Here is a 56,018-nt window from a genome sequence, read left to right on the forward strand (position 1 = left end):
GACAATCACTTTATTGCCTACTTTATTTGCTCTATTTTGTGGAATGTAAGGAAGTGAACGGAATAAGCGTTTCATCGTGCAGTGATACAATGCATATGACAATAAAACTCTTGTATCTTGGTGCTGAGAGCATAGCAACAAGCAGCAAAGCTCAGAGATGGGTGAATGGAGGAAAACACCACTTTGGGATGTCGCATTTTAACATAACTACACAATCCAAGAACTTGTGTTTGAAAGACATAAAAAGCACTGGTTTCGTTTGTGCATTTCCATAGCTTAAGGTGTTTGATTTTTTTTTATCGAGAAAGCCATGAAAAATGGCTAAATAACATATCGTGAATTCAATTTTTATTGCCTATTTTTTGCTGTCAACCATGTTGACTATCGCCTGCAGGTTTTAATGAAATGGTCTATTTTTTATTTTATTTTTTTAACTTGACTAAGTACAGTATTTTAGAGTACGTCTGTTATTCTTTCACCAGGCAGAGCAGTTATGAAGACTGAGGTCAGTTTGTTGGGTGAAAGAACCTATCAAATAACTTCTGCTCCAGTTTATCATAATGATATCTGATGGGCCCATCATTGAGCCATCAGCTTACTGTGGTTGAACGCCCGGCATGTCCCGATGATCTGAGAATTTAATTTGCCTTGCAGGCCGAGAGCAAGGTGGGGAGGGCCTGCCACATTGTGTACATCCAGCTCAAAGAGGTAAGCCTACTAAGCTACCTTGGCTCTTATAGTCTGTACTCTGCTCGTGCTGTGTGCTTTATTTCGCGTTAAGGTTCTAAATCGCTTCAGAAAAAAGTGCCTGCAAAATGTAAATAGACAAAAAATAAATGAAATGAATTTAAATAAATAGGGACCAGAGTTTATTGGGGGAGCTTCGCACGAGAAAAGTACCATCATTTCCCAAATTTTAGCCACATTTGTGTATAGGACACACTGTGGCGGACACTAGGACCATGTCTCTCACCCAGTAGGCATGTCTCTATGATCCTTTGATGCTTAAGACAAAGCCAACAGGTTCAAAGCATCAAAGGATCATAGAGACATGCCTACTGGGTGAGAGACATGGTCCTAGTGTCCGCCACAACACCCTTAATTTTGGGCTCAAATCCTAGTATTTACTGTGTAAAGCTCATCTATTGTAAACTCATCATATTTTCATCATAAGCGTGTTTAATATTGCAAGTGGTCATTGAACGTATCACCATTGTAATGTTGAATGCGCTCCAAGCTGTTGTTTTTCCTTTTCCTCATGTAACGGTTTGAGTTTATTTTACTATAAAAACCCAAAATTGAACAACATCCACGTGTCACCAAGTTTATGATTGTGTCTATATGCCAAAAGACCACAATTAATTAACGAGTCAAATGCAATACATTTCTGTCTTTTTGAACACTGCGCTGTTAATTGAATCAGCTGGAGACATCATGACTTTTTCTTCTTGGTTTTAGTAACATTCTCGTGTGTGAAGGATGAACTCTGATGTTGTTTCAGCCTGCCCGCTTTTTTATTGCGAATAATGCCTAAAACCTCAGCTAACATGAACTGCTGTTAGCTGCAATAGGCATTTGATACTAACAGACAACTGATGTCCGCCCTCTAGCTCGTCCCATAATGGTAATTATTGTAAGAGTATGGCCGATGTAAAAATCTGTGCAGAACTTGGCTTATTTGGCCGATGGATCAATATCCTCAAATGGTGTCAAATTAAAACAAATGTTTAATAAGTTGCCCTTTATAGGAAACACTAGAAGGTTGGCCTTTGTTTTTTGGGGGGGTAAAAAAGTACATCTTATATTTGGGGAATTACGGTAATTTGGATACAGAAAGAGAAAGATTGCCTGTGAAAATGTTGAGCAAGACTTTGTAGGCTCTCTCATTTCTTGCATTTTAACATGCTGACTTTTATCTGTGTGACTAGGCAACCATGTTTGCATTGACCATCACTCCATCCCACAATGCGACATGCTTCTGATGCAGTCATTGCCAGCTTTCGCTACCTCAGCAGAGCAACAGCCATCAAGGACAACTCCCACCCCGGCAATGTCTTGTTTGAACTGCTGCCCTCTGGCTGACACGACAGCGCACACAAAAGCCGCATAAACAAGACTCAGGGACAGTTTCTTCCCCGGAGCCACTGGCATACTCAACAGCCATAAACAAACACCCACATTATTCACAACAATACATACCTCTGGACTCTTTCCTACATTACTCAACATACGCTACCACCCCAAGTGCATTACTCATATTCCCATATTATAGCCACAGTATTTACAATATGCCATATTTCTTATAAATATTTCATTAGTGCAAGCCCTAAGTGCAATTTTACCTACAAGTGCAATACTCCTATCATGTTTTACTGAAGTGCCATATTTCCCACCGTTGCTGACAAGTGCATTGATGACCTGGCCCTGGTGCATACCATTTCTCCAGTGATGAGAAAAATATACATATTTAAGCACCTGAGAGTCCACATCTCCCACAACCTCTCCTGGAACATCTAAAGTCATGGTGCTGAGGAGGAAGGCCCAGCAGTAGAGCTGGGTGATAATATTGATACATCTATACATTGCAGTGGCGCGCCGTGACTTTCACACGTACGCCTTCTGTGATGTCAGACTCTCAAATAAATAGCCCTCATGAGCTCACGTACGCATTACTGGGCTACACAAGTTATTTTCTGGAGCTTTTAAACGTCAATAAACCCACATCCGCCGTTAAAATTTGTCATTATACTTTATGCTGTCAAAACCTAAAAAAAAAAAAAAATAATAATTTCAAATAAATATCCACGAAATTTTATGGAGTCCAAATTACAAATTGCAGTTTAATATAAGAAGGACATCATTTTATTTCTTTACCATTAATTGAATATGAACGAAATAAAAGAACACAAACATATTAAAAATAAAACAAATAAAAAAAAGACCTGCACTCACCAAAACAAACGGCGGTCACTATCGATCAGTATTTTCAATACCTCCCAATTTTTTTTCACCTTTTCACAATGGAGGTCTCTTTCTCTTGGCTCTGAGATGTACTGTGTATCCACTCGGGTGTTTCTAAAAGTTTATTTAAAAGCACCGTAGCACATTGAGGAGCTCTCTTTACCTTCGACCTGAGATGTACAAAACTGTATATACACTCAGGTGTCCCCAGAAGTTTTTAATAACACCGTAGCGCGTGTGTCCAGCCGTGCTTTGGTGTCTCGTTGCTGTCTTGGTTAAACAATTGAAGTTTGCAAATTCACTGAAGTTCCAAACACCAAACTGATCCTTTGCAAACAAAAGGCTCTCCCAGCAGAACTATTTGCCAGGGTTAGCTCACGCCCCTGCTAGCCCAGTCAGAAATATGGCCAAGATGGGACAGGTTAGCTAATAGCTACGCTACGCCTCTAGCCAAAGCCAACACCGTGTAGCTTACTTGTTGAGCATTGCACCGCCTTCCTGCAGTGAGCATCCACTCACATCACGTTCAACGTGAGGCCTCTAGATGGCGATCTTATGACTTGATTTGCTATTACAGCTGTCCATTAAGTTATATGGACTGCTCACATATCCATCTGCACTTGCGCAGAAGCCCACGCCGTGTTGATGCCCTGGCTTCTGGCTAAGGCAGATTACATACATCCTTGCGACAAGTTAGTTGAATTGTGATTGGCTAAGAACTCCAACGTAACAATACAACACTTGAAGAAGTGTAACTGGATATAATATGGCATGAAAAGGACAGAATATGGACAGTAATTTTGTAAAGAAAAAAATATATACAGTGGACCCCCATGTTATGAACTTAATCCGTTCAGCGGCTAGGCTCGTAACTCGAAATCGCCGTATGACGGTCAATCCAAACCTATGTTAATTAGTGAATGCGTGCAACGCGTGCAAAAACCTTAGGTAAAAACATCACGACTTTATACACATATTAAAAATTAGTAACATAATCTACTGTACAGTTGAATTAAATAACATAAATATACAAAGGAAAAATGACATTTATCTTTGAGGCGACGTGACTTGAGCTGGTGGTGGGTGGAGGCGGAGGGGAGCAGAGACGAACCCGCAGAATTTATTTTATTTTTTTCTTTTCTTAAACGAGAACGTATCACCGGCGATTTCCTTCTCTTTAATCCATAATAGAAGAAGCCTCTCCATTTTGTTGTTGACCGAAGTTCGTCCCCTGACAAGGAAAGTCTTGCCCTTAGAAGACTTGCTTGCTTTAAAGGCTTCCTTGTTCTTGAGAATTGTACCGATTGTCAAGCGGTTACGGCCATACTCACTAACAAGGTTAACTATGCGTGCGCCTCCTTCCTATTTTTTTTTGTTTTTATTATCTCCTGCTTGGTTTCTATTTTCATCATCCTCTTACTTTTTCCTTTACCGCCACTTGCAATTTTAGAAGCCATGTCTAACAGATAAAGTTTCCAAAGTCTTCACAACACACCGACCAGCTTGTGCCATCAAGCAAGATGAGGGTGTTCGGCCAATAGCATATCGGCATTTCTGTGATTGACGTGACGCCGGCCAATAGCATATCGCATCTCCGTGGCTGAGACCGTGACTGTGACCTTAATCGACCAACAGCATATCGGCATCTCCGTGACTGAGACCGTGACTGTCACCTTAATCGACCAATAGCAAATCGGTATTTCCGTGACATGTGAGAAAAGTTGTTTTTGTTGATGCAGCAAAGCGACAAAAAATAGTGCGGACACACTGACCGGCATGTTGGATGGTTCGTAAGACGAAAGGTTTGTGCATAAGAGGGGGACAAAAAAACGCCGCGGTCCGCGTCGTAAGATGAAAAATTCGTAAAACAGGGGGTTCGTAAACCGGGGGCCCACTGTATAATATTTAAAATGAAATTGACTTTCATTATAGTTATTATAATTATTATAGTTTATTACAGCAATATGTGTCTTGAAATACAATGTTCAGTTTCCAATATAGCACGTATCGGTTTTGACACACCTTGTTTTCGTAATTTTCTTTTTTAATGAATCCGCTCCAGGGTGTCTTTAGAATCATGCTTTTTGTCATATTATGAACTGTCGTTTACATGTAAATAATTTCAAGTGTATCAAAAACACCTCAGACATTATCCATTGAGTGAGGCGATATTCCAGAGCAAAACTGGTGGCAAGGGAAGAAGGCACACAGCAGAAAAAGAAACCTTTATGACATGAAGATATATTTTTCTTGATATTTGTTGTTGTAGTCATATCTTGCTCGGGCTTCCGCACAGTGTCGAGTTATCCATAATAAGCTCCTGTACGTGTTCCAGAGAAGCGTAATAACATCCAAGCAGCCATATTACCGAGCAGTCGAATCTCAAGTTGTGTTAAATTCAAATGGAAATTTTGAGATTTCAAGTGTTGTTTAGTTTTGTTTTATTTCGTTTTGTTTCCTTTAAGTGGAAAATAAGTTTCATAATATGAAGGAAAAACAACAATACAGAAGTGACGTATTTCAATCTTCCTTTCTTTTTGATGGATTACAACAATAGATTTCTCCTTGGTTTTTGTCTTTTTTTTCTTTCACTAATGCTAGTGACGTAACAGATCTGTTTCGTTTACGATTGAAGAGAACTGTCAACAGTATTACATGCTGGCACGTGTGGCTAAGTGCCACCTGTTTATTCCTACCACATCAAATGTTATCTGAAAGAGTACTGTATTCTCAACTACTGGGGACATATTAACACGTTCAAGGGCACCCTGAAAGAAATGCATGATTTTATTTTGTTTGGGGGTTGAAAATGAGAAAAAAAAACAAAAAACCTCAACTTGTATACGGTATGCCCGGTCTACGTCGAGGCATCAATGTTGACAATTTTATCATTGTTGCTCGTTGTTACTCTTGTAGCTGGTTGCGCTCCTCATTGAAATGAACAAAACTTTATGTCGTGTTAACCGACACTGGCAGCCTGAGTTTTTCTTATCACTTTGGGGGGGGTTGCATTACATGTTTATGGGCTGAACTAGCCAAGTTCTTGTCATAACATAGCTTGAGATAGAGCCAATAAAGAGCTGGGATGTTGGAGATTAGGTTCCTTCTCGGTCTCTTTCTTAAACATCGTCGTGCTTGTAAAACTGAAAAAACGAATTACCTTGTTTTAAAAATATACCAAGTAAAAAGTGCAGATATTGTAAAAAGTATTCTAAACACCAAATACACTGTAAAGTACAGGGACTACTACTGCATAGTAACACAGCATTTGTACTTCATTACTTGCTATCTCTGCTTTTCACCTCATTGGATTTAATTTTGTTCATCATTATTTTTCTTCTGTGGGATACTTTACACAATATTTTATCGACTTGGTACTGTCTAGCTTCTTTTTATACATTCCAATCTGCACTACTCCAATAAAAATGTATTCCTTTTCAGAGTAATTTATTTGTCGCACAGTGATTTTCTGTTGAGTGTACCATGTTATTTCTTCGTAATAACATGTTTTGATTTCGATGTTTATTGTACTGCATTTGTTTTTATTTACAGACAGATGAAACGAATGTACTTTGTTTTGGAGCCAGAATGTATTCATTGCATTTTCAATCATTTAATTGGGAAACATGTTGGGATTAATCTACAAGCTACAAACAATTCGTAGCTTTAGTTTACCTTGCAATGAATAATGATTTGCAAATTCATTTAACAGGCAAGGTACAGTATGCGACTGGTTATTGTGTATTAATTTTGAGCAATCTTTACCAGTGACTTTTACACATCCTATGTTAGTTGATGTAAAAAAATATCTTCAGAATATCATCTTAACCTTCACAAACACAAATATATTATCAATTCAAATGCAAACTCAATGTTTATAAAATATGCGCATGGGCGCCCTGGGAAAAAGTATTAAATCTGCATTCAGTTTCCTGCCTTGATGTGATTCACCTGACCCTATCCTGTACCCATACTCTCATGATGCTGCACAATAATTTGCGGTTGCCATTACAGCAAATAACCTGATAAGAGGCTTGTTTTGAATTGTACGGATTATTTTTCGTATCTAAGGGAGCCGTTGTCATTAATAACAGGCAGGAGGAAGAATCGCATTGATTACCAATACATCAACTAGGCTTGTACGTGAATAAGTCCTCTACGGGTGGCACTGCCTCCCAGCAGGTAACTAGGTGCTTGGAATCCCGTTGGCTACCCCTGCTGTACAGCGTATGGGCCATTGTTAATTTATGGCAATTAGTGGGAACAGAGACCCGTTGAGCTCCCAGAAGCATGAAAAAAGTCAAATTCCTTACCGGTTAATAATTCACTCCCACTGGTCAGACAAAATAATAAAAATATAAAATCATACATTTGGTCGTCATGGCTACCTGGGATAATGCACAACTGTGTTAGCTAAAGGAAACACTTCTGTTTACTCATTATCCACACATCGAAGTGTTATTTGACATCAAGATTTGCAATTCAGAAAAAAAAAATCGTTCTCACGAATGGGTTACACTCTTGACCACACATTTGACCCCTGCCTTCAACATGTCCCAGTAATGAACACAGTAAGCACATACAGCTGTGGTTTTGCTACCATGGGGACCTCATACAAAACCAGGGAGGCAAGGCAGGATTGCCAGGGGTAAAACACAAATTTTGTAGGTGTAGGAATGAAAACTGCTCTTGCTTTTGCTGTACACCAGTGTTGGGCATGTTACTTCAAAACCTTAATGGATTAGTTATTACTTATCACTGTCTTTTCAATGTAATTTGTTACATTACAATATCATTGTATTTGAGATGTAATGCATTACACTATTGCGGCATTACTCTTATATTACTCTCAGTTAGTGTTAGCTTGTCATTATTTCTAGTTTTTACAAGCTTACATGACTGGAAATACATATTTAACAATTAGTTTAAATTTAATAAATAGTTTAATAAATAGTTTAATAATTTCAGTGGGACTAAAGTAAGCTGTTAGCCCACATCAACGTTATTGTGTTTAACTTACTGTTTGATAAGAGTTTTTGTATGCTTCATCTTGATACACATTGAACTGAAGTATTTTTAGACTATTTTTAATAGCAGTTTTACAGTGGCAGTTAGTGTTAGCTTGTCCTTATTGCTAGTTCTTACAAGCTTACACAAACATAACTGGAAATATGGAGATGCCATTCTAAATGTAGCTCATTTCACTCATTACACATCTAGTGGAGGGTTGGCTTAAGCCTGAAAACTGTACAAATCATTCCATCTGTATTGTATTGTAAACTTATTGTAAACCTTTTTTGTATTGTATTTTAATCGCTTTATAACTTAGCTTCACAGCACAGTGATGGATTTTTTATGCTTTAGGCAGAAACAGTGTGTTCCACAATTCCAATGTTAATATTCAAATTCAAGTTCAGTCGGCTAAGTTAGGGATAGACGTTTCAAAAATATTTGAATAATTTCAGTGGGACTAAAGTAAGCAGTTGGCCTACATCATTGTTATTGTGTTTAACTTGCTGTTTGATAAGAGTTTTTGTATGCTTCATCTTGATACACATTGACCTGAAGTATTTTTAGACTATTATTATTAGCAGTTGTACAGTGGCAGTTAGTCTTAGCTTGTCATTATTGCTAGTTCTTACAAGGTTTCAAAATGCTGGCAAATACACCGTGGAAAGTGGCAGCATATCTTCTACGAAAGACATACTCTTCTATGAGTCTTCTCACCTCTTGAGGTGGAAGTGGCATCCCTGAGTGAGAGAACAGTCATTATGCCTGCTTTGTTTTATCGTCACTTTCAATCCTCCACATGTTTTCTTTTCGCTAACTTCACATTACTATGGCTCCACTCTAAATTGTTTGTCAATTTACTGGTGCTATTTGGTGATGTGGACAGCTTTTTAGTTGTCGCGGACAAATGCACCTAATTATATTCTTCTTGTCTTTTTTCTTGACTAACTGAAAGTACACCTGAAGCACTCTTGATGGCAATTTCTTTAACCGAAAGTTGTCATTTTTGCTCTTTCAAAATTGTGATTTTCTGCAGAAGTAGATGCTATTTTTGCTTCAACTACACGTCATTTTTCAATCCATCCATCCATTTTCTATAGATGCTTATCATCACATGGGTCGCAGGCTTGCTGGTGCCTATACCATTTGGCTTCGAGTAGTAGGCAGGGGGCACCCTGATCTGGTTGCCGGCCAATTGCAGGGCACACAGAGATGAACAATCATGTGCGTACCCAATCACACCTAAGAACAATTTAGTATGTCCCATATCATTTTTGGTACAAGTTACTATTTCTACAGAAAAATGTATAGTTTTTAAGACAAGTACAATATTTTTGGAAAACATTTGCTTACTTTTGGGACTTGAAACATGCATATCCTTAAAGCAACAACAAAAAACTTAGAGAATGTGTTAAGTGTGTACCATGCGAACAAAAGTGGTAGTGTTTTGGGTAATAAAAGACTACATTTCCCTGCGAACTACTAAGCTGGTTGCTCTTCATTTTCAGTTCAGTTTTCTGTGGCGGGGTTCTTGTCTGAGTGCCAGCAATAGAGATTCAGACCCTCTCACACCATAACAAATATAGCATTCAACAAGTTGTAATTCTGATTCTTCAGAAGAGTTTTACAAGTATTTTTTTTAAAGCATAATAGTTCATTAGTGTTAATTTACCCTATACATATGTAATGTTTTGATGGCAAAATATCCATTCACCTCAAGTCCAGGGTCACTAGTGATAGGTTAATCTGTATTATTTTTATAGGACTAAAAAAGATTAAATTCAAATTTACCACAAACATTTTAAAACCTTGAATGAATCCAAGGGAACTGACACGGTAGTCCCAGTTTCACTCAATGCCTACAGTAACCCTATGTGTGCCTAATAAAAATGTTTTGACAGAAGGTTTAATATGGGCCATTGCAAAGTTCCTCTGAGCAAAAAATATATATATATATATTTATTCACCGGACAGAAATTTCTTTTTGGTAGTATTACATTTGGCGTTATTTTTCAGTTGTGGCGAACCTGTCTGTTGCTATTCATAAACCGACAAAGACAGGCATATGTGCAGAAAGCCGTTTAATTTATTGGCTCTTTAACACAGTGCTTCTCAAATAGTGAGACGGGCCCCCCTGGGACGGCGCGAGGTGATGCGAATGACGCCAGAGAAAGGCTTTGTTTTTGTCATGTGAAGTGTCATTGCAATAAAATGAGAATGTTCTTTTTTTTTTTCCAGGGACTTTAACGCACTTGGTTATTATTTTCGGTTTAAGGCTAAACTGTAACCTGTACAAACGCTTTAAAAACAATTAACAGTTGATTTATATTGCTTTTTTCTTTTGTCAGTATTAAAAATGATACAAGTTTATGTTACTTTTACACTTGTCATAGATAATAATTTTATTTTAAGTCAGCGCGGTCGAAGGGGCTGTGAAAAATTTTCTCGCTCCTACGGGGGGCTTGGCAAAATATTGCTTTAATGGCAGCTTTTTTCATTGAGCTTGTTCTTTATTATTCATGTAAGTTAAGGCCAAAGGCATGCATTCAGCTCATTGTTTAGATCTATGACAGGGACGTGGCTAGGGAACATATTACCTCGACAGTGTGTTAAGCGTGACCAATCAAATTGTTGGCATAATATACTATGGGTTTACACATGCTCAATTCTTGAACATGCATGAAGTATTTTGAAAACCCAATCAAGCTGATCCTTTTTTCCACTGTTGTTTGATAACACAAAGATGAAGTGAAGGACTGTACTGTTTGCAAATGCCTTTGGAGAAAGAGGAGGAGGAGAGTGATGGAGTCATGACTTCCTCTTCGTCTCAGCATCCCATTGAAAAGATCACCGAGTGCAGAGAGCATCCAGTCACTCATTCATTCGTATCCATTGATGCTCGCGGACATAGAAAACGACAGCAGTTGGCAAGGCCGTTTTGACGAAAAGAAAGATATCGCCATGATGTTTTAAATCGAAGGAAACTCGTTAAAAGCCAAATTACTGCACGAAAAAAAAAAAACCTGGTGGATGCGTCGCCACCCACCCAGGGGTGTAACCGCGCTGCCTGTGCCTGTGGTGCGTCTCGGTCCGTGCGACTAGAGTGGAGGATCGGGCAGGGTGGCCGAGCAGTCAGGAGGATGCTGGAGGGCAATGCCTGGAGAAAGAGAGTATGAGATTTGTCGAAAGGCGCTTGAACTGCTCTCCGACTTGTGCTCCAAAGGAGAGGTGCAGGACGACAACTGCTTGGATTTCACCTACTACTTCAGGGACCTCGCTAGACCTCGTTACACGGACTCTGGTAAGGCTCAATTTATGCGAGTTGACACGTAACGCTGCGTGGCTCCCGAAACCATATTACGGATGATATATTTACGTTTGCGTTAACTGATCTCTGTGTTTTTATTGTGTTTTGTTTTAACCATCCAATCACCACCACATGTTAATACGCGCGTAACTTTGCATCACACAATTCTTATAACTTTACTAGTTTATACATTTAGCGATGGCGCCTCATTTGAGTCCAAATGTGAGAACGTGGCAGTTGAGAACTTGTTGCGTGTATCTTTGAAAGTATCAATTGTCTCTGGGCGCAGCAATCTAAAATGTATTTCCCCCCTTCTTTCTTCTTCTAATGGACTAGATGGATTGCGATGGAGAAAAGCCCCACCCAACATTCCCCTTTGCTCCGAAGAGCACTTTACAGACTTGGCTTCCGCAAAAACAAGCAAGAGATAAAAATGCATTTATGTTGTTTAACTTGCACATTGGTGGATTTGGCATCCTTTACAAATTTGCTTTAACAAAATGCAGTAAAAAAAGACCGTTCGAAAAACTTTCAAACATCACAAATTAAACAATATAGCAGGACATTCATTTATAAATAAATAGATAAATAAATAAATATCGTATCTGTGCATTGACTACAGTATGTCAATCTATAATTGTGCATTTGGAGCTAGTTGACTCTGTTAATTGCCTCTGAGGCGTGGCCTTTGCCTTTTAAAAATGATACAATCCATCATTAAACATGTATGATGAAGAGGAGTTTCAAGCTACCAGATTGCTTCCCCCAAGGAGCTGTGACCCACTTCCTCTTGTATTAGACTGCTCTAAATGCAAGAGCACAGTTTGATCTACATCAAACAACAGTCCTGTAAACTGAGAGACTGCCGTCAGTCAAGTAGCTTCAGTACAATGAGTTATGTAATTTGCAAAACAAACAAAAAAAAAAACAAAACTACAAAATCATCCTGTTAAAACATTCAGACAAGTGATTTGAGACTATTCTTTGAGCCATTATAAACAGAATGGTTATCCGTTTATTTGTCATATTGTAGCATCCGGATGCAGATGGCAACCTTCACAGAGTGAACGATGCCGTTTTTCTTTTTTCTTTTTTTTCATCCCTCTGTGTTAATTCCTTTCACACACATGAACAGGTATGCATGTACCAAGAATAAAACAAATGCTCAATTTAGAAAGGATAATTTCTACAAACGTGGGTGATGTAAATGTTAGCTGTTTTTGAGTTGCTCATCACAGTGTTGTATTATTTCATACATTTTCTGGAAATGAATTCAAAAGACATCTAAGCTCATTAAATGTCATGCCACATAATACTTTGTGTATCAAAGCCCAGTGAATTCTTGAGCGCAAACCAAAATAAAAATGTCATTTAAACAACAATTTCTGGTTGGCACACATTGCCAGTAATGCAAATTCCTATTAGACCTACTATATATGCCAAGTGCATTTCAAAGCATGGGACAGGAGGAACATAGGTGCAAATAAAAATAAATTCTTGATAATGTAAGCCTATCTGTATACTTCTGCTGAGAAAGACTGTGTGTCTATCTGAATTCAATGTTATTTTTGTAATGTGTTGTAATCTTGATTAGTTCTACGTAAACCAGGCAGGATGATTTATTGTTAGCTGCTGCTGTTGGAATGCAGCCCTTCTAAGGAGTTGCTTGGATCAAAGGGCTATGGCATGAACAAATGGTTGTTGCTGCTCTAGTTAGTAGCTGAGGGAATGTGTTGATGCAATAAACAGCGCAAGCAAAACCTTGGAGTCTGTAATTGTAATTAGGTCAACGCCAGTCTAGGCTTTCTTACGCATTTTTGACCTGGAGCCGATCCGCATGGTTTGTGTCACTGTCCTTCAACCTATAGCATAGTAAGGTGCAGTCAAGAAAGTCACACACTCAATACCTCATGGAAAAATAATTTGCTTGGCATTACTGACATCTAACATTGCTTATCGGGAAGACAAAATCATCTTTCTGAGCCTACACACAGTGTTGACGTTCTTCAATTGCCCCAGTTGGGATGATAAAGTTTTAATTGAATCGAGACCAAGGATCATTAAGCAGCTTCTTAAAATAAATAAATATAAAACAAGTGGACAATACCCACATGGGACTTTTGTGTTTACATGCTCCCGTACCCTTAATTTTAGTTAATGTTTTTATTTCACGACTCCAAAATTATTGCCAGACTCAAATGTGTTTACAATAACAATACGGTGCATCTTAAATTCCAATTTTTAGATTATTCCGGTATGTACCAGGTATGTATTGATGAGACTTTCCACCAATCTGATCTATCTAATCAGCAAAAGTCTTGCATATTTTGTGTCATCCGTAATGTCAATCCATTCAGATTTTATGGATGAAAACTGCAGATTTAACACTGTACAGCTCAAATACATTTTTCACTGGTAGGCTGAACCTGATGGAATTTGTTGGCCAATTGTTTGTCATTGTGCTTTTTTCCTTTGTGGTGCGATAATTCGAATGAACTGCCTCAAAAGTCTGAAGTAACACATGTTTAAGTTTGAGAATTGATCTTACAGGTATCAGGGACATCAATAGTTTAAAATTGAGCCCCAAGCCACTGCTGCAGGTTCGATGGTCACCTCATTACAGTACACACTTCTATTTTTGTTTATGTATGTTTTTTCTTGGAAACATGACTCCATGTTGGACAAAGCCTAATGTATGTATTATAGTCCTCATGATATTATGAAATTAGCTTTACGATGAAAAACGTTATTGGACAAATATAAACTGTAATCCTGAAGACCATGGTAATTGATTACCAACTGTTGCCTTGGCATCAGCTATATAGGGCTAAACAAAAGCTGGTCATACTAACTCAAGCCCTGTTTTTTTTTTTTTTTTGGTGGGAAAACACACACACACACACATGTATACACACACATATGTATATATATATATATATATATATATATATATATATATATATATATATATATATATATATATATATATATATATATATATATAGAGAGAGAGAGAGAGAGAGAGAGAGAGAGAGAGAGAGAGACATCACCTTTATTACCATTATACCTGCACTTAATGAGCTTGAACCACTCAAGAACATACAACATGATTGATTGACGGGGAAACAGATGGAAAGAACTGTTGTTATCCACCATCCTGGGACACATTATTTAAAATTACGTTCATGAAATATTTTGAATTTCATTTAAAATTGGAGCATAATGGTCGACTGGTTGGCATGGCCACCACAGAGTTCAGAGGTTGTGGAGTTTGAAAGTTCTCTTTGTGCTTGCATGAATTTTCTCCAGGTTTCGCTTTCCTCCCACGTTCTGAAAACATTTATGTTTTTTATTTGAAGACTTAAATTTCTTCCCAGGCTTCAGCGTGACTCCAGTCACGTAACAAGGAGGAGTTCTCTGCTCTGCTTATAGCGCCAATTAGTGATTTTTGTGTTTCCTGTTCAAATACATTGGCAGCCGTCACATCAGATTCCCAATCCCAAACTGAAAGTGTATTTTTCTATCGCTTGTCCTGTCTCCAATATAATGTTGTCAAACACCTTTAATACGCACTTCTAATTTTTTCAGTCAGGCTTGTGCATTTAATGTTAGTGCGTTACAGACTGACGCTCATTGCATAAATCTGCAAAGAAAATGCTTGATGTGTGGCATACCGTTCTTTGCGAGTAAATCACCACAATAAATATATGCCATTGCATTTTTCATCTTTTATTGAACACTTAAATTGATTACCAAAAGCAAAAGCCCTCTGTATCAATGCCAGTACAAGCAAATGTGTCAGAATATTTACTTAACAGCATACCCTTATGTAATACGCTGATGAAGCTTTCAAAAACAAAACAAAACAACACCAAAAGATTTATTACAATGTCTTCGAGTGCTTTTTGTTCTCTTCTGAGTATTTGATGGTTTTGCAATGCACAAGAATATCCAGGGGAAATAAAAAATGTTTCTTTCAATCTCTCCATTGCATAAAAGTTTGTTTTTATGAATTTCAGAAGCACTAGATGATTCAAGCATTCATTAAATATTTGTAGAATTTCCTCATTACACTTTTAATTGCATTTTGAGGTTCTGTTGCTAGGCAACATTGCAGTATTCTGGACTCATTTTAGGACCTGTTGAAATGCATTTCCTGGATCAGCTCAACCCTGTTATGGCTGTCTGTCTCTTCTTACATTTCATTAGTCACAAATCAGTTTTTTTTTTTCCCCACACTTTTATGTACCTCGCTTCCTTTAAATGCTGCGCATTCTTCCAGGTATTGTTAATGCCGAACAATTTCCCCACACTGCAAAAGAATATCATGCAGATGTTTCCCTTTGGACCCGCTTTTCTATGCCCTTTTACTTCACTTATTGTCTCTTATTGACCTACTGCTGACTTAGCTGCTGCATCTTATTGAGCTGTTCTCAGAGGTTGACTCCTGGGAGGAGGCACCACAGTGCTATCTAATGAGAAGGCATGAAAAGGAGCCTCTCGCTCCCCCGGCAGCAGAATTCTACTCAAAATAATAACCGAGCCTTGATCATAGGCTTTTATTATGAAAATTTAATCCAAAAGTAATATGAGTACAGATAAGTAACGCTTTGCATCCACTCCCTAGTTTAAGGGCAGTACTTTTATTTGATTTTATTAATGGGGGTAGATAAAAACTCTCTGACACTGTATGAAAAGATAACTGTCCCACTTTTTCCTTTGCTAAATCAGAAAGCAACTGTTACTAATCACAGGGTTAAGGTTAGACTAAGTTCAATTTCACAGGCCAGACCCTAACCTGATTGGCATCACCTTTTGTTGAATCAAGAAATCACCTAAACATAATCTGTTGGAAGAAGTGAATAGGCTCCAAAATCCCAAGAAAAAAAAATCCGTCTTTCCACGATCCAAAGAAATCTTTGAAGAAATGAGTAAAAAAGGGAGTGAAATCTATTTGAAAAGGGTTACGCTGTCATTTCTAAGGCAGTGGGGCTCCAGCGAACCACTGTCCAAGCCATTATCCGCAAACGGAGAACTGGTAACAATGGCAAACATTCCTGGGAGGGGTTGACCAGCAAATATTACTCCAAAAGTGCGACCATGATCCATGCAGGAAGTCAAAAAATCGATGCAGAGAGAAAAAGAGGGATTCTCTGATGTTTGCCTTCTTTTGGGATGGAACAGGTACACCTCCCATCATTCCCATTAAAATCAGCACAGTCAACGGCACATAGTCCTTGACTTGCAACCCCAATTGTGCGTGTGTACTGTATGTGGCTTATGCATTTGTAAAAACGACTTTAATGTCACTACCTGAGTTGCATGAGAAAGTGGCATCGTTCCTGAGCTTAAGCAACTATGAGACATGTTTCAGTACCATACCAGCTGGCAAAGATATGAACTTGAGTCTGGAGTAGAATGTTTGTAGTCATGGGGATGAGTGAGTTCAGGTAACCTTCTCAGTGACTCACAATCAGGATGCAGTGATGGTGGTGTGATGTTAGAGCTCAACAGGGATTTATTGGAAAATCTTAACGGAATTTGTCCGAGAACTATTGACCAGAATTAAATGGTCTTCTACTAGATGACAGGAGGTAAAATCAAATGGTTTATCCACTTGTTGCCATTCTTAGAAGAGAATAAATCGTGGCTGAATGGAAGTAGATCACCCTTGTGTTCATTTAGAAGGGCGGGATTTTGGACTAAATAAGAATATTTGTAAGTGAAGTGAGAAAAAAACAGCACTGTTATAAATTAGTCCTGCTTTTACATAATTTTTGGGTGGTGTAAAATAAATAAATAAATAAAAATAAAAAAAGGCATTGGTTCAATATGGGTTTAAAAAGAACCCGATAATGGGTAACAAAGGACCGACCCAAAGTTTTTAGTTAATTTGACCCAACGTTCAGGATTATTCTGCTTGAATGGGTTGTTTTCTACAAGACAACCTCAAAAAAGGGTTTATTTGGCGTAAAACAACTCAGGAGATTAAGTCAAATTAATTGATCCAAATATTAGGTCAGTCTGCTTTTGACCCATGATTGTGTTGTTTTTCATCCAACTGTTTTTAAAGAGTGCCGGCAGTTGTGCAAATGAAATAGGTGGTCAGAAATAAGCAGCAACAATTGTAATTGACTGTGGAAGTGGAACGTAAAGAAACGTGCAACTTGACAGCCAGAATTCAGCCAGTCTTCTCCATATACGTAGAACAGTAATTCACAATTAAAAATTAAAAAAAAAAACAATGTTATTTTATGTAGTCTTAAAAAGTCTTGGAATGATAGTAATTAGAGTTGTTCCCATGTGAGGTTTTTATTTAAAAAAAAAAAAAAACATACATAAGAATGACTAATTTCCCCATTGTGATAGAGGGACATCCATCAAACATGATCAAACATCCTCTTTTCAATCTTCTTTAATCAGTACATTGGCCAAAACCGGGCCTGTATAACAATACTGTAATGGTAACATTTTATAGAGTTAACAACAATCTTACCATTTACATCTTATCAGTACCTACAGTTTTATTGCAGTTCTTCCTAATTTCTCAAATACAGTATTGAATTCAAAGGTGAGATGTTTTTTAATACCTTGTAAACCCATGAAATAACAATAAACCAAATTAGGCTACCTTTACGTCTCCATGAAGAATATTTTTGTGATTAACACGTACCAACCATTTATGTCATTTAAAATACCTGAATCATCAAACAGATAATTCTGTATATTTAATCATTATCCTTTAAAATAATCAAAATTTACCATCCAAATATGGCATGGCATGGCAATTTACCAAGTCGATGCTTTAGCATGTACTCGAATGGACCATCACAGGCACTCATTTCACAGTGGGTGTGTCACACTGAATAAACATTTCTCAATTTGCATTTGAATATTGTGGCACCTTAATGTTGATTTCCAAAAGAGATTGACTCATCAAAAAAGTATATTAGCATTGGCAAACATGGCTTTTCTCTTTGGTATCCAAGCGGAAAAGAAGCGACCAGTTGATCACAAAGGTAGTAATGGTGGATTGCTTGACATTGCAGGATGCGCAAAACATTAATATTTAAAAAAAAAAAAAACAACAACACATGTCCAAACAATAATACTAAAAGTTAACTGCAATAAACATGCTCTATTAAAGAACTTCTGTCATTACTGGGATTAAGAGTTCCATTTTGCTTTATTATTCATACCTGTGCAATTGGGGCAAGAGCTGGTGTGCGTGTGTGCATTGGACGATTGTGTGGTGCGTTGCTGTTAGGTTCAAGGAACCTAAAACATTTAATGAGCAAAAAAGCAAAAAGACGTTCTGTCTGGGTTTTTTCGGGTTTTTGGATTTAGTTTAAGTAGTTTTTGGATATTTCCTCTGATTCATTCGTGTTGGTTTCCCTGCGTCTGCCTTTTTCTCAGTCTCGTTAGTTTTATCTCGTCCACCTGTTGTCCGTGTGCCCCCGCTCCTCCCGTGTTAGCCAATCCGGTTCCCCTGCCTCTTGTCCCCATCCAGTGTGGTGTGTTTTCTGTAATGAGTTTTCATGTATTTAAACCACCAGCCCTCTGTTGCCTTCATCGGATTATTGTACCTCTCGCCCCACCGATATCGTCAATTCGTGTTCCCTGTGCCGCTGTACTCGCCCTCCATTCTTCCCCGTCGTCGGAATTTAGTCTCGTGAGTTATTCCGTTCCTCAGTTATTTTGCTACTTATCTAGTTTTTGTCTTCTGCTTTCCCTGCCTTGTTTTATTATTAAAAGAGCATTTTTGTTTGAGCACACCCTCTCCGTCCTCCTGCGTTTTTGAGTCCCTTTCCCTCCACCACCTCACGCCGCCATGCCACGACGTGACAAAGAAGACAAGGACCTTTTCTTGCGAGGAAAGCCGACAGGAACCTTCACCTTCTGAAAACTTCTTCCAGTCTGGTTACAGATCCTTTCCGCTACCCATTTATTCATTTGGGTTGGCCCTAGGTACAAAGGTCATTGCTGCCCTGAAGGATTGGGGTAGACATTTGGCAACAGTGTAAACAATTGGCTTACAATAGTGAGAATGCAATTTAGAGTTCATGCTGTTATCTCCTTCTTCAGGAATGGGATGCTCAACTAGTCGGGTCATGAAACCCCCGTTGGTTGGGTCATGGGCCTGTCTCTTTCTTGCAACTGCTTGAGCGCATCAATTCCTCTTCTTCACAACCAACAGTAACACAAAATATTTATCCTAATCTACCAATATACTGATTGCATAACAAACATACTAACTGATTACATAACAAATATGCAAAGTGATTGCATTACAAATATGGGATAATCTATATGCAATTATTCTAACAATTGTTCACCCTACTTTATCTTCTCAGTTATCAAAAACAATAAAACTCAGAGTAGTAGTGCCGTGTTATGGTGAATAATCCATTGCAAAAATATCTTGCCTGGTTTTGGGTTTGTGTTGTAGTTGCTCAATCAAGTTTTGGAGCAGCTGTCTGTCAAAGGACAGCGGTGTCCAAACCCAGTCCTCGAGAGACGGTATGTTGTCCAGGTTTCTTCCCCTGACACACCTGATTCAAATGATCAGCTCATCAGCATGCTCAGCAGATAACTGATAACGGTTCTGATCATTTGAATCAGGTGTCTTGGGAAAGAAACCTGTAAAACATGCAAGACACCAGCCTTCAAGGACCGGGTTTGAACAGCTTTCGATTAAACTGATATTGCAAATGCCAATTAGTATACAATGTACTTATTTTTGTAAGCTGTAATTGCAGTTCGTGACTTTAGCTCATTGTTAGCGCTCTGATTTCCCCACCTGGAGACATGTCCCCGGGCACCCCAAAATAGGTACAGGTAGATCGCAAGTGGTTGGCTGCTTGAAAAGAAGATCAAAGAGGTTTGGCCATCCCTGCCAAGTAATGGACAGAACATTTTTTACATTTCTTAACACAGTAAATCAAGTAAGACATAAAATGCAGCAATAATCTCACAAAGTGAGGTTGTGATTTTTGATTGACTGCCTTAAAAAGGTGAAAATGTGTAGGTTGGCTAGAAGTCATCTTTCGAGACATTTTATGACTTTATTTAATTATTTATTTATTTAATTATGAGTTTAAAAATGCTTCTGATTTCTTTACCTCAGATGCCATGTATTAACTGCTGCTTATTTTATTTTATTTATTTTTTTATCAAAACAATGCTTACTTGAATCACACCTTTATAAGCCGTGTGTGAGATCTAGATATCCAACCAAGCAGTGAAAGTGGCAGTCAGTAGTAGTGACATCAAACAATGTCTAGTGATTTTGAAGCATATGCACTATGGTGTCTCAGAGACCATACTTAGTTTGCTAGACAAATTTCTTTAAAGAAAGAAAAAAAAAAACAGAGAGAGAGGTGCATTATGGCACTCCGGTCTCCTCACACATTCCGAAAACATGCATGGCAGGTGTATTGGACACTCCAAATTGTCCTTAGGCATAATCCTGAGTGTGAATGGTCGTTCGCCTCTGTGAATGGCTGGCAGCCAGTCCAGGGTATCCCCCGCCTACTGCCCGATGACGTCAGCACGCAGCGACGGGATAGCAACCCTAGTGACGATAAGGAGCTCATGAAAATGAATGGATGGATAACCATGAGCAAAGATACCAAACTGTCGCGGTATTAAAATGATCGTTTTTTTTCCCATTGAAACCAATTATTTTAATAAAAAAAAAAAAAATGCAATTGTGGTCTCAATATTTTCAAAGAGGTGACATTGATTCAATTTTTCAAGCTCTCGTGATACCATATCTCTCGTCCTATTATGGTTATATCATATTAAAATGTTAACTGTGAGGCACACTAGACTGGAATAAAACTTTTGAAAAATATGACCATGAATTTTCTTAATAAACATTTCATGTTATCACTTGGAACCCTTAAAATTATACATAAAGTAAGTTTATTTGACCAGCACAAGAATAAACATGTGTTTTGAATAAATGAGCACTCACGTTTGCCTTTTTGAAGTTGCATTTTGACAGCCATCTTGTAATGACATCCAAAAGGGATGTGCTAAGTGAAGAAGTGGCCGGAAGTGGCGACATCATCAAAATTCACCATATTTATTGGTGTAGACAAGCAAACATGGGGTTAGGACAAAAACTTCCTTATCCTCCATACATGCCAAGAAGTTAAAAAAACAAAAACAGATTGGCATTTACATATATTCAAAGAGCCAGCTTTTGTTGGGGCACCTCTGCCAATCATATTTTATTTATGTTGCGTTTACTTGCTTCTCTAGTTAGACTGAAACTGGGAAAAAAAATTAGAACCAATCACTGGTCATACACAGCTTTTAATATTTTTATGGCAGTTGGATATTAGAGCCTGGATTATTACCCCCCCCCCCAAAAAAAAACAAACAAAAACAAAACAAACAAACAAAAAAAACAGGTTTCCTACCAGCGTGCTCACTAACTTGAACAAAACATGCCAAAAACCATGCAATCACTTTAGTCGCTACGGCTCAATGATGCAACACAGTGCCATGCCGGCAAATGCAACGAAATTGAAAAATGTTCAATTCTGGCGCAGTGCCACTCTGACTCCCAGTGACACACCCAATACAAGATGTGGTTGCAGAGTGATTTCAAAGTGGTGGTGTTTTACCATAAATGGCATCAAGAAAATGGAGACTAAAACAATGAATGTAGCATCCCATTGGTAGGAGCTCAGGTTCATCTCAGAGACAAATGATGCACCATGACGTGGTTGGGAAAGCGCAACAACGAATAGTGATCTCTTCCATGTTTTTGTATGATTACTTATGATTATACCAAGTGGAATAAGCATGTGATGTTTTTTGTTTTTTTTACCTTCAACTTTAGATATAGAATAGCTTCACATGATCCACATGTAGTCATGTGTCCTCCAACTAATCATAAATGAAGACAGGGTTTTCTGTTGCAACAACCTGCGTGAAAATAACATGAGGAAGGACTAAGGTACTGATACTTCTTGCTGGAGAGATTAACAACCATTGCCAAATATGGATCAATCAGAACCATCCTGAATACTACCAAGGATGGGTTCTGTTACAGCGCAGTGTGTAAGTTAGTTGAAAGAGTAGATGATCCCCATAAAGAGTAATATTTTGCTTTTTGTAGCGCTGATGGTTTTGACCACGGAAATCTGGGGAAGGCACTGCAATATAAAGTTGTAAATAATGGATGGATGTGGAAGCACAAGACAAACAACTGTAACAGGGAAAAGCCAGCAACCACATAAAGACAATGTTTTGTTTGATTTAATGTGACGTGAGTGCGTGTGAATAAAGTGTACCTGCTCATTCTGCACAACACTGTGTTTAACACCTGGGGCAGGACACCTAGCAAAGTCCTAATTGTCACATGTGCTGAATGTACCCATACACAAAGAAATTTAGAGTTGAAAGCAATATTGCCATCTGTTTGTTTGTTTTTTTTCTTTTTTCTAAAAATGGTTACACAAGCAGAACATTTTTCCTACTGACAAAATTCTCTGTGCATGCATTTTCACCTACCTTTCAGATATGGGCCATCATAATTCATCTCTAATATAATTGTATGTGATATATTCTTCTAAGGACATACTACCCAGAGAATATGCATAATGAACGGTGCAGCAACATTGTCTTTGGTAGAGACAATTCCTGGGCAAGCCCAAATCGAAGGTGCACGCTCTGTGTGTAACAAACCTTTTTGCATAAACAATAGTTTTTGCACACGGACAACTTTAGTAAAATGGGTTTTGTATTCATGCCAAACCGTCACCAATTGGACGTCATGATTCTGCACCTACGGCTAGATGATGAATACACAATTTAATTGCAGTGTCTGCACCCCCAACTAGGTGATGGTGATACACCTAAATCTGTTTACCCCTTGGCAGTGAACAAAAAAAAAAAAACAAACAAAAAGAAAAAACATGAAGAAAACAAAATGGCATCATGGCAACTTGAGAAGATAGAAAGGAGATTGGAAAGCCCACCACTAGTGGTATCTCCATGGATTGTTGATGGGTCCTTCAGGCACCGTAGGCTAGGGGACGAATCAAAAACAAAAGCGGATTTGCTGAGATGTGCTATTGCTAGGCTTAGCTAATGCTAACCTATCCAAATTCGCTGCCGAGTCCTCTCTTGCCAGATAACCATAACACACAAAATGGATAATCTGGAAATACAGTGATCCCTCGCTATATCACGGTTCATCTTTCACAGCTTTGCTGCTTCACTGATTTTTTACAGTGTGGATATTTTTTTTACAGTGCATTGTGCTCTAAATCCTGATTGGTTCAGGGGCTTTACTGTCATCTAGAAATAAAATATTGACGCTGTACTGTATTGGTTTTTCACTTGTCAATTTATTACAAAAGGCAAGAGGATCCGAAAGCTTGCTTTCGTCTCTCCTGTGTCTCTCCTGTAACCGCCCGTGTAGGCTCAGCTCAGCACACACGCACACGTTACTAACGTGCTAGTAAGCACATTTAATTGACAGCTTGGTCTCTGGGAGACGATCACGTGACTCGTAGGCATGCCGAGAGCAAACGCACACGTCTGTGTGCCTACATAGAGAGCAATGGAGAAATGCACAGCTTTGGAAATCTGACTTTTACTTTTTTTTTGTTTTTTGTAATTTTTTTTTTGTAATAAATTGAAATTTCAAGTGTATTGTTATGATTTAAGAGGCTTCACTTTAATTCGATGTCCGGATGTTTGGGCTTTAAAACTGGTTTTGATTTTTGGTTTTATTCTATAGTTCAGTATAGCATTGTAAAATAATGAACAAAATAAAGCTGACTACTTCAAGGAATTCACTTTGCTCGTGTTATTTTTGGAACGTAACCCCCACGATAAACGAGGGATCACTATATAACATGTGAAAATTCGCTAAATTCGGGATTGTTGCCTTTAGTAAATACCCCAATCTTGGCTTTAAATTAAGATTCCCTTCATTTCAACGCAACCATACTTGAGACTAACAATGGCACAATGTGGTTAGGCTTCATCACCAGATTGTCATTTCCAAGAATGCCCACATGAAAACAATATAGTTACAACTTTATTTCATGCTTGTGACCTTAGTGCATAAACAATAGTCCAATTTCATTTTAGCAAACTTGTAACAACAATATACCAAATTAGGTATCCAACAGGTAGATAACTGTCAAAGACAAAGCGGACTACAATGAAATGCTTCAAATACAATTGATAAGCTGTATTACCCACAAACATAATAGAAACATACAGTACAACCGGTAAATATGAACATGGAAAACACAAAGTGTGGCAAAAACTAGAAGATTCTTTAGAGTGGAGATCAGTAATAACCAGTGTTGGGCAATTTACTTCAAAACTGTAATGCATTTTTTATTACTTATTACTGTCATTTCAAAGAAATTTTAGGTCAAAATATTACTGTATTTGAAATGTAAGGCATTACACCACCATTGTATTACTTTTATATTACGCTCACCAACATAATTGGAAATATGGATTTGCCATTCCAAATCTAACTCATTACGCTCATTATACATACAGTGGGAGGTTGCTTTAAGCCTATAACCAGTACAAATCATTTGATCCACCATTATCATAATTATAATAAAGTATAATAATTATAATAACTATAATACAAGTCAATTTCGTTTTAAATTTATTTTTGCTACATATATATATTTTATAAATAAAATCGTTCTCCATATTCTGTTCTTTTCGTGTCATATTACATCCATATGGGTACACTCCTTCTAAGTGCTGTTTCAGTGTAGAGTTTTTAGCCAATTAGAATTCAGCAAACGTGTTCAACTGTAAAAAAAAAATGAAGGTTTTTAGGTGCGCCTTATAGTGTGGAAAATACGGTAAGCTTTACCTGTTTCTTTTGAATGTTTACAGTTGAACAATGTTGGTCATATTGATATTGAGTTATTATGCTATTGAGAGTTTAGCGTTATTATTTGAGTTATTATTGTTATTGCTTTGAGTATTACTATATTGTAATTGTAAATTGTAATTGAAAAAGTAAAATATGTCTTTAATTAAGGGTGCGTCTTATAATCCGGTGCGCCTTATATATGGAAAAAAAGTTTTAAAATATGTCATTAATTGAGGGTGCACTTTATAATCCGGTGCGCCTTGTAGTGCTGAAAATATGGTAATAATTTTTGCATCATGCTTTTCATAGAGGGCCGAAAGTGCCAAAATTAAATCAATAAATGCACAATTAAATAAATAAGACTGTCATTATATAGTTATTTAATTGATTAAATATGGAATTAAATAAATCAATGTTTCAATAAATGTGTTGGTCATTAATCAAATTACACACACACACACACACACACTGTTTAATAAAATAAGAGTGTTCACTATAGATGGTTGGTCAGCTAAAGTAAGCAAGAACATGTTTTCATCAATTGCTTATCAAAGAGAGATTTGGAACAAATCTATAAATGCAACCTTCTGTGCTACTGTTCTCTTTGGGGGGTTTAAGCTTGAGTCACCCCAGAGCCACTAAAACATCAATGTCACAGCTCGTATCTGTAAAATTCAATCAGATTGCTCGACAAGAGTAAAGTGGCTCTCATGTTCTCCATTTATGTGATTGTGGCTTCACCTACGTTTGCTTGTCCCAAATGACAACTCAATAGGTGCTCCTTGATTAAAATCCACAGATATGCAGCCATTTTCCTGCAATGTTTTAGGACAAAACCTTTCATGTTTGTCTTGTGTTTTGTTTTTTTTCCCATCAACAGTAAAAATAATTTTTGTGTATACTTCAAACCACACTGTTAGATAAGTGATTATCAACTGTTATAATGTCAGTGCCTATATTTTTCCATTGTCGCAGGGAAAATACTTTTTATTAAATAAATTTAGAGTATTAAAAATGATTACCATGTAAAATACACATTACATATTTCACTTTGCACTGTAAATATTGGAGTACAATCTTACAAATTAGAGCGAGAAAGAGCTTTTAAAACTTGAACTAACCTGATTCAAAATGCAGCGTGTGTAATGAAGATCTATATACATACAGTAATACACCAGTCATTGTATTCTGTGATGACCTAAATAAGAAGCAAGAAACAAAGAATTCTGTTCGCTCTGAGCATCAGCATGAGCCTGGCCTGACAGTTCAAGTGCAACCTGATCCTGGACCTCGATATTGCTCTGATTCATGCTTGCAACACATAACAGAAGCACAGCTCACTCCATGGGCCCCAAGCCCAATCACATTACAATAATCAAATTCTCTTGAGATACATAATGATGATTGGGGCATTTTCCAGTATACTGTGGGTACCTTACTGATTAGTGGAGCTACTGAATGCAATTAGCTGCTCTGAGCTGTAAAGAACTGAAGGCTTTGATTACAGACTGCAAGCAGGCATTAAAAATGGAACACCCAGTAACTAGAGGAAAGTGACAATTGTCTTTATTGCCATTTAAAAATAAGTGAAATAAGGTTGGATTGATTTAAATATCAACAAAGGTAATTATGACGAAATATTTTATCGGCACCGTGGAATAATACTGCATCCTCTATGTCAGTACCACAGGAGTACATTTGGCAAACACTGTGTCAAGACCACACATTAGACCATCTCTTTCAGTTCATCCCAGCTGGAGCCCTGGCCAGAGCAGCACGCAGTGTACTGTCATGTATTGGCCTCATTTCACATAAAGTTGGCTGTGCTTTATTCCTCATCGAATATATTGTATACTTCTTCTTTTCACTGTTGACTGTGCAAATGTGAGCGGTTGTAATGTAGTGGTTCAGCATTTTATACTATCTCAGCCACAATTCCTTGACAATGTCCTTTTCTTCAATTGTAATGACAGTCACAATTGCTCATTCTACTGTCAGTTTTCCAAATATCTATATCTATCTACCAGAGGTGTACATTTTACTTCTTTTTTTTTTCGTCATTTACATTTTGTCAGCACTCTGGACCCCTTTACATCTATCATTTTCAAAGGTCCATTGCTCTATCATTGAACTAAAAGAAAAAACAAAAACACAAAAAAAATCACTTACACTTTTGTTACGTCATCACACTTTATGAAACCATATTTGTGGACCCCACAACAGAGAATGAGGTCCTATATATATATATATATATATATATATATATATATATATATATATATATATATATATATAATTTGTGTAAAAAAGTTAATTCCACGTGGCTTTGTTTGTTAAACAAAAACAATAATGCATAGTGCAGTGCAATAGTGTCACCAAATTCTGTCCAATCAGAGTGAAATTCTGCCTCTTGACAAGACTGGCATCAATGTCTTTGTCAGGAAATAGGGTGGAATGATGAGGTAAATCTCTGGTTTCTGATTGATTCAGAGATGTTGGCAAATCTCATTTTTGCTGGAGTTTTTGAGAAAAAAGAAAAATCCTATAGCAGATAGGGCAGACCAGAGACATTTACGACTTGTTTGCAAGACCTCCATCTACGTGTAGACTACATTGTTATAAACTACCACTTAGCCCTGGAGGCAATCTAAACTTGCTGCTTAGTCTGATGATATATGAGATATTCGGATGGATTTCACCCATTAGTCAGCAAAATGGAGGATGCATTGGTTACTGACTGCTCACCTCTGATGATTACGACGTCAATTTCAATTACAATTTGTCATTTCTTTAAGGTCTCTCATAATTAGGCGGTCTGGCATCAGCGTCAGTGATAGACCAATGGACAGTTTACCTCTACTATCAACACTGCTCAAATGGAACATATCGTGTAACTAATTCACAACATTTTCACAATGTTAACAGGAATGAAAAAATTGGCAAACACAAGACAAAGGTTTTTGGAAGTTTGATCTTTTTCCATTTGACTTTATCAGGTTGATTCAGAGTATGATTATGAATCATTAAGTTGATTTTGTTTTAATGACCTTGAATTTATGCTATATTGTATTCTCAAGGAATAATAATCTATTCAATCTTTTAAATGAATAATTTTGTTTTTGTTAGCATGCCTGATATATGTTACACTGAAGATTCTGGAAAGAAGTTTTGGTTTTTTTGTTTTGTTTTTTTACATCCATTCCTCCGTCCATCCGTCCTCCAGTTATCTTGAATATGGGGCATCAAACACACAATAAAATATGCCCTATTAAAGAAATTTTCAAGAACACTACAGATATACAGGCATTTCCTGGCTGTACAGTACTTTTCCAGTCCGTAACATTGCATCAAGATTGCATTGCTTCACTACATTCAGCTTCAGCTACTGTATTGCAAAGCACTCTTTCTTTCTGAGTCAGACTCAGAATGACAAGCAAGTCTATGAAAGATCTACAGTATATGATAGAATATGACACTATGTACATATCATCCCTCAAGGTCTTCCTCTCTGAAAGTAACTATTCTGTGGTTCATGTGCTTGTGGAAGGTCTCTTCACACTTGAGCATTATCCGCTTGCACGTTCTGCTCACAAAAGAACATTCTTTCAGCCTGCAGTTCAGGTGAAGACTCATGCTGTAATGCAGGATACACTATTCTTTATCTTTCTTTAAAATGGTTTGGCCTTCGTCACAGAAAGTATAAATGAGCTGAGGAAATGACAAAAAAATAGTGTCAGATTAAAAGTTACGTCAATGACCACAGGTCAAACAATTGATCTCAAATATCTGAGTAATTCACTCGGTTGAATACCAATGAACATTTATTAACTGTAACTTCATTGCAAGGTTGTAAAATGCGGCTGGTAAAGAGCAAAAACATAAAATTGATATATTTTACATCCCACTGGTGTTTTACCTGATCTTTTAACTATATAGAATATCATTGCATTTGAAGCATTGATGTACTGTTTTATCTAAAGTAGTACTCAATTTTCTCAACTACATAAGTCACAAGATAGTTTAGGCAAGCTCAAACATGTGTTGTGTTGAAGCAGCCACCAATTGATTCTCATGTTTCATTATATTAGAGCAGTACTTTTTTGGCAAACTCCCTCTCGAGGAAAGGGAAAACATTTCTGCCCCCTCCTTTGAATGGAAATTAAGTTATCTGAAATGTTTGGTATCTTTAGTGCCGCAACACATTGACCATGGTGTACAGATGCAGATTTCCTCCTATAGTAGCATGAACGAATACATTTGCTCAGTTTGCTACAGAGACCATAAACGAGATCATTATCTATGAAAATTGTATGAGCTTACCTAAAAATTGTATCTTTTTTTTCAAAGAGAAGAAAAATAGAACCTTAAATCAACTTTCAGACTGTTACCTTTACTTACATGGTTTATACGAGTTACAGCTTATTCTGAATGTGAAAATAAAATGACTCAAAGTGCATCAACGTGCCTGAAAAAAAACGTAAATCCTTATTCAAATTAGAAACACCTTTAATCCACTGAACCATTTGATGCTGAAAGAAAATAAATATGAATGTAGTTTGATCGGGAACATTTACACCAATATCTTGAATATTTTAACCTGAAGGAAATTGTATAGTTTTCCTAAACCCCTCCCCCCTCATTGATCACTTAACATTTGCATGACTGTATGGATTGTTAAGGTTCATAGTCCTTTGCAAACCTAACTTTTGCTTGTTAATCACTTGTTACTTTTATTGACCACAAATATTTGTTGCACCATTATTCTTTTGCAACATGTGATGAGGTGTGACAACAAATTTGTACTGGTCCGTCATCGTTATTCATCAGCCACCTGGGCCTCCTTCTGTCATCATCAGTCCGTCATTTTTTTTAAGCTAAAGCAAACAGCAATCACCAGGACGTTGTATGGTACTTTGGCATTACCAGTGTTTGAGCATTTTATACATTTTTACTGGTCCATCATTTGTTGGCAAAAAGGGAATCCGGCAGTGCTGTTGTCAAGTTCTGCATTTGAGTTGGTTTTGGTTTTTGTTTTCATGCTAGGTGATGTTTTTTTTAACTACTATCACATTGTCATTTGTTGTGAAACACTGCACGAAAATGCAGGAAAATCAGCTTTTTCTTTGATTCACTCAGCTAAAGCAAATCGGTGTTGGATGTTCTCATTCTCAGAATTTGCTAACTCTGTACCTCACCATCCATCCACCTTTTAATGTGTTTTTACTCTTAACATAATTTCAAAACGATTAGACTGAACACCCTCCCAAGTTCAACCAAACAATGCACATTTGTCAAAACAACACGCTCTCCTCAATGGTTTCCTGTAGCTTACACAAATATAAACAAATACACGAATATCCGAATGTCTTGGTGGTTCTTCAGAAGGCCTTTGTTGAAACCTCTGACCAATAAATTATTTTACGTGTGAATGAGAGGAGTGCAAAAAGTCCTAGTACAGGAAGTTTTTCAATCTGTACCTGAGGTCTGAAATCGTCTTCCATAAAAGAAAAATCACACATAACCACTGTACATCTGCAACACATGCAGGAAAAACGTAAAGTAAAATCCAAGGTATTGTTGAGCTTAATTTGCCAGAAAATACATTTATCTTCATCTACATTGCACTAATTTGCATTTGGCTAACAGGGCGACATGGTGGGTGACTGGTGTCGGGTAATGGGGCTTTAGCAGGCTGATGGTTATGGTGACGCATGGTGGTCAACACAGGAAGTACACCGAGGTGATGGAATATTGCGCCATGTCAATGTAAAATTACCGTGTAATTATTGTCTTAAGATACCAGTCAGAATTGGCTTCGACTTTGATTAAGCAGCAATTTGTTCAGTATTTGTTCAATTAGAAAAATCAGCAGACACCAAATCATCTCTGAAGACAACCAATGTTAAAGAAGTCCATGAAACCAAATCATAATGAAGACACGTTATGAGGCCACAAGATCAACGCAAGCATTTTGCAATATTCATGCTCACTATTACTTTAGAATTGTCATTGAAAAGTGTTGATTGATCACAAGTGTTAAGAACTATGTTCATGTTTATTCTTTATTGCCTTTTAGACTGATTTGAACTATGTATCTGTATTCTGTTAGAATCATTTAATAGAATGTTCCAGTGGCAACTAGAAGCTTCTGGAACTTGCTGTGGAAAGTCACTAAACTGCCAAGTCTGCATACCAAAAGGGAAAAGGGAACAACTTCTGGAACTTGCTAGAAATCGAGTCATGGGGCTGAGTCCTATAAAAAGGCCACCACCCCAAGGCTCACAGCTCCCTGTTTGCCTTTGCCTGCCACGAGTGTGAGGACCTTCTCCAGGCTTCAGATGTAAGACTCCAAGTTGGACAAGGACTCTGTCACTTTCAGAATTGGACACTTTTATATTCTTGTGACGTTGTTAGTCTTGGGAGGATTTCTCGCATTTTAGTAAGGAAGCCATTCTAAATTATTAATCGGTCCGATAGACAAACCAATAATGTCATTAATTCGGAATCTATGAGAATTGAAAGTGATCACTTTGATTCTCATCCAATATTGGTATTAGACCGTTTAGAGACATTCTACCCTTTCTTCTACATACTCTTCTTGTTTTATTTTAACCTTATTCTACTATTTGTGCATGGTGTCCTCTAACCTTGGACACAAGAAAAGATAAATCGTATTGAGTGTATTCTTGTATTGTATGTGTTTAATGGGGCATGGTAGGCCCAGCAATGTTACTTTTGAAACTATAAATAATTTTGTTAGCTTTGCTTTCGTTCAATAAATACTTAAAAAATGCATTTTTTATTCTGTCTTCGGCATTCTTACAAACCCTAATTAAACATCTTCCTAGTCTTCTATAAGTGAATTTAGAACATTGCTCATTACACCGGCAGTGTCGTTCTTGAAGAAAAACTATTTAATCAAAGTTGGTTGAAGTTAGCAAAATGTATCTGAGTGGTCGTATAAGACTGCTGAACCCTATACTGGTCTTAACAAGTGCAAATGATCTTTAAAATCGCGTGGCCTTACTACTGTCTCGTCTCTAAGGTTACTCGACGAGGCGGCAGGATGGCATAAGACGGATAGACGCTTTAAAACTTAGGCAGTGAGAACCAGAATGTATCTTTTCCGAGACCGGCAGATGTTCGTCGCCCGGCGATGCGGCGTTAGAGCTGTGCTGGGCTAACGGGACATCTTAACCCTTTAAACAGAGAGTCGTCAGGACTGTTAATTGTCCTTGGATGATTGACAGGAATGCGGTAAGAGCAGATCAGTCACTGGTTAGCACGTCTGCCTCACATGCTGAGGTCGTGGGTTCGATTCCAGCTCCAGCCTTCAAAGTGAATTTGCATGTTCTCCTCGTACCTGGATGGGTTTTCTCTGGGTACTCTAGTTTCCTCCCACGTTCTACAACACATGCATTGTAGGTCTATTGGACACTCCAAATTGTCCTTAGGTGTGTTTGTAAGTGTGATTGGTTGTATGTGTGGTCTGTGATTGACAGGGGAAGAGGTCAGAGTGTTGCCCAAAGACAGCTGGGTGGACAAGTAGTTTGGCCAAGCGGTGAAGAGAATTGTTGGATGGATGGATGGATGGATGGATGTCTAATACCACTTTGTATAGACCTCATAGGTCGCTCAATCATTTCCACTAATAACTAAAATGGCACAAAAATCTTTTAATGCTTAACAATTCCAAAGATTATTGTCAATATATATATATATATATATATATATATATATATATATATATATATATATATATATATATATATATATATATATTATTATATATATATATATATTATTATATATATATATTATTATATATTATTTTGCAAATGTTAGATTGCGTGCAAAACCAAATAAATAAAATATGTAATGTTGTGTAAATGTGCAGTTGGTTCATTTCATCTTCAAGTTGGCCTGGTAAGTCATATTAAAAACTCCTTATAAAGTGCAACCAGCTGTGGCATTTCTTCACTGTCTCTCTCCATTTGCTTCTTCAACAGCTAGACAAGACTTTGCACTTGAGTATTTAACACTTTGCCTGCAGCTTTTATTGTCCACCTTCGATATATCTTTGATGGAAAACTAAACTTACTCTTTCATGGCAAAATAAAGTACCTAGTTAAAACAATTAAATAAATTATGAAATATATGTGAAAAAAAAAAAAAAAAATATATATATATATATATATATATATATATATATATATATATATATACACACACACGCTTATTTTAAATTTTATTTTATTTTATTTTATGCTTTAGCTTGAGGAGGATCGGAAATAGGCTGGTACTGGATGAGCTTCTTCAAACTGTGTCTTTTCTTGTAAATAAATAAACAAAGAGGCATTAGTCTCTATACAACAATAGTATCTAAATGTAATGTACTGTAAATAGAGAAGCTGAAAATGGTATACAAGGTGATTTGAACTTCAACAACTGTCACATTTTATAACTGCCAGAATCCGTGGACAATAATAAACATGAACCAACAAATACTTTACTAAATGACCGAACAACATGAACAAGAAAATAAAACGTACCATTTTTTTTCTAACAAAACTGCAAGTTAATTTTGTGTAGTGTGTTTCTTGTGTTTGGTATAACAAATATTTAACACATGTTGATGCCTTCATTGGCTTGGCAATTTGCCTCCTTTTAGGGGAGGGTCCAGGCTGTGGCCTCTTCTCTTCCAAGCTCTCCAGGAAAAGCCATCTTTGATAAAGCTTTCACTTGTTCCATGGCTTCACATCAGTGAGGAGAACAAATACATCCACCATATGAAAAAATAGGCACAATGACCATTTCTGTGACCACTGGCTCATGGAGTAAATGGGACATGCATGCATGCAAAAAAAAAAAAAAATCTGATGAGAAGACAGCTTTGAATATATAGTTATGACAAAATCAAAGCATGTACTCACCTGATCCTTGTGGTCCACCGGTTCCATACATTTGTTGTAATCAAGGATCCTTGGTTGGTTTTTGCCTGCATCCTCCACTTCTGGGTCCCTGTTTTTGGTGCTTGATGTTATTTCCTTTTTCATAGGGACATAGGAGATGAGTCTCTGATGAATGCAAAGATGCTGGAGATTGGCTTCTATCTCCAAACTGAAGTTGTGGAGGAAGGTCAGGCTCATGTTGTGATTGCCGTTCTCACTCCAAATTGGAAGAGGTGCGGAGGAAGGCAAGGCAGACTGATTGTTGCCTCATGCTGGGATCTGAATACCAACAGCTCCAAATATGCTCACAGCTCTTCTGGTGTCAGGGTCGTCCAGACCATAATCATCCTGCGGCCCTGCAAATTCGCCATCTAAATGATAGATAATAGCTGTGAAAAACGAATTGAATGCAGTCTCGGTCTGATCCTGGCTACCGCATAGGCATTGCGCCGCCACTTCGTGGGTCAGAGACTACACATCATTGCTGTTATTTTAACACCACTCAACTGTGATAATGTTATCCTCCACATTCTCCTCTTCGTCCTCCTGTTCTTGTCTGGATTGTTCGTCTTCTTACTGATCTTCCTCATTCGAAGATTAATCTGGGCAAAAATCCTCATCAGAACCATCATCGGAAAATTCCAAAGAAGACACACAAAAACCCATAATAGCTCCTTTCACACTAAACAGTCCAGGAACTTAGAGTTCCTGGACACAGGGGTTCCGAGTCGTAAGTTCCTGGCCCATGATTTTGTGTTCATCCTGAGGGACAGCGGAAGGGGTAGCTTATTTAAATTTTACTGATGACGTGAGGCAGAAACTGCTCTGCCCCTCATTTCTAACGAGTGCCGCTAACTAAAAAAATGGCAGGAGGCTGCACCATACAGGGGCGATGGTGAACGCGTCTGTCAATGACTCCGCTCTGCATCTACTTGTGAGGGACAAGGACATCCACCTCCAGTTTGCTTCCACAACGAGAAGTAGACAGAGGGTAAAGCCGTAGCATGTGTCTGCCGGCCCTGTCAAAAAATCAAACGGGCCACTGTGAAAACAGCGTAATGGCGGCTGCTGATACCTACACTGCACAACCCCAAGTTCAACCGACCATGTCATGTTCCTCGCTGAGCTTGTGTTTGTTTTAGGCGGGGTTCTCCTTACGCAAGAAGGGGGTGGGGTCGCCGTCTGCACACCTGTGGATCATTGCCATCACGGGCTTTTTAAGGCCAGCCAGTGCAGGAGAGCGTCGCCAGATCATTCCTTCACCACTCTCCTAGTAACACAGAAAAGATCCCGGCATTCCCGTTCCGTGTTCAACTCCTTCGAGTCTCTTTGGATTGGTGCTTTTGTCTTTTTTGCATTTTGCACTTTGCCTATTTTATTTTGTCACTTTGTTGCAGTCGCTCTCCTGCAAGACTCCGTTCCCTCGTTGCCGTGACCACTTACTGTGGATTCATTTGACTAGACACTTTTGTTTCTACTTATTTTGGTACTTTGAGCCTTCTTTTGTACTTTGCCTTTTTGCCTGGATTTTTGTTTCCACGCTTGCCATGTGCCTATTGTTTAGTAAAGTATTTGAACCATACTCACCTCGTGTGTCTGGTAGGGGTCCTTTACCTTTCGTGTCCCGAGGTTATTCCTGACAGACCATTGACATTCGTTGGCACAACACGCCCCCCTCGAAGTACCTAGCTGAAGACCCAAGCCACAACTTGGCGCTAAAAAGGTTACCCGTAGATGCTTAGGGGAACCATCCATAACGAAATGCTTTACGTTGTTTTTTGGTGTGAACGGAAAGGGGAACTCAATGTTGTTTTCCAAAATTTAATGACAAGCTTCCTCTGTTGTGTAGTGCTTCCCAATGGCTGTACTAGTCAGTTACATATGATAAGCAATGAAAGCGAGTGTGCCGAGATTATATATTTTACACTAAAAACACCCTCTTCCAATAGGATTCAAATTCAAATAGCGGAACAATAATAGTTGATACACAAGTAACAATCGCAAAATATTTTTTCTCAGCCCTGACCCCACAACGACAGTGCGGGACTGAATAGCTTTGATGTCTTGAATCACACATACAAACAGGTGCGTAAGGACATGCCCAACAACTTTCTAGACACCCAAGAACACTTTACAGAAAGACAAAACATAAAATAAATACATATACAAAATCGGCAGTGATGGGATGTGGATTGCAAAATCGGGAGGTGGATGAATATCAGGTGGTAGTGTGTTCCAGAGTTTTGGGGCAGAACAGCTGAAAAGCGCTGTCTCCCATCTTGACGATGAATATGGATGGCTTTGAAAATATGGAGTTTGAGTGGAAGCCAGTGGAGCCTTTGAAGGTGAGGGGTGATTTGTTGAAATGACGGGGTTCAGGTGATAATACGGGCTGATGAGTTCCGTACCAATTGGAGTTTTCATGCATGTGTATGTGTGTACTTGAATTTTTTTAAATAAGAAAAGTGTTTATACTTTACATATTTAACCCGTGGTGTTTTTTAAAACTTATACAGCAACGCGATTTTTTGTCCAAATATTGGCAGACCCTTGGAATGTGATAAGTCATTTAAGAATACTTTTTTAATTTTGACCACTCAAAATGTTCAGTGGCATCAGACCTAACCATACATATATAGGTTTATTTTATTTTTTTGATACCCTCTATGTACAATAAAAGCAATAATATGCCTTCAGTGAAAAACCTATTTTGTCTATATCTATATAAAAAAAGAAATTCAAATTGGAATGTTTAATATGAATAATTAGGGCCTTGAATATGTTAAAATATCACAACAGATTTTTTGTGGCATCTATATTATTTTGGCAAAAGCAATTTTTTGTTATTACCCCAGCAACACATTTTTTTGTTCAAATATTGGCAGACCCTTGGAAGTGTGATAACAAAGTCATTTATGAATACTTTTTTAATTTCGACCACTCAAAATGTTCAGTGGCATCAGACCTATCCATACATATATAGTTCTTATTTATTTGTTTATTTTTGATACCCTCTATGTACAATAAAAGCAATAATATGTTTTCAGTGAAAAAAAAACAATCATGTCTATATATACATAAAAAAGACATTCAAATTAGAATGCTCAACATGAATAATTAGGTTCTTGAATATGTTAAAATATCACAACAACAGATTTTTTGTGGCATGCATATTTTTTTTTATTTTTTTATTAAGGCAATTTTTTGTTGTTACGCCTGCAACGCGATTTTTTTGTTCAAATATTGGCAGACCCTTGGAAGTGTGTAATTTTATTTTTTTTTATATAGTATACTAATTAGTAACAACAAAGAATTTATAGACAGAATTTATAAACACCAGTCAGCGAAACACCAATGAAAGAGGGCACCCACTTGACAACCCGAAGAATGCCATTGCTGACTTGAATCCCACAGTCTCATCAATGCCTTCTTAGATAGAGGGATATCAACAACTAGTCCGACATAATAGAATAGACAACCAACAAATAATGATCATAATGAAAGTAAACATGAACAATTACCTGGTGGTGAAGTTTTTAAATGCGAATGAACATGAATAACAAACAACTTTTTTTCTTACAATCCATACAAACAGGCCTCATGTTATTTTGGCATACTGATATGCCCCCTTTAGAGCAAACATTGGATGCTCTCAGTGGTTTATCACAAAGTTCACGCTGTTTTCTCGTTGAAGGTCCAGGCGTGGCCTCTGTACGAGACCAAACACTTGTCTTTGGTGAAAGCAAAGATCCTTGAGAGTATTGATCTGTTTTGATGCTAGAGGAGCTGCAGAGGAATTTCGGCCTTATTTTTCCTTAGTTTTCCAACCAAGGATTTTTTTTATTTTTTTTTAGTTCGTCAGCCAGGGGGAATGATGTAAAAAACATTATCAGTAGTGAGGGTGTGACCCTAAAGCGAATCACACAACCCTAACACTACTTGCATGGCCAAGTTTGTCTCCCGCTGTCCCCCAGGTGGCTTGCCTGTGTAGACCTAAAGTTTCCAGGCATATGAGGAGTTGACATCGCATAATGCCCAGATTTTAAGGCCATACTTGGCCGGCTTTGTGGGCATGTACTGCCGGAAGGAGCAGCAGCCCTTGAATGCAATGAGCTGTGCAATGACCTCCTCGCTCTGCTTTCCCTCGTCGTCGTCGTCATCATCTGCACTTTCATGCTCTTCCAAATCGTCGTCCGATCCATCGGACCGAAATTCCAGGATGAACTCCTCATCGGAGGCATCAGATAAGGCATCAGAAGATGCCTCTGATGAAGTTGAAGAATCCTCTTCATGCTTTGTGACCAAATCACAAACTTGATCTGCTGAATAGTATTGCTTCATTCTTGTTGTATCACGGCAGTTTTTCAAGTGAGAGTTGTGAAAGCTAATGCTCCAATAGGAAGAGGGGGGAAGGGACGGATTGAAATGCTAGACCAAGAAATTTGAATTAGCAACATAAAACTCAGCATTGCCAGGCAGAGCTGCCATTTTGAAGCAGACCTCACTGCAGATTCTGCACACACAAACGTGGATACTCACACGCACAAATTTCAAATAACACTTTATTTTCCAAAATAAATGCACTCACACTCACATGCACCTATTCTCACAATCCGGACAGTTTTCATGACATTCATTTTGCACAATTGTTCGGTCTTTGCGAAGAAGCATAATGCACTTGTTTGTCTGTGTCGCCACCCAGTGGATTAAGAGGTTTAAAAATTTTCAACACACGTTTTTTTACTTTTTTCCTGTTTATTGACTCACCACTGAATGGATTGAAGTGGAAATGCATGATAACACATGAGGTTCACAGTGCATCAAAAAATAATATGTTATAATGGGAGTGTACGTGCCAAAACTTGGATTTCAATCGGGATACCATGTTTTGTTTGATAGTTTTGTTTGATATTTTCAAAAGAAATATAGGTAAGAGATGTACAATGCTCCGGTGCAGCCCTATTCTTTCCTCCCGTTCTTTCACATCAACCTAACAGCCTGTGTGCATTTTGTGAGAGAGACGGCGCGCTCCTACAAGTTACACGATTGGCTCCCACCACGACTATCAACCAAAGAGGACAGGAGCTGTAATCTACTCTAGCTTCAACTCCTGCCCTCATTGGTCGATGGTCGCGCCGGGAGCTAATCACCGAACTTGTCAGACTTCCCGTCTCCCTCTTAATATAGTCTGAAAACAAGATTAGTATGTTTTGTGGAATTTATTTTTTTATGTATATTTGTGGCAATAAAAAAAGCCTTATGTTCTCTGTAACTTTTAATGTAGCACTTATTGTTTTTTTTAGTAAAATAAACATCCCTTCTATGGAAGTTACTATGCTCCTGTTTTGTCACTTGAATTGGTTCAATGTTTACCAAGTTTCTTACTCTCTTTTATCTCCAGATGTATCAGTGAGCCTGTTATCCTTGCTGGTGACGACCTGTGGTTTGGCCTTATTCAGTGTCTCCCTATTTGTATCATGGAAGCTGTGCTGGGTACCTCTGAGTGGCCGATTTCTCCCAGATGTCCTCAAAGGTGCTCATTTTCTGGGAGGGGACCAACAGCCTGTCCTAACAGAGGTAATGTGAAAAGAATGTTTCATGTCTAATTGAAAACAGTAATAAAAATGTATTTACCCTTTTACTCTTTCACATTTAATGGCTAATACCAAGGTCCACAAAAAGCTAACATACAAAGTTGTATAATACATAATGAAATCTCTGAGATTAAGTCTCAATTTCAAAATGTTTCCATCACAAAACAAATGTGACTGCAGAGGCAGTCATTTTAACATGTAAAATTCCTTAATTAGTGTGTTGTGAGAGGGTAACATTAAAGTTACTCGTTTATGACATTTTATTACCAGAACCTTATTTTGGTAGAGAGTGGTAGGCATAAAAGCAGGTAAATCTTTATATTGCATCCGGACATTATGGTGTGCATGGTTCTCACGCCCCTGTCACACCGGAGGATGTCACAGAAAGAAGACTGTGAGACTTCACTTGGTTTCTTGGTTTTTGTCTCAGGGCAAATCTAGTCAAGTTTAGCAGTTTGTGAGTTTGGTTGACTAGCTAAGCCTCACTGAGTGTTCAAGCGGACACTGCACAGTACAGTATATGTTCTATTTCATTCTTACAATGGCAACAGTGTGGGATAATCCTAAATTATATTTATTACAATCTTTAAAATATAATAGCATCCATGTGACCCCTGGCACAACTATTGTGGGAGGACTCACAACCGTTGGTGCAAAATATCAAAAGAAAGAACAATCCACCATTGATCACAGCTGGACAGCAGGTTTACACAAAAATAAAGGCTCTACACAAAAATAAAGGTTGAACAGTGATATACTTTCTCATTATGGTGGATCGAACTACTTGGTGGCTGGATTCACTTCCTCTGTCCTCCTCAACATCCGTAGACATAGTCTACAGTATGTGTGCTGGTATGGGTTTTGGTATGCTTTCTGATATCACCTGGGGCAGGGGACCCCTATTTGTGTCTGAGCTCTGGACTCCTTTGGCTGAGTCCTTGGGTTTCAAGTACACCAGACTACTTACCACCCCCAGGCCAATGGTTTGTGCGTACATTTTCACTGGTCGCTAAAAGCCGTGATCTTGACTGTCATGGGTGTTACTTAGGTTACGTTCATCCCTGCAGCCACTGTATGAGTCAAGATTCAAGAGATTTATTGTCATGTGTATAGTTGTACCACACGATGAAATTCTTATTCTCTTCACCTCCCCGAGCAGCAGATTACATTCCATAATCGAGCAATAAATAGCAATAAATAACTGACAGAGACAATGGTGCTATTAATGCAGTGCAGAATATCATGTACAGTAGTGCAAAATTTTTAGTGCAAGAAAATGTTTATGCATGCAGCAGGGGGCAGATTAATTTGTGTGGGATTTGTTGAGACTCCGGATGGCTTGTGGGTAGAAGCTGTTTGCCAGTCTGGCAGTCCTGGTCCTTGTTTTTACAATACAGTCACAATTGTTTCACAATTTTTGATTTAGTTATAGTATCACTGTCAATCATACTACCGGTTTGTATAAATATTTGAATCACCAGGTGGATGGGGATGATAGGGAATACAGTGAGGATGGCTGTATGAAGGAGCCATCAGGCCTCCCAATGGCTATATCTGTCCCGGAATCCGGTTTGAAGATCAGCCACACATCACCTGATATTGCTCTGGAGACCCAGGCTAAGGTAGACCACATCCAAGCCCACACCTTGGCCAGGGAGAGAGTGCAAAGACAAATCACTGAACCCACGTCATCAGTACGGTCAGTACGCATCATTTCTACTGTCATGAAGTTTTAAAACATTAGGACAAGTAGACATTACATATGAACTTAGTTAAATGCATAGTTGAGAAACTGTTAAAACTATAATGTACTGTATATATTTTCTCAAAAGCAAAGCTGTGTTCCTGGATTGAATGAGATGCCATGCTAGATCCATTAACTTGCCTAATTTTTAGCTACTTGAAATAATTTATAGCTACAGTAAATATTTTTGTTAACACTACAAGCAGTTGGTAAGTAAAACAAAATGTTACCTTCCTTAACCTTTAATTTTCCTTGCAGTCACAACTCCATCCGTCGTCAAATGAACTTGTCCAATCCAGACTTCAATCCCACTCAGTTCCAGCGGCAAGATAGTCTAACCGGTTTAGGTCGGATCAAACCAGAGCTTTACAAGCAACGCTCTGTGGACACAGATGATGGACACAGGACAGACAACTGTGGACGTCTACATTTCATTCTTAAGTTTGACTTTGATCTGGAACAGCTGATAGTTAAGATTCATAAGGCTCAAGATCTCCCCGCCAAAGACTTCTCTGGGACCTCTGATCCTTATGTGAAGATCTACTTGTTGCCTGATCGTAAAACCAAGCACCAGACCAAGGTGCACCGCAAGACTCTCAACCCAATATTTGATGAGGTCTTTCTCTTTCCAGTGGCATACACCGAGCTGTCGAACCGAAAGCTGCACTTCAGTGTCTATGACTTTGACAGGTTCACCCGCCATGATTTGATCGGTCAAGTGGTGGTGGACAACTTCCTGGATCTTGCAGACTTCCCGCTAGAAACTAAATTGTGTCGGGACATCCAATATGTCACTTCGGTAAGAACAAATATTCCTATATTATGTGTCAGTCTGTTAACCCCTCAGTTGACAATTTGTTACAACTTGCAGTTTCACGCTTTAAAAATATTACAATCGTTATCAGTTGGAGCAACTTACTTGATCACAGTACTTGCGGACTATGTAGGGCAGGGGCATCCAATTTGGTCACAAAGCCTATGAGACAGGCCATCTGCTCTAATGATTAAAAAAAGGCCAAGATCTTGCCCAGAGAGAATGGTCTGGAGGTGTATCAATAGACATGAGTCTAATTTTCCCTCCAAGAAGAGCTCATCCGTGGTTTCAAGAGACTGAAACACTGAAATATACTTAGAGACAGTCAATGTTTAATGAAAGCTGTATGAATCCTTACGGGTGGTGGCCCAGATTTAACCAAATGCAACGATGAAATGGTGTGACAGAAACACACAAACACTCTCTATATTAAATAATTTACTCGACTGTATGTATAGCACTGGTTAACTGTGTGACAAAGTGAGGAGGATAACCTGCCAAGCAAATGTTGATTTTGTTAATGCTTTTAGATTGTAATCATTATGATTGTGTCATGTAAATTCGGCCCTGAGCTATATAGCAACATTAAGAATAGCAAAAAATCTGCTGGCTCTCATAAAAAACAATTGGAGCTGGAAAGAGGAAGTTTTAAGAAGAATTAAGTTCAGTTTCATATGCAATGCACTGTAGTTACTAGCATTTTTAGACGTTGTGTAAGTTTGTGGTATATACAGCATGTACTGTTTGCTTGTGGTGGAACCTAGCTTGGAAATGTGCATTGTTCGCCAAGGATAGATGAATAGATTATGTGCAGAGCTTTGATAGGTGCGACTACAAGTTGCCACACATTACCATGACAAAAAATCACTTCAATTACCATGTGTTGATTATTTTAACACCTTCCTGGTTTTGCCAGCTTTGTTGGCGGCATAAGGTCAATAAAAATAGTTGCAGCCTTGTCCGAGGTTTAACACGTCATCTACAGCTGTGCTGTCTCATTTAGCAAGGAGGAGCTCGACATCTGAGAGCCAGCATATTTTACTTATTTATTTATATATCTTTGTTGACATCGAAGGTTACATGTTCTGCATCTGTAAACACATAAGCGTGGACGGTAAAGATGTTCAGGGAATCTGTCTTTCCCCCCAGAAGAAGTAGGTTACATCCACTGGGACTGCAAAAGGGGAGACTGGTCTAGTCTCTATACTTTGGGCATTAATCATAGCCAAAGGCACACAACAATCCTGTAAGGGGCTGTAAATATCACACACCATATGACTGTACTGCACAGACCTACTGTATACATACAGTATGTCTGTCTATGGTGAATAAATTAGGCACAACGACTTTTATATAGTGCATTGCTCATATGTGTTTGCTGTATGAGCTTACCAAACAAAAGAAAATAAATGGACTTTTCGATGCATACTGTACATACATGCACATAAAGATAATTCACTTTTTCTTCCTTTACCGTGTATTACAGTGAACAATAGTCATTGAGACTTTTCTTTCCCAAAAATGTTATCAACAGTACAAAATTAAACATCAGCAAAAAAAGCAAGACGAACAAACTGTGTGGAAAAGTTGCTGGAATTGCCAAAACCTTTATTTTGAGAAATATTGTGGTTCAATTATATTATCTTCAGTTTTATACAATACAATACATCCGTGGATTTTTCACTAACCTGGCCTTATTGTCACCCAAATTTGAAAGGGTCATTACATTATCAAATATAAATTTATAAATATAAATATATTAATTTATTTTTAATTAAAAAAAATTATATATATATATATATATATATATATATATATATATATATATATATATATATATATATATATATATATATATATTCTTGGATCAAAACCTTTTGACAACTTAAGTCCCACAATGAACTTTACATTACATAAACGCAGTTTCCCACTTTCTTTTAATTCAGATGCTCATATCATGTAGAAAGTTCAAAATAGTCACAACAGCAATAATGAGAAACAGTTGGTGAAAAACTGCTGTAAAATAATCAATTATTCTAAGAGCCTCCAACTTCTCTTTGTTATGAAGCAATAGCCTGATTCTGTCAAATGTGCCAACATGTGACTGATTTATTTCCTTCAACAATGTTCACTTAGGCAAAAAATATTACTTTACTGCTGACCAAGGTTGCTGGGACAATATTGCAGCTAGAGCAGTATCATATTTCATATATCATATTTCATATTTCATATAAAGCCAAATAGCAACATGTATTTGAAGTGCAATATTACCCAACATTATTCATGTTTCCATTGCTATCTAACGATAACATGGCCCAAAAAATATATGCTTGAAATACAGATATAATTGTCATTCATTTGACTACCAAGAAGTCTTATGAAAAACTTATGATGTAAGCGATGCAAACACCCCTATGTCATCTCACGTCCCACATATGTAGCACTTGAAATGAAATGACATCTCTTCGCTTTTCCTTTATCAGAATGTTTGTCATTAATCTTTTATCCATGAGGTGCGATTCTCTTTCATTCCGCTGCATATTCAGGTTGCATACATTATGGGGCATTTGAGCATCTCCGTCTCAAATCTTGAAGGAGTGATCGTACTGCCTTTCCAAACACATCCACAAATATCACTATTCAAATTAAATGTTATTCTCCTCATAACAGACATTTCGCAACGATGAGAAGACATCAAAATTAACTATCAGTTGGCCATCTAGTGCGCAAGTGTGAAATGCAAGGCTTGCAGGCAAAAAGCACCCGAGCACTGAAGAGCCTTTTAGGAAAAAGAAGATGGCCAACGTGCAGAGATGCTCGTTTCCCGTCTAAACAACTTCAAATTTGTTTAGGCCTGATTGTCTAAAATAAATACTTTAACTTCATTTGCATGCGTTTCATTTTTCCAAAATGCAGGCTGACCATCGAGTGAGGGCAACCTGCCACTCATCTCCAATGTACATATTCATATCAAGGTGATTTTCCCAACATGTGGAAACTACTATACTTCTAATAACCAATTCAATGTTCAGAACAAATGAAAAGGATGCTGTTGGAAGGCAGTTTTGGGAAAAATAATAGATGTTTGTGTCGAAATTTTGGTTCACATTGCCGTTGTGGAACATAAATGGCCGATTGTATTCTTTTCTCTCTCACCCTCGTGTTTCTCTTGTGTCTCATCGAAGCTCTCGGACTACCGCCCTGTGACACATCCCGAGTGGCCTTATCATCATGTTTCCCGTGTTAGTCATTGTCTCTGTATGTTTCTTGGACGGTTCAGGTGTCATGACAATCAAGAGCTTCTCATTCTACTTATCCATTTCAAAGGGATGTCATTCTGTCTAATGTTGTCAACTAAGAATGGCATCACACTTTTATTTATTCATATTTGGATATTGCAATCACTGAGCTCTCCCTTTCTCCAGCCATCCATTTTCTATAGCAGTTTATTCTCACTACGGTGAGAACAGTGTAACAGTGTTACACATATAATGGCTGTCCAATTAAAACAAACCACGGTGGGTGTTAGTAAAATGACAAAATTACTTTTAGAGGCAAATATACATTGTATAAGAGGTGGGAATCTTACTTTTTTTTTGCTGGTTGTTATTGCCCCGTCCTCCTTCAGTCATCATCGGTCTGTCATTTTTTCAAGCCAAATCAAATTGTAATCGTCTGCCCATCAGTTTATCACAAACACATTTTTAAGAGAGGGCACACTTTTTTTTTTTCAGAGCAACTCAGCAGACATGACATACTGGTCAGGTGTCAAATCAAAGAGATGTTGAGTAATTTTCAGATAGTCAATGTGATAGTCATATGATCATTACGATCATTCAAGATTATTCTTACCTTTCACCGCAACTGAGGTAACCCTTAAAAATGCTGATGGGGCAGGCCTTTATTATGCTACAATCTTCTCCTATAGATTCTCCGGATAATCCTTTACAGGGAGGTGAGGTAAAGCCCCCCGGCTCGTTCTAATTAGCAACTGAACTGCATTCGGTGAGGTTCACACCATAGAAGACATGCAGGCTTGTTACTCTGAAGTAGTCAACTGAACCGAGTCAGTTTACACACTTGCACAGGCGACGCAAAGTGATTCCATGTTAGGATCAAAGGAAGCAAGCAACACAGTAAACAAACAAGCAAACAGTGCTTTATCGATTAATTTGAATTTTTACTTTTTGAGGATTTATTTTTATGAAAATCGATTTCATTTTGTGCCACCAGTGCTGCTGCCTGCTGAGCTCCCGTAGTTCAGAGAATTAAAATTATTCAGGGAATTAAAATTGTGACACAATACCTTTTTGCATACCATGCAAGCACCTTTTTATTTTGCAAAACATGTTCAGGTAACTGAAGGTTTTGTTTTCACGTCATCAATCTCAAACAAGGGTCTTATGATTTTATGTTGAATTTCATTTAAGAAAATTTGAGAGTGCATTGTATCAGTTTGGAGCTAGATAAAGCTTACTGAAAAGTTAAATTGTCACTGATTACAATGGCAGGCAGGGCTTGCCATCTCTTTTTTTGTGTGGATTGTTTATATCACTTTAATCCCAGAAGGGAAAATGTAAACAAAAACAAAAATTCAAACTTGTTTTGAACAATTTCTTTGTCATCTGCAAATTGATTTTAGGTTTTTAGGTAGAGGGGAGAAAATGGTTTTAACTCGTGAATTTGGATTTTTTGGTGAAAAAATCTTTTTTTTTTCTTCTTTTAGGCCATATCGCTATACTGTATATATATATATATATATATATATATATATATATATATATATATATACACACACACACACACACACAGTATATATGCACAATGACGTGTCATTGAATGTACAGTCTGTCATAGTATGAGAAAGTTGATGAAAGAACTCCACATTTCCTCAGGGACAGTAGGTATTAGTATGACGATTGGAAAAGATGAACCTCACTCTCTCACTCTATTGCTATGCTTCAGGCCTCCAGTCTAATTTCATTGGCTGAGAACACGTGACCATAATATTGACCGGAAACCTTGATTTGAGTTCTCAAGAGCAATGACCAGCACTATGGAGTTTGAAAGCGAGTGTTTGTGTTGGCGGATATGACTTTGTCTGGAGTGTGCTGGATGGAAAGCTGATCAGCTCTTGCTTGTCTAAGTATAGTATGCTATGTCTAAGTAACTTCTGCACACATTTAAATATGTTTTTCCTCTTAAAAATCAATGTACTGCTTAAATGACAATAGCAAATGACACATTTTAATAGACGTTCAGTGTTGTTAACACACTTGAATCCATTATGTAACATTTTGACAAACATTTAAATAATTTATGTTCACCCTTGTTTCGTCAAGACAAATCAGATGCCAACTTTTGGTGCATGAACATTTTACTCAGTGATTCCCTCCCATTTAGTTTTATTGTCATAAAATGGTCTCTGTGCCAAAACTTTAAACTTGTTTTTCCTGTGACTAAAAAGAAACGTTAAAAAAATCTTGACTGTGATGTTTTATATCCATCCATTCATTTTATATTGCCATTTATACCAGGAATAGGCCCACGGGCAGTCGGCAGGAAAACACCCTGAACTTACGGTGCCCCTGAAGTGCAATTTACACAATCAAAAAACGAAGCAAATAAAAAAGCTTACGAGAGAAGCACACAAGAAAAAAGAAGCAAAATAGAAAAAAAGAAAAGGAAAAGAAAGCAAACAAGAAAAAAAGATGCAAAGATAAATGCACACAAGAAAAAAAGCAACAATAAAAAAATGTAAACAAGATAAAAGATGCAAACAAGAAAACAAGCAAACAAGAATAAAGATGCAAACAAGAAAATGGAAGCAAACAAGGAAAAATAGCAAACAAGAAAAAAAGATGCAAACAAGAAAACGGAAGAAAACTTGACAAAACGTGTCACAAAATAAAACATTCTACTCAAAGTTTTTCATTGTTCACAACATTGTTCACATTCAATCAAGTGGCCCCCTGTCATCCAATCAGGAGTGAGTCCACAACCCTCTCCCCCAACCACACCAACCACTTCCAGTAGGCAAGGTTAGTTTGCTCCCTTTTATAGATTGCTTCTTTTTTTTGTGTGCTTTTCATTTTGAAGGTGATTTTGCTTTTTTATTGGCGATTATTTATTTTTTTTAACTTAGTTTTTAGTTTCTGTATTTTCACTTCAGGGCCACCATAAGAACTGATTGACAGCCAAGTGAAGGTCACACAGGCACGAACAACCATTCACACACCCTCACACCTTACCCATCTATCCATTTTCTCCCGCTTATCCGGGGTCGGTTCATGGGGGCAGCAACCTCAGCAGGGAAGCCCAGACTTCCCTCTCCCCATCCACTTCATCCAGCTCCGCCGGGAGGATCCCCAGGCGTTCCCAGGCCAGCCGAGAGACATAGTCCCTCCAGCGAGTCCTTTGTCGTCCCTGGGGCCTCCTCCCATTGGGACATGCCCGGAACACTTCACCAGGGAGGCGTCTGGGAGGCATCCTAACCAAATGTCCGAACCGCCTCAACTGGCTCCTTTCAACACGGAGGAGCAGCGGCTCCACACTGAGTCCCTCCCGGATGACCGAGCTCCTCACCCTATCTCTAAGGGAGAGCCCGGACACCCTGTGGAGGAAACTCATTTCGGCTGCTTGTATCCGGGATCTCGTTCCTTCAGTCACGACCAAAAGTTAGTGACCATAGGTGAGGGCAGGAACTTAGATCCTACCCTCACTCGTGAGCAAGACTCCAAGATACTTAAACTACTCCACTTGGGTGAGGAACTCATCCCCGACCCGGAGCAGTCATTCCACCCTTTTCCGACTGAGGACCATTGTCTCAGATTTGTAGTTGCTGATCTTCATCTCAGCCGCTTCACACTTGGCTGGGAAGCACTCCAGCAAGAGTTGGAGGTCACAGTCTGAAGAAGCCAACAGCCCCACATGATCTGTAAATAGCAGCCACTTGGACACTTGGACAAGTTCGATATTTATGTTGTCCTAATTAAAGACATTATTAGGTTGGCGATCGGGCGCTTTAAATTTAGGGTGGCTTCTTACCAAGTAGTTGAAAAATCCTTCAAAACTAATAATGTTGCAAAGGAATTTAAAAGTATCCAATTAGTGAGGTGAAGACTACCCTCTATCTCTGCATATATCTGCCAGAGCTTCAAGGGACACTGTGTAAGATCTGACTTGTCAGCTTCTTCTCATTCCAACAACCTTGGCAAGCAGAGGAAAAAATAGTAGTCCCAAGTCTTTGCGCTCAGGCTTCTTATACTGTTTTGTGGCTCAAAAACTTATCATTATGCACGAACCTTTGATCTTTAACAGGAAAATGCGGTCATGACTCTTCTTATTCAGGGGCAGATGTTTCCTGTGCCGAGTTAACAGGGACAGCTGTTTCCTGTTCTGATTTCGACTTCTTTTCTCGGCTGATTTCTGAGGCGAAGTCCTTTTAAACAGGACCAGCTGATTCCTGCTGGTTTCGACTGCGCTTTCCCATAACAAAACAATATTTAGCTTTTACACTTACTGGCACATTTTTGGCCCACTTGTAGCAGTAAATGTACCAGTAAATTCAAGGAAATAAGTCAGAACATGTCTTATCCAAAGAGTACACCTTCAGTGATGTCAGGCTCTCGAATAAATCCCCCTTATGCGCACACATACGCATTACTGGGCTACACAGGCTTTTTTCTCGACCATTTAAACCTCAATAAATTTGCATCAGAAATTAAAACTTGTCATTAAATGTGATGCTGTCAAAACTTAAAATTATTAATAAAAATCTAGAAATAATTAGCCCTGAAATTTTATGAAGTCCAAATTATAAATCACAGTTTAAAATAAGATCATCATTTTGTTTCTTTACTATTAGTTCAATATGAACAAAATGAAATAACACAAACATACTAATAATAAACAAAGAAAGAAAATTCTTGCACTCACCAAAACAAACAGCGGTCACAATCGATCAAACATTGTGTGAAGATTAATCATAAGTAAAAAGCCTATGTTCATATTTAAACTCGATTTTTCTGAAAACGATTTTTCTTGACCTCTTCATGCTCTCTTTCTCTCGGCACTGAGATGTACAGTGTAACCACTCGGGTGTAGCGCAGGTGTGACTCGATTGGCTATTAGAGCTGTCTATTAAGTATAAGGGCTGCTCACATATCCAACTGTGCTTGCGCAGAAGCCCACAACTGTTGAAGCGAATGCCCTAGCGCTTCCGGGAGCAGGCAGATAACATCCAGCCTGGTGACACAAGTTCGGTGAAATGTAATTGGCTCAAAACTCCAAATTAAAACACTGGCTGGAGCGTAACCAAATGGATACAATAAGACTTTTAAAAAACAGAATGTGGAGAATAGTTTTTTTTAATATAAAAAACTATATAATCTATGAACCTTATATTTAGTAAAAATACATTTAAAATTTAATTGACTCTCATTATAGTTATCATGATTATTATTGTTTATTATAGTTATGATCATGATGTCAGGTTATGTTAGGCCTGCAGAAAAGCCCATGCTGGCCCTGACGGACCACCACTGAAAGACAGCAACATGGAACATGTTCTAACAATTAAAAAGCATGCCATATATTTGTGAGTTTAAATATGAACATAGGCTTATTACTTATGATTAATCTTCACACAGTGTGTGCAGTTACTGAATATATGATTAGCACGAATATATAAGTACATTTTGAAAAAGAAAGCATTGATCTTGTGGTTTTGCAATGTATTTTGCATGTGTTTTTGTTTGTTTTCAAAGTTTTAGTTTCTCAAAAAAATTTAGCTTCAATCAATTCAATACATTAAGTGGTCTTCCGAGCTGGTGAAGCATCATTTATCAATCGAGTCTTGTTAGTCCAGCCAGCTGAGGCCAAGTCTGACTGGTATCTTAAGCAAATTTAAGACCATTCCATCACTTTGGACATGGCATACATTTCTATCACCGCACTGTTCTACCTCTTCTCACCCATTACCATCTGCCTATGCCAGCCATATCGAGGTTTTGACAAAATCTATCAACTGACATCTATCAAATCTTGCCTGCAGCAACTCACTTCTGCTTGAGTACTCATGTTGTTTTACTTCCCCTCGTCTCTCCTTTGTCCGACACTTTTACTTGTTGTGTTCGAACTTCTTCCCTTCCACGGCACTAACACAGTGTGCAGTGCAGTGCAAGCAGCTATTGTTTTTTTGTTTTTGCTTGTCCCAAGTGTAAAGCCCCACTCACAACCATATGGCGCTAATATGCTAGGTTGACACTCCCTTCAGTAGCGACCAAGAGAAGCTTTAAGACTCGGTTCCCATTGTTCACAGTGAGAAGTCATTCAAAAGACTCAGTTTGTGTGTGAACGTCCCAACAATACAACAGTAATGCTTTTTATTAAATAGCCAAGTAACAGTTTACACTGGCTTGTTCCAGCACTCCAAGAAAAATGCTTGAGCAGACTAACTCTTTCAGTTCCATGGATGAGAATTTTCATCACGTAAAACACTTAGATTGTGAGCCAGTGGCAAGAATTCTTATCAACTTTTTTTTTTTTTTTAATGAACGGATCGATTACATTTGTGGCCAGCGCTCCCATTAATATTATGCAAATCGGGTGCTGCATACTGGGGTTTTTTTGCCATTAAAAACACATTTTCACTGTTTTCGTTTATGTTTTATTGAAGGGAAGGACTCTTGAGGTGTTTCAGATGCTCCTCAAAAAAATACCCGTTTCAAAGTCACTGTTGTGCAGAAAACACATCTTTTCTCAAAAATCTAATTATCTCATTTAGTCCCAAATAGCTTAGTGTCATTCAAATAACCTATTTTCAAACAGTGATTACTAAAAAATGAAATAAAACAGGATCTTACTTTCTTTTTCCTTTTACCTGTATCCTTTTAACATTAGCAAAGGAAAAAAGCAATGTAAATCAAATTCCAACAACTGTTACTCATGTTTACATCGTTTATACGTGTTACAGCCGCCCGACCATTTGAGAAGCACTGTTGTATACAAACATAGATTGCTGGATGCGACTTCATGTGATGGTTATGCAGGTTCAACCCTTTTAACGCTCTTATCAACTTAGTGGAAGTTTTACCTTATGAAATGATTGATTTTGGTGAATATAGTCACAAAGTAAAAAGACTGATCGCTTCTCAGATATAAGGTATCCAAATAAAATATGCACATTTGTTTTTAGGACAATGTGGACCTGGGAGAGCTGATGTTCTCGTTGTGCTATCTCCCCACTGCTGGCAGGCTCACCATCACCATGATCAAAGCCAGAAATCTCAAAGCCATGGACATCACCGGTGCTTCAGGTGGGTTTGAACGCTACTGTACATTCAACTATATTTGGGACATTCCAACGTTTTGTTTAAATTCTCCATTTATTTATTTTTTTTTTAAATAGAAGACTTGCTACAGGACTATTCTCCTCCATCGATTGTATGATCCCGATTGAACATGTTTGCTTAATCCATAGATCCATATGTAAAGGTGTCGTTAATGTGTGAGGGTCGGAGACTAAAGAAGAGGAAGACATCAACCAAACGCAACACTCTTAACCCAGTTTACAATGAAGCCATCGTCTTTGATGTCCCCCCAGAAAACATCAATCAAATAAGTCTACTTATAGCTGTCATGGACTATGATCGGTCAGTTAGTTATTTATGATGCTCTTTTGCTGAGCAAATATGAGGATGAACACTTTGCTCATGTATTTGCTATAGGGTTGGACATAACGAAATCATCGGAGTGTGCAGGGTGGGTAATGAGGCTGACGCTCTGGGACGAGACCACTGGAGTGAGATGTTGACATATCCACGCAAGCCTGTGGCACACTGGCACCCGCTAATAGAGGTATGACAATTTATAGTCGCTATACCTTGCGAGGACATGAGGGTCAAACTGCATCACTTACTCTTTCAGTATCAAGCGTTGTTGGGAAAGGAAACGACTAGAGTGCCAGTGTATTAAGCATTTCCACTCATCTTTCAAGGCCGACAGAATATTGTGTGCTATGTCTATGTAAACATTTATGGTATCACATGAAAAATTGATTTCCATTCCTTACTTAGAATTACAGGTATGTAATAGTTTATACTGTATGTTGTATGTATGGCAACACTGCCATCCAATGTTCACAGTTTTCACTACAGTGCTCAATTGGCTTAATATTAAATAAGCACTAGTCAAGGATGTCAGCTCCCTTTCAAAAAAAATATTTATTATTATATTTATTATTTTTTTATTTTAAAAGATTATCATTCTCAGAGTTAATTAAAGGGTCATTAAGGGTCAGTTTTTGGACAAGATTGTTTTCCTAAAGTTGTTTTCTGTTGTTGTGGATGTTAAGTGTTTGTTCAAAATGTATAATTTTAGGTTTAAAATTATAATATTACATAACAGACCAAATCTGATGAATATAAATCAGATGCTTGTGTTTTGGCACGATGCTTTATTTTTCCAGCAGGTTTCAAATGGCAGAAATAGCAATTATCTAACAAGGGTGATGCATATCTTTCACAGATCGTCTTCATAGTCTTATTTCTCTGTGATTTCCACAAGAAAGCTGTAGTTACACAGACTGCATTCACGCAGCTGTTTATAGTTCTGACTTCTGAGCCCACACTCATTAAAAAAACAGAGCATCCCAAAACAGATGCCGGTCTGATTCATGTGAATTCATCTCAAACCTTTGTCTTTTGCTGTTCAATTAAAATATGGAGAGGATACAAATATTTCAATTCTAATTTTTGTTGAAACATGTAATCAGTGTTAGGAGAAATGCATTACAAATGTACAGTAATGAAATTACTATAAAAAATTACACACAAAAAAAAACTTTTTTGCAAAAACAGCTTGTGCATTTCTGTAATTAACCGGACCATTCTTTTTTTGTTTCTGCCGAATCAGTGGGTTGGACAGGGAGCAACCACGAGTGGAAGTCAAGGAGGATCCACCAATTCTTTGAAGGCGCCACCCTCACCCTGAACACACATACAGACACACACACATACACACAACAGACACACATGCACAAGGCCTCAGGTTGGTTGAGAAAGAAGACTGGACCTACAAAACGTACCATTAAGACGTATCTCTACTTGTTTACTTAAAAAAAAGAAAAAAAAACTTAATTACATTCCAACTGAACTCTCGCAGTGTATAATCATTTTAGCTATTACTAACGGTATTAAAATTTTGGAACTAACTTTTACGTAAGTTTTAAGCTTGTTTAACAAACTGATTATCTACCATACAGTTTTTCTGCTGTCAGGCGTCTAAAATGTAACATTGTTTCAACAGAAATGACCAAGATTATCAGTGAAAATGTTTTATTTTCATTTAAGCTTCCTTTTGTGACATCTCTCCTCTAAAACTATATTAATGTATTTGATTTAAGAACATTTCAAAAGGCTAACAAAAAGAAAATGAAATATTTTTTAACCGCATGTTTAAGTAGCAATTTTCACAGTGTTTGGTTAAATATAGAAAATGCCGTCATAGTAGAGAAAAATTAATGTGGCGTAGTTTTCAAAGAAGTGCTCCTTTTACTTGCAATGATTCCTTTTTCCCATGATCAAAAAATGTATTTATAGTGGGTGTTTACAGTTTTCGTGTATTCTCTTTTGCCATAGGGGTTTAACCTAACCATCACAAATTAGAATTATGCCCCATATACAGTAAGTGAAATAAAGTCAGGGATCCGGTTAAAAGTGTTGACTAGTAACCAACCAAACTTTGTCAAGTTACTATTCTAATTTTTTTCCCAATTTATATTCAGAATCATCTATTTAAATAGAAAACTAATATATTAAATCATGTATAACATTTCCCAAATAACAAAATAGTGTTTTTCCCTGCTTTTTTTGTAATTCACACATGGTAATCAAATTTGAGTATGAACAAATCGAGTGCAGGCAATGTATTTCCAGAATTTGCTGAAAAACAAACAAAAATGAATCAACGTTTTTCTTCAAAGTGTGACCACACTATGTTTGTTGTATGTTTAACCTTGTTTTATGTTTAGGTTTTGAAAAAAAAAAAGTATCAGACATGGTCACAGTAGCAGTGATGATTTGTGTTTGTCTATTAAATGCATGCGTTACGCTTCATGTATTTTTCTTTTAAAGTTTTGTTTTTGTCAGACAATGTAAGCAAAATCAGTACACTGGTTGAAATGTCCCTTTGAATGTTATTAATAAATATTTCTTCATGGATGGTTTGGTGTATGTCATAGAACTAAAATACATCTATAAAACAGGGGAAACAGAGACAAACAACCATTCACACTAACAGACATGCCTAAGGGCAATTTGGAGTGTCCGTTATACAGTACCTACCCTGCATGTTTTTGTGAATGTGGGAGGAAACCACATAGGTTAAGGACAAGACTTAGTACCCTAAGACATAGACCCTTAATGAAGAAAAACATAATTGGATCTGGTTTTCCCTTGTCCGGCCGAAGGTGACCGGGGCCCCTTGGAGGGTGGGCTGGAGAGCGCCCCCTCCGTGGACTCCCTCGTTCTACTGCGGGACTTCAATACTCACATGGGAAGTGACAGTGAGACCTGGAGGAGCGTGATTGAGAGGAACCCGAGCGGTGCTTTGTTATTAGACTGCTGTGCTTGTCACAGATTGTTGATAACAAACACCATGTTCAAAGATAGGGGTGTCCATATGTGCACTTGGCACCAGGACACCCTAGGCTGCAGTTCTATGATCCACTTTGTGGTCGTGTCATTAGATTTGCGG

At 37.9% G+C, this 56,018-nt stretch overlaps 1 protein-coding gene across 1 annotated transcript; it reads left to right on the forward strand.

Annotated features, from left to right (window-relative positions):
• Positions 1 to 10,804: 10,804 nt before the first annotated feature.
• Positions 10,805 to 55,483, forward strand: syt9b (synaptotagmin IXb). The gene is made up of 8 exons (XM_088418111.1): positions 10,805 to 11,272; positions 39,510 to 39,685; positions 41,184 to 41,401; positions 41,705 to 42,245; positions 52,459 to 52,579; positions 52,744 to 52,915; positions 52,991 to 53,120; positions 54,177 to 55,483. Exons 1-8 carry the CDS (start codon positions 11,125 to 11,127, stop codon positions 54,252 to 54,254), a joined length of 1,584 nt encoding a protein of 527 aa, XP_088274237.1. The 5' UTR covers positions 10,805 to 11,124; the 3' UTR covers positions 54,255 to 55,483.
• The last annotated feature ends 535 nt before the right edge of the window (positions 55,484 to 56,018 follow it).

The sequence above is a fragment of the Hippichthys cyanospilos genome, chromosome 6 (genome assembly GCF_059441005.1).
Source record: "Hippichthys cyanospilos isolate Australia breed blue-spotted pipefish chromosome 6, RoL_Hcya_1.0, whole genome shotgun sequence".
Taxonomy (NCBI): domain Eukaryota; kingdom Metazoa; phylum Chordata; class Actinopteri; order Syngnathiformes; family Syngnathidae; genus Hippichthys; species Hippichthys cyanospilos.

Bases quoted from the DNA above. Each gene is read 5' to 3' on its own strand.
- syt9b (XM_088418111.1), top strand. From the start codon at position 11,125: ATGCCTGGAGAAAGAGAGTATGAGATTTGTCGAAAGGCGCTTGAACTG. The intron at 11,273-39,509 runs GTAAGGCTCAAT...TTTTATCTCCAG, and splicing joins ACCTCGTTACACGGACTCTG to ATGTATCAGTGAGCCTGTTA. The intron at 41,402-41,704 runs GTCAGTACGCAT...TTTTCCTTGCAG, and splicing joins GAACCCACGTCATCAGTACG to TCACAACTCCATCCGTCGTC.